A 72,089-nucleotide genomic window follows, 5' to 3' on the forward strand; every position below is an offset into this window, starting at 1 on the left:
TAAAATTTTGCAATTATTATTTGTTTTCTGATTAGCTCTAAACAAAGGTAATTTCCAATTGTGGAAAAATGCACTATATAAAAAAAATGTATACCCAATGTCTGTGTTTCCGTACCTTCGCACAAAAACGAACACGAATCAAACGCAGCCAAACAGTGACTGAGAATATTGACTCAGAGAGCGCTCAGATCTGTGTTAAACAAAATTAACAACGGCGTCGTCTAACACTGATAATTTAAGCGGCAGCTTTAGACCGTATTGATAACGGCGTTATAATTACATGATTTTTTAAAGTACAACAAATAAAACTTATTCATACATATATACACAAAACTATAGAAAGATTTTTAAATAATTTTAAAACACAAATTGAAATTATTTATTACAACTTATTATATTAACTTTACATGGTACATGGAATTTGCAGCATTAAAACAACGTTCTTTATAAAACTTTTAAAAACATAGTTTTTCATTCCAGAAAAAAGTGTGGAAAAAGATGTAGTATTTTCAACAGAACTAGTAACTTGAAGTGCTTAAAATTCGGGTGAAAACCCTATGAATTTTACCTTAGCGTGAGGAGGGATGTGGTTCATTTTTGGCAACTTAAAATCCGATATTTGGATGTCAAAAATAAAACACATTCTCTTAATGACACTCTTATAAAAATGTCACTGATTTTTCACTAAAACTTAATGTACTTCAAATATGTTGTTTGTAATGAATTTTCTTTATCTCCTTTCTTTCTTTTAATTGGATTTTCATTTGTAAGGAAATATTTGGTTTATAAACGTGAACAGTATGTACTTGCATTTTTAGATGTGATAAGGATGTAGTTTGTAAAGTATGACATCAATTATTTTTTGCTGGGAAAATATTTTGATTAAAAAAATATTACTAAATTTAGAAATTTGTTCAATTCAAAAAATTTTTATTTCCAAAAGTATTCGATTTATTTTTGATACAGGCATAAAATGTAAAAAAACAATAACAACGGAATTTGATTAAAAAATCTCAAATATTATTATTATTTTCTTAATTTGAAATTTGTGGTTCAAATTAATTCTGTATTTTATATTACAATTTTTTTCTAAATACTTTCATTCAAAATCCCCCATATTTATCAGTCATGTCCCGTTTTTTATTAAAATAATGTTGAAAACTTAACAGGCATAAAAAACGTCTTTAAGCCGTCGTCGTGTAAGACGACGTACACCTTAATGTTTGTCGGCGCAGATATCTAATCACAATTTAGTAAACAACAATAAATTTTAAGAAAAATTACAATTAAAATATAAAATACGCTAAATTTTTTAACTAAAATGGCAGCAAATCCTGATGAACCATTTGAAAATCCCGATGTAAGTAGTTATTATCCGTTCCGCTAAGAAAATGTCCAACAATTTATTTCCCGTATTAACAGTTTGACGAAGAAGAGGGAGAGGAACAGTTTGTGCCCACAAATGCTGGTCGTAAACGTTTGTTCAGCAAGGAATTGCGTTGCATGATGTATGGTTTTGGTGATGATAAGAATCCTTATACCGAAAGTGTTGATTTATTAGAAGATTTGGTGATTGAATTTATTACCGAAATGACACACAAAGCCATGGAAATTGGCCGTACCGGCAGAGTACAGGTTGAGGATATTATTTTCTTGGTTCGCAAAGATCCTCGAAAATATGCTCGTGTCAAAGATTTATTGACCATGAATGAAGAGTTGAAGAAGGCGCGCAAAGCTTTTGATGAAATCAAATATGTTGGTAAGTTAAAAAAGAAATTTTTACACTGGGATGGTATTTTCTAACACAAGTCGTCAGCGATATCTTCAAAACTTACACCTAATAATAAAATTATTTGGTGTTCTTTTTGTTCTTATGAGTGGGAGCCTAATTTTAAATAATTACCATTATTCTTTTCATTTTACAGGCAGTGAGGCCAAAATTAAATGACAAAAATCTAAATAGCCCACGGTCAACAATGTTTCTAGTAAATAAACCAATTTTTCTTTTTATAATTTAATTGTATTTCTTTAATAGTAACGAAAAATATATATACAGCAGTTTTATTATTTAAAATTTAATCAAAATAATCTTCAATGTCAATGTCGGGATTAAGGATATCATCTCCAAATGGTGTTAAATCAATGCCATTGAGTATAAGGTTTTCGCAAGTTTCCGCTAACTCCGTGTTACCAATTAAAATAGCTCCTCTAAGTTTTCCATTTTGTAAAACAAATTTAATATACTCATGACCAGGTGTGCTGCGAATTAATAGCTCATAGTTGGTACCCAATCCTTGGCCATTGTAACGGCCGAGTAGCACGACAGGCAAACCAAATAATTGCGTAACATGACCGAAAAGTTCGAAACAAAAATCTTGATAGACAGTTTCCTTATTAAAAGCAGCAGCCATACTTCTACCAGCCATGCAGCCCATTTGACGAGCTTGTGTCCACAAACGCATTTGGAACCAATGCTCAGTTTTTGGCCAGGCAGCAGTGCACACATCACCGGCTGCATATATGAACTCGTTTGAGGTTTGCATCATTTCATTAACTTGTATGCCACAGTCTTCCTCAGATAGTTTTAATTCTGGCTTACAAATATAGTCCTGTCTTGGTACTACTCCTGTAGCTGATACTATGAAATCACAATTTATTTCTTCACCAGTAGTTAGATGAATATTTAAAGAGTTTTTATTGGTATCTGTTGTTACTCTCTCCATTTTGTCGATTAATGCTTTAAAGTGGATAATTGGTTTAGTTTTGCTGCCTTGTGTACCTCTTAAATCAAAGTGTTGATGCCAATCCGGTCCTAAAGCTGCACCTTTTTTATAACCAGCATCTTCTGTGGGTGCTATTTCATCATAACGTAAACGTTTAACAATTCCTTTAGCAGGACTATCGTTCACCTTGTTTTGCAGTTGTTGATCAATTCTCTGTTGGAAAAAATATGCAGCACCGGGATCTATAAATGTGGATGCAATATGATTATCTTTGACTACCCAATGTACTTCAACACCTTCCAATTCGTGGGCCAGTTCACTAGCAATGCCACCATTTCCTACTAAAACAATTTTCTTAGCACTCCTTAATCTTTTTTGTAATTCCAAAACAGAATCTGTATCTCGTATACCCAAAATCAAAGAATTGTTATCTTCGATAAGACGTGGTGTACCACCAGTGCACAAACACAAGTATTTATAGTGGATTTTTTTGTTTTCTTTAGTTAAAATGAATTTTGATTCCGCTTCAATTGCTTTTAATTGGTCTACAACAGTTACAATTGCTGGTGCTAGGAATTTATTGCCTCCTCCTAAAGATGTCGAGGCTAATGTCCTTTCCTGAACATCAAATTTATGCAGATAGCGAGCTACTGGTTCCAAATTGGCAACAGTTTTAATAACTGTAGATTCTGTCATTAGTAAAATCGATTCTTCAGGACAACAAATGGCTATAGTTTCTGCACATGTTACACCAGCAATTCCTCCTCCCACAATGACAAAAGTAAATTCAGATTCTTCTTGAATTTGGTCCATTTTTAAACTTTCTGTATATATAAATTTTAATTGCGTTAAATTTAATTACTTTTATCTTTTTACTCGAAACAACTTATAAAACTAGAAAACAATTGATTTTTAAATTTTTCTAATTTTTAGCTTCAACCTTATCGTAGAATTCGCTATAATCGAAATTGCGATAGGGCACGTCAAAGGTTAACAAACCGTAGTCCTTTGCTCTCTCAACGGCCACCAACAATTGTAAGTGTTTCTTTTGACACAAGCCGGTTTTGGTGTAGCTTAGTACTTCCCCGGAATGTGGTGAAATAAACTGTTTCAACAATTCAATGTTACGATGATCCAACACCAAATATTCGTCCCTGCAAATGGGGCAAGGGTTGCCGGTAGTTATGGTGTCTTTGCGTATGCAAGTTTTGCGAGTTTTACGTGGTGGAAACAAACCCTTGTGATTGCGTCGATATTGTTCCCACACTAACTGTGTACCGTACGTTTGTTGATATGCGTCACTTTTCAAGTAACGAATCGATGTTTCTACGGGTATTTTGCGTGAGCGATCTTTTCGTAATAATTTTAGTTCTTGTTCGGTTAATTCGCGTTTCTCTTGTAGCTCTGGTGCGCCTTCATCAGCTGCTAATGTACTGTCAGTTGGTTCTTCTTGTTGTTGCTGTTTAATTTCACAATCTAATGTACATGTGGTTTGCAGTGTTCTCGCTAAATGTACACTTGTACCGGTGTTACTGAAGGCAATACGCGTTAGTATATTTCCTAATCCACGGGAAAATGAAATCATATTGTATGAATAATAACTTTTTCTCACAAGAAATCTATTAAAATCGGTAACCTGCTGTAGGTTTTTTCTCTTCGTCTTATGTGATAGACGTACAGAGCTCTGCGTCGGCAAATACTAACGGCGGTGGCAACTGGCACTAAAAATGTAGGCTGCGGCTTAAAATTAACTGTAAGGCGGCTATTTAGTGTTGGTAAATTCACCACCTTCGTAAGCATTCCGTTATTTTAAAATTATCAACGATTTTATATAAAAACGGAATTAGAAATTGAATGCAAATATTTAAAAAATCGGTATATTCTACCAGAATAGGAAATTTTTTGTTTCTCTTGCTATAAAAATCATTTTCACGAGATTTATTTATAAACTTACGAGAACTATTTTAAATTCCACTTTTCTAAACTTTTCAACTAATAAGTAGATTCGTTTTAGGTTTTTAATCTTTGTTTTCCCTTTTCAGGGTATATATCCATACAAATTGAGAATTTTTACCGAAAAAGATCAGAATGAAAAAAGCTAGAGGGCCCCACAAATAGGTGTAGGTTTCCTGGTATTGAAAATGGACAGTATTAGGAAAAATATTTTAATTATCATTACTAATACAGTCATAGTAATGAAATGAAAAATATGTTAAACATCGGCACATAATGGACCCTACCTTTTTTATAATGTCATTATCAGAAAATTACTTTAATGAAACTACAAGATTACAAAATGCCACCAAATTTATAAGACTCTAAACTAAAGTTTAAGTTTTGGTGTGGACTTCGGTACTTTATTTCTTATTTATACAATCGGGTCATTCTAATGTATAACAGTCGGTTCTTCTTGAATGTGTTTTATGGGAAATTTTGAAGTCTAAAATCAAAGATATTCTAAATTATGTTTTGGATACCCTCCAACTATCACCTAAAAAGTAATTTACATTTTTTTATTAATGAGTATAGTATCTAGTACTTCCTCCCCTCAAAACAGTTGTAATAATGAAATTAAGTATTGATTGGCACTTTTCATTGTGAAAAGAATGCCTCCCTATGGCATCACTGCGCAAAAATTATGTTTCTAGAAGTCCTCATGTTGACAACTCAATTCGGCTGATGGAGCTGTCTTCTTCTGTGTCATGTAGCTTGAGGCAATAATAAAGGCAATGTTCTGGGTAAATTGACCTTTGCATCTGTTTTGTCCTCTGGTTTAAGCTTAGTATGTACAAAGAAAATTTTCAATCATTTCTGGTAAGACACTTTAACCTTGTCAGCCACACTGCTTTATTTTGGCGTCTTTTTATCTCTACAACACTTTACACACTCAATATACTTTTCTGATTTAGATTAGACTTTTGTTATCATTGCAGATATCATAATGGGACCAATAGGATCCAAGTGTGCGTTTTTTGCAGCAAGGATACCGAAGAACCTTGATTACTTTTTATTTTTTATTTAATTACACCCTATTCTGTTATACTTTATAACTCTGCTGCTTTTGTTAAAGGATCTTATACATATGTATGTGGTGGTGATTGCTGGAAGTCCGGGTTGTGTTTGCAACTTTTCTCGTTTTTTGTTTCTGTCAGAAAACGCTTTCGTTCGGACCTTTGTTAGTCTTGTGCTAATGCCTAAGTCGTGCCGGGTAAAGTTTCCAAAACTTTTAGTATTAATCTACCAAATTGTTTTACCATTTCCAGAAATCTTAGCAATTTTAAATCCTTTGTATTTGCTATTTCCTCAATTGATCACCTTTGTATGATTGTGTTAGTCGTTGCCAGACTAGAGTTTTTTTTTGGGTTTTTGCATTTTTGCTTTAATATTTTGGTCCTACGAAATCGCATTTATGGTATAGATCCATGCAGATGACATACATGATATTAACAACTAATTAACAATTTAAGTACGAGAAATAATCTAAGAAAAAATAGGAAAGTTTATGGAATATAATTAGGAAGAGAAGTTATTAGTTTACCACTAGTTAGCCATTTAAGTTCTTGGAAAGGCTCATCCTTACAAGTGTATTGCAAGAGGAAATTAAACTTATTAAATTAGGAATAGGAATGGGTAGGAAGAGGATAACCTTTGTCCATAAAGAAATAACAACTGGTATATGTTCTCTATGTATATGTTAAACAATGTAAATTTACATCTGCATTCAAATATATGTAAATACACCCTCTATCACCGTTGTTAATGGTGTAGGGTATAGAAAACCGTTATCGAGACAATATATTTTTAAACGTAGTTCGGGTATTTACAAAAGTATTCAACTTATTTAAATTTATCTATAATTAATATTAATTATGTATAGTAAATAAAACTCATTTAAGTTATTTATTAATCGTAAAGTTATAAATGTTTAATATTTGGTTTATTAAACAGTTTTTCATAAAAAAATTCCTGCTATAATTCATCAATAACTTTAGCAAACATTTATCTATATGCAGGCTAGGAAATGTTGCATCTCAGTTTTGTTGCGATTAATCACTAGAAGAAAATCTTTTTATAGAGATCAATAAAAAAGGATCGTCCAATCATACATTATTCAGAAATTCAGTTTTTGGAATGATGTTTGTTCACAATATCCAATCAGTGTTCATGAGGGACCCAATATTTAACATCGTTCTCAAAATTTGGGATCGAATTTCGACAAAAGCATTTTACTATATGATCATCATGCTCTACATATTTACCATTCAGAGAAGGCTTTTTGCTCTTATCTCATTTGGCTGTAGAATTTTAGTGGACCTACCCGAAATTATGCTATTATTCCAAGTGATTGAATGTTTTTAAATCAGCATTTAACGGGTTTCAACACTCGTCAAGTTAACAACATCAAACTGTCTTTCCAATATACCAACTACATTATACATATCACGTACGATGTACACCTAGTAGCTTGGTACCTAATAATTCCCTTAAAACATTTAAATTAACGGAAAATAACTTTAAATTGGAAGAAAAATAGAAGAAACTAAAGCTAACAAAAAAACTTCAATAGTTTTTCAAAAGAAAGCTTATTGCGTGTCATACAAAAACAAAAATAACAAATTTTTCTGCCACTATTAAAGAAACAACAATAACAATACCAAAATCTCCAATTGAACTGTTATTGTAATCGTGGTCGTTGTCGTCGGTAGTTGAGTGGTTGCTTAAACAAATACAACTTATAGTATCGGGCAGTAGTAGTATTTATGGAGCCGCAGCGAAAGGACACAAATTTAACGAATTTCAATTTTTAGATCACGTGCCTTATAAACTTAATACTATATATGTAGTGTGTATGTATGTATATATAAATATATATATGCATATATGTATATAAATGTATATAGTGTTATAGTTACATTTAAATTTAAGTGAATTATTATTAGAGTGTATGTGTGCATGTGTGTGTGTGTCGTGCCAGTATTAGCCTGTAGCCTTCTAACAAGACGGGCTGACTGGGGCACACAAAACAAAGTTATTAAAAGTTCAAAAAAATAAATGAAACTTAACTGAAATAATAAGAAAATGAAATTTTGTTTTAAGTTACATTTAATACATGTATTAATCAATATTTAAAGAATAACTGAAATTCATTATTTTATTTCAATTAATACCTTTTATAAATTGAAATGAATTGATAACCCCGTACCTATAATATACATACATATATATATAAACAAACCTACATACTTATGAACACACTCGTCAGCATTCGAAATTGATATTGAAACGAGGTTGTTGATTGTATATAGTAAGTAGTTGGATTAGAATAGTGCTTTTTGAAACGTTTAAAGGAGCTTATAGAAACTACTTATAATAAACTAAAAATATACAAAATAATAAAAAAACGGGGCTATAAACAATTGACGCCAGTGTAACGTGTTTGAGGTGAGTGAGTCAATTTAGTTTTTTTTTTCATTTATTACTACCAAGCTATTAACAAACTAATTTTTACTAAAATCATTGAATTTGTTAAGAAATATTTCGTAGGAAATGCTACAAAAACATCATTATCATTAATCCAAATAAAATCCATTAATTTCCCTAAATATTAACTGTTCATTAGTTAAATAAAGAAAAAAACCAAGAATACATAACAACAAATTTAATAAATAATTATTCATCATTCAATAGAAAAGCATAAAATTATTGTTAAATATCTTCATTTAGTATTAGTTTCAACGTAAATAACAAAGAAACGGAAGTGGAAATAAGTCAAAAATAGAATTAAAATAAAAAAAAAAAATAAATAACTTACATTCACCATACCATCAAAACTAACACACACACACTCATACACAAATACTTGGGAAATCATCCTTAAACACTATGACACACAAACCCATAGACGAAATAATCCTCGTGCACCCATCAAACAAATCAAAGCTTATTCAAATGTCGACACCATATAACCCATTGTACACTTCACCATTTATAAATACTTACATATTTTTACCCTAATGATGACGAAAATATTTTTGGCGAAAAAAAGTCACATTTTTCTTTTCTTCGGTTTTCCATAAAGCTCAGGAAATTGTGACTACAAACAAAATTTTTGCTTAACAAACGAAAGTCATGAATGGTAAGAGGAGACATTTGATTTTTAACTTATAACTGTTAGAGTGGCCATTTGCAAAGAAATAACAGTTTGCTTTAGAATCACTATATGAGCCTGAAGTACATTTGTATATGTATTTATAACTAAAAGATTAGTTTATTGAATAGTCAATAACCTAGTTCATTAACTAATCAATCTTTAAAATTCGATGCGAAACCAAAAAAAGCAATGGTTTTTGATTTTTCGTATACATGAGGTATTCTACTTTTTAGTTTCTCTTGATCTACATTATTTGGTTCCCTAAGTTCCAAATTCAAGTTTCAATTTCTAATCGTTTAGATATTATAGATTTATTTCCACTTATTTTTGACACTCCCCGCATTATGCTTTGCATTTAGATCTACAGCAAAATGCTATTTTATTGTCCTTCGGGTGTTATTGCAATTTCGGGGAAAAAGGTGCTACCAGTACCTCTAGTTAGTCGGGATAATAAACTGGTAATAATTAAATGTATCCTCGGCCTTTCTCGGAATGATTTGTCATGAAGTCGAACTAAAGTATCACATAATCTGGTAACACGGGAACCGGTAGCCTGCATGGCATTGTTTCGGAATTTGTCTATTAGGTATTGGCTGTAGTTCAAACCAAACCCTTTGGGAAGATAATGTCGGTTAAAAGTCTGATACACGGTAAAGTCTACGATTCGGGATAAGTTCGGTAAAGTTGACGATGTCAACAGATACCCTACAGGGAAATGTGAGTTGATGTCTAGTGCATTATACCTGTACCTGTAGTGAGTGTGTCGAATGTTATTCTCTTTGAATGTGGATGATGAATAGGAAGTGTGCTGTATTGAATGGCGTAAGGTATCTTATAAAAGTGATACCATTGAATTGTCCCTCTTGTCAAGTTCAGGGTTTATTATGATCATAACAGATATACAACAGTGGGTTATTTGTGAGCTACATAGAACAAGTCCTCGGATTATTTTATGGGTTTGTGTTTAGGTCTTTCGAACACCTCTCTAGTAGCCGACTCCCATCTGAGTGGTTGTAAACGGAAGTGATGTTTTGGCATCTCCGAAGTTATGCAATGGGGCAGAGATGGTTCGATTAACACTTATTTGCTTCTGACAAATTCCTTGACAGAATTATAATGACATTAATGATGGTTCCTAATGTAATAGGTAACCTTTAGGTTATCTTCTCACTCATTTCAGTAATAATGTTGGGTAATGATGCAATGCAGTACTACAAATGACAATGTTCAGAGTTTTAGTTTGACCTTTAGAAGTCGTCAGAAATATTCTTATGATTGCATGCATCTCCGCTAGCGGTCTACTATGGCACATATTAGAAGGACTAGGTACTGGATCTTTGTGCTTGATCCGGCATAGTTATTTACAAAAATTCTATACCAAGGTGCGGTTGAAAAGTTCTACTGTATGGTAAAGTCAGGAAGAGTTTATCAAAGACTGTGACTAGACATCACTTTTAAGAATGTCTGGCGCCCATGCCACATTTTTGATGTAATATAAACACCTTTTAATATAGAAATAGAAACAGCTTGATGTCTCTATTTCTCTATATAGAAATAGAAACAGCTTGATGTCTCTATTTCTATCAATTTTGTTCTTCAAATTTTCCAATGTTTTTATGAGTATTTTTTCTTAAAACTTTTATCTTAGACTGTCAGAATACATTTGATCCTTATAATGATTCTTCTTAATTAGGTCGATATTCCTAAGTATTTAACATATTTTTGAGACAATTGTTCAATTCACAATCAAGTTGTATATTGTATCTACTAAAGTGTAGTAACAGCGTTTGTGAACAGATTTTTCTATCAAGTCATAAGTTTATGTTCACAATAAAAAAACAATCAAAACAAACAATGTCAAAAGTAAAAAACCAAATAATATTAAACTAATTAAACGAGCAAAATAAACCAAATTAATTTCTTTTTATTTAAAATTCTATTATTTTCGTTATTTCACATTTTAAACTAATGAATAAACAGTTTTTAATGAAATTTTTGTTTTGATTTGGTAAACAGCTGTTTGTTTGTAATTTCTGTGTTACCATTTTATCGTTTTTTATGCCAAAATCGATTGAATTTTTTATTTATTTGCTGAAATAAACAATTGACAACACTGAATTTTCTTACGACATTCCAAAAACATATGAAAAATTGTCGTAAGAGTTGTATAGAACTTTTGCATAGAAAATACCAACAACATTGTTATGACTATTGAAGCAGCTGCTGACATACAACGCATACAACGCTACAACATCTATTGTGAATTGAACAAATGTTTATAAGCTCATCATCTCAGGTCAATATTAAGGCAATTCTGAATGTATCTGACGTAGTAGTGCTTCATTCATAAGAAAAGGTATCCCCTTGACATTAGAAAGAAGAAAAACTGATAATGATCTTTGTAGCATCTTTGGTAATATGCCATACTTGCTTACAATGAAAGTTTAATGAAAAAGTATTGAAAAAAAGATAATAAATGTCGTATGATTTATATTTTTTGTGTTTACACTTGGAATAAAATGATAACAAAGTAAGATGAAGACAGCTGTTTTCTATCTGTTTCTGTTATTCTATTCGTATTCTTCTACACAGATCATATTACTTGTGTGCTCGTGATAAGCCGGCTTAAGTTATCTTTTTGGTGAATAACTACTTAAATAAATTCTATATATATATATATATATATCTATTTTGATGAAATTTCAGGAAGGACTTATTTAACTTCCGGGAGACTAATATACTTTTTTAGTTCGGGGATGTTCTCGGTCCTATTTCAATTTCAGCAGGATACATGATGCGACATTATACGTTCTACTACTACTGGTTGAGGTATGTCAATATTCCTGTCGGTGCAATAATTGGCTTCATTTGAGTTTGAAAACTCCTATATATTTGTCATACCATCTAGTTATGAAGAGAATTCCTTGGTTTAGTGGTGTACTTAGTGCAATCAAATATGTCACGGTGGATCAGGATGTAGTCATCAAAATCTCTCCGAAGTTTAATGCATGTCCGTATTATTCAAAAGTTTTATACATTATTTGCTTAGCCAGAATTTCTTTAGCGTCTGATAGAGAAAGCTTACTAGTCTATAAATTGTGAGGATGACGCGGATTCAATGAAACTTTTGTTCTTCGGAAAAACTTTAATGATCAAGTAAGGGCTTGATCATGAGTCATTAATTTAACACGGTGATTACATTAGAGCAAGTACTTACCGCGCTCTCTTACATATAGGGAGGTTAAGATGTACTACTTAGTAAGTAGCGTCTACTACTAGTCTTCACACAAAAATACAATTCTTTCTGTTTGTAAAAATATAAAATTTTAAAACAAAATATCAAGTCTAAAAAGTAAATACTTGGATCCATACGTTTGTAAGTCATTACTAGACACCTTATTTGCTATTCATACGGTAGTTGATGTTGGGTATGTACAAGCAATTATCATATTTTGCGGGGAATATACTATGTGATGTATAGAAATACTTACATATGTTATTCTCTTTTCAGTTATACAGGGCGTATAATTAATTTTAATTCATATAACTAAAAAATGTTACGTATTCGTATAATATCTGTTGCCGTTTAAAAAAAGAAACATTTAAGGTAATGATTTAAAATTTTGTTATTTTAACAATATGTTAAAATAAAAGTATATATTTTATACGTTTTACCAAATAAATTTTATTTCCTTCTATATTATTCATGAATTTATCTCAAACATAATAATTTCAACAACTAATAAATAAATATACAAAAAATTAAATCAATTTTGTTCAATCAAAACAAACCGAAAAAATAAATGGATAACAGCAACAACAAACTAAAGCACTGACTTTAACTAACAAATGGTCAGTCTAGTCTAGACTACTGGTGTAAAATACTAGCAAATATAAACAACAATACAACAACATTATAAATAAATATATATTTATATATATCCTTGTTGCAGGTATGAGTGTCATGAATGGCTGTCTGTCTTTTTGACAGTCTTTAAGTCGTTTAGTTGGTTATTCATTTATTTATTATTCTTTTACAAACAGGCGTTAGTGCTCCAACACCCCTTGTATTTCAACTGTTTTGTTTACCTAATTTTTAGCCGTTAAAGCAAATAAATACACAATTTGAAGGAAATTTGCAAAAAGTTCGTTGTCGTAGTCGTGGTCGCATTGTCAAAACTAAAACACACCCATTGAGGGCATAATAATATAATATTTTAATGTACTCTACTACTTGTATGTGTGTGTGTAATATTCAGTTTACTATTTTAGGAATAGATTTGATAGCTGTTGGTTGGTAAATAGTACGAATTGTTAGTACTTTTTTTGTTAAGAATTGGAATATTATGTTTTTATTTAGGTTTTTGGTATAAATACATATTGTTACTTCCAAAGAAGCGAAAAAGAAGTAGAATTTACTCCATGGAAGTACTGAAAAAGACCTGAAGAAGTAATGATTTTAACACAGACTTATCATAGGAGCGATGTCCTTTATATTTGACTCCAAATTCATTACATCTGAAGTCATTCTCAGGCAGTCATTTTTATGTTTTTTTTTTTTAATGTTATTAGGAAGTAAAATTGTAGTATTATAGAATACAACTAATTTGATACAAATATTAACATAAATAAAAAATACACGCATTAATTAATTAAAAAAATCAAGTAAAAAAATACTTAGTTCTACTTTTGAAGTAGTGATGAATGTTATTCTTTTGGAAGTACTTCGTTTTATTTTTGCTGGGTTAGGGAACCATTGAACCACACAATTTTGTACTGCAGTTGCCCGTATTACTTGTAATAGCTGGTCATGCTTGAGGTTGATTTTGGTTCAATGCAGTAGTTATTTTTTAAAACCAAAATCGCATAGAGAAAATGATAGAAGTTGCAAATTTTGCAGTTGGGAAATTGTCAGAAAGACACTTGGATGTTTTCCGTCATTAATGATTTGATAATGCAACTGATCTACATGAATTGATGAAATTTTGGGAAAGACTTATTTACCTTCCGGGAGACAAATACTAATTGAGTATACTTTTTTAGTTTGGGGAAGTTCTCGGTCCTAAAACAATTTCAACAGGATACATGATGCGACATTATACGTGCTACTATTACTGGTTGAGGTATGTCAATATTCCTGTCGGTGCAATAATTGGCTTCGGTTGACTTTGAAAACTCCTATATATTTGTAATACCATCGAGTTGTGAAGAGGATTCCTTGGTTTAGTGGTGCATTTCGTGCAATCAAATATGTCTCTAAGTATGGCTGTCGAATCAACAGAGCCTTATGATGTGATTGAGTGGGCTTTTAATAGTTGAGGAATGTGCTTGGGTGGATCAGGATGTGTGAGCATTTCTTATGAAAGCGGAGTTTCTTATTTTTGTGGTTCATATCGGATGTAATGTGTGAGGTTAGTGATATAGAAGGTTTAATCCCATACTCTTTCTTTCTAAGAGTTTTTCTTTAAATGGCCTAAGGGAATAGTGGCAGACCGTGTTTTGTCCATCCAGTGAATAAAAAAGAGGTGATTAAGTACATTGAAATTCTTGTCTGCTTGTGAATTCAAATTTACGAATATGTAAAAAGTACTATATTGATAAAAAAAAAAGTACCCAATATTGTATCAACTCTTAATTGTAAATTTACTTACTCACTTACGGTTTAGTAAAAATAACTACAATATGTAAAAATCTAAATAACATACATTGACAAGCAAATATTGTGTACATACATACACATTGGTAGCATTAGGGTGGATCGGAAAAAGGCCTCTAATTAAGCCAATAAAGAAGAAAGGAAAAATGTAAAATTTTTCTTAGAATTATATTATGCAATTCTAGTAAAATAAATAGTTTCGTAATTGTATTAACTTTAAAAGAAATGTTACTTAGATGCTTATTAATACTTTAGACTCGAAAGAGTTTCAGAGTTTCACTGCCCTCTTTACATGTTCTACATTCTTCCATTTTTCCTTAGTATCCAGTACCATCATGCTATACTCGGACTTACTCGGACTATGTAGACTTCTTCTTTTAATTTTATTTAAGTCATTGGAGTCGTATCCAATGTTCCATTATTTCTATTCCCATATGTGAAATAGTTGCATTGTAATGTAGTTTATTTTTCCAGCTGAGGTATGACTCAGCCTGTCTAGGTTCAGTTCAAAGGTCTGCTTCCTTTGAATGAAAATACAAATATTTAAAATGTGATGTGTAATTTGGAACAAAGCTTTATTATTGAAACCTTAAACTACTTATGATCTACTTAAGTGTACGATGGCTATTCGGGAGATGAACGTTGAACGATAGTTATTTGGAGGATATTTGGGATGCGGTTATTTGGAAGGCGTTTGTTGAATGATGCTTATTCGGGAAGTGATCGTTGAACGATGATTATTCGGGAAGTGATCGCTGAACGATGGTTATTCGGCGGTGTTGACGGCGTTAGCTAGACAAGTGGGAGGGAAAGAAATTGTATCGCCGTATTCTGACGAGGTTTCTGTTAATTTCAGGGTATATTCGTTTTACGATTAGTTGTTTAATCTGCGCAGCTAAAGATAGTAACTACACGCAGTCAAGAAGAATTCGGAGGTTCTTGATTTCGACTAAAAATATAATCACAAATACTACACGAAGTCAAGAAGAATTCGTAGGTTCTTGATTTCGACTAAAAATACGATCACAAATACTACACGAAGTCAGGAAGAATTCGAAGGTTCTTGAATTCGACTAAGAATATAATCGCAAATACTACACGAAGTTAAGAAATATTCGGATGTTCTTGATTTCGACTAAGAATACGATTGCAAATTCGGAGGTTCTTGATTTAGACTATGAATATAATCGCAAATACTACACGAAGTTGAGAAGAATTCGGAGGTTCTTGATTTCGACAAAGAATATAATCGCAAATACTGCACGAAGTCGAGAAGAATTCGGAGGTTCTTGATTTCGACTAGGAATATAATCGCAAATACTACACGAAGTCAAGAAGTGTTCGGAGGTTCTTGATTTCGACTAAAAATACAATCGTAAATACTACACGAAGTCAAGAAATATTCGGAGGTTCTTGAGTTCGACTAGGAATACAATCGTAAATACTACACGAGTTAGTTACGAATGTAAGAAGAAATCGGGGGTTCTTACAATCGGCAATTCTACAAACTCACACTATTAGAGCAGGTAATGTGTTAGGTTCGGGCGGTAATTCGGTATCATACATTAGTGCAGCACGACGGCAATATCAGCTATCCCTCTAGTCACAAAACTCTGACCAATTATACATATTTCAACATAAACAAGTTAGGAATTATAAACTACTTACTTGTTTTATGGATGGTTTAATGTGTAATGTTTTGTATAATGTACTTGTTGCATGGAATGTTTAATGTAATATGATTTATATGTTGTTTTTAGATAACGTGTGAGTAGTTTGAGTCAAAATTTTACTTGTATTTTGTTTTTGTTACAATAACAAAATACAAGTAAAATTTGTGCTCAAACTACTCGCTCGGTATCTAGAAACAGCACATTAATCATACAATTTAAATATAATATGTATAGGTTTTTGTAACTGCCACGTTACAGCATAATTTCACAGTCTTTTTTACATGATCTACATTCTTCTAGTGATACTGAATATCCAGTCAGAATAATACCGACGGATTCACTCAGAGTAGTCTTCATCCATCGTTTCATTATTTCTAGTGACCATATGGAATTCTTTCACGATAAAATATGTTTTTATTAATCATGTTAAGTTTACTTTCCTCTTTTGTTAGCAATCATTCCGAATGGAATAATAATCTCGTGAAGCAGAGCTTACAACTGGAAGGGCAGTGAAAATCTGTAACAGTTTAATATAATGTTGGACTGATTATTGGAAATTAGTTAGGCCAGTAATAGCATAGAATTCAGCCTGGAACTTAGTGCTATTATCAATGTCATTAGCTTGACCCATGTTATCATACAGAGAAATCGTTTCAAATTTCTCACAATTACTATATCTAGCCCAATATGTCTAACATCATACACTGACAACGTACTCATAATCGTATAAGATGAAGTCAACTGTCATATCTCATTTCTGATAAATGTTTTGCTCTAATTATTGAATAAAAAGTTGTATCTTTTTATTCGAATAATTATAATTGGTTAAACTTATAACGTTTTTATAAAGTCTGTGGGACTAAAAATACATTTGGGTCTCCTACATATTGTCCTTGTGCATCCTATGTTATCTGTGTTGTGTCTATATTTAAACAACCGATCAAAAATTAATACCCTGTCTGTCAATAAGATATATCTGGTCAAAAAACATGGTCCACAGAATTGAAAACAATTGTAAAATTTGTAATTTGTTTTAAATAATAATAATAACGATATAAAAAATGAATTACCCTAACGCTTGTACTATATACACAAAATCTATAGAAACTCGTTTAAATGTAAATGAATGAATGAACACATGCATGTTGTGTTTGATTTTACATGCATAACACTATACGTAAGTAGTTTGAAAAGTACTTGCGAACTAATAAACATATTTTAAACTAAACATGTAAAAGTGTCGAATCGTATATAACTTTGTCATATATTGATATTATTAAATATAAGCATCAAAGATTTTTGGAATTAGGCCACTATTTTAAAATGAAAAAAAGCAGATCTACTGCGACTTATTTCTTTATTTAATTATTTAAAAAATTAAGTGAGCCATACGACTGTCAAATTTTCCATCCGTATTTTCTCTCGGTGTGTGATGGTTTCATTACATATTGCGTTTAAACGATCTCATCCGTACTCTTCTCCACAAAATTTTGACATATTACTTGTGTGATCGTGTAAAGCAGGCTTTAGTAATAAATACCAGCATACACAAATTTTGACGTTTACGACTTTTCTTTCTTTTAGATTTAGAGTTGCCATGCCATTCATACTTCCTATAAACAAAAGTCATGTGTTTTTGTTATTGTCATGTGAAAGCTAAAGAGGAACAATGCGAAGCAAATAATAACAAAAGGTTACAAATCCATAGCTAAGTTGTTTTTCCTCTTGGAACCAGAAAACGGAACCACTTCCGCAGATTTGTGTTTATATTAAAAAAAATTGTTAAAATTATCAAAATCAGCTGACATGATCTAATTTAGATCATTACTTTAGACCTCGTTTAAGCATTTTATGCGTCAAGTCATATTAAGAATATTCTGTTGTGCAACAGTTTGACTCTATAATATATTACTTCTGTAACTTGATTCCTCTTGAATGTCTATAATATTTAAAAGACTTTTCGAATTACCTTTCAAGAATATATTAACATGTAGTAGTTAGTTAGTTTACACGAAAAACTGTGTACCAACACATATAAGAAAATAGGACGAAGTAAAATTTAAATATAATTATTATAAAAATACACAACAAGAAAAAGCGATTAAACATAGTGAAAATTGCCATGAATGAATGTGTTTCAATCATGACTGACATCTTACTGAGTCAGCGTGAAAAAGGATTCATTCACACAAAAAAAAAATACATGTTTCGTTTTCTCAAGGGAGGGGGGTAAAACACATACATATTTATAACTGCAACAATTTTTACGTGAAACACTATTTGACATTACGCCTGTATGTATATGTGTGTATTACGAACGAATCGATTTATAATATACCCTACACCACTTTAGTGGGGAGGGTAAATTGGGTTTGTGCTGATGTTTGTAACATACAAAAATATTCGTCCTATACCCACCTTAAAGTATATCAATCGTCTTAGAATAGTTTTTTGAGTCGATTAAGCTATGTTCGTCCGTCTGGCAGGCTGGTTTTGCGCAAGGTGCAGGTCACAATTTTCAAGATAATTTGATGAAATTTGGCACACACTCTTTTTTGGCCCAAGGACGAAGCATACTGAATATGGATAAAATCGGTTCATTATTTAGCCTAGCCCCCATACAACCGTACTATTTTAAATAGCGATCTTCTCGAAAGCATTTCTAACAGAATTAATAAAGTTTCCGATCTCGCCGATATCTGGGGTCCTCTAAAAACTGATTTCAACAGACAGACAGACGGACATGGCTTAATCGACTCCGCTATCTATAAGAATAAAAAAATATATATACTTTATAGGGTGGGAAAATTATATTATAGAAATTACAAACGGAATGAAAAACTTATGTATACCCTTATCACAAAGGTGAAGGGTATAAAAAGCAAATCAAATTTTAAATAATTCCCATTTGGTGTAGAGTATCATATGGTCGGCTAAGCCCGACTATACATTCATACTTGTTTATTAATTAATTTTGTAGTTGAAAATTAGATCCCTCTTTTCGCCACTTACCTAATAAAAGTATGCGTGTAAAATTATAAATAAATAAACAATTACAAAATTTAATTAATAGTTTATTGATTTTTAAGAAAGAAATTTATTTAAAAATTTACCAGCTTTTCCAGACGTTTATTTTTATATTTGTATATGTTGACAGTTTATTTAAGATTCTAGAAAATATTCCTCAAAAAAAAAAAAAATAAAAATAAAACAAATGCTGCTGGTAAAGTGGCATCCAGTAAATTAAATTCACGACAACACTTTTAAGTGTTGGTGTCATTAAAACGCAATTAGAAAAAACGTATCAGGACACCCTACAACATTAGCATTATTTTCTATATGTAGTTTTCTTTAAAGTTTATCATGATAGTAGGTATATTCTTAATAATAAACTGCCCCAAAATAAGTAAGGTGTGTCTGTACATTAGAAGTTGACAAACAAATTAGGCAAAACTTTTAAGGATTATAGTTTAATGAGATTAATGTATTATGACGACATTTATTAAATGTTGTTTCTACTTAAAGTTTTTAATTTGAATTGTAATTTTTAAAGAAAGAAACGAGTTGTAGAAATGTTTTTAATTAAAATAAGTAATAAATACATTTATATCACGAAGGAAAAAACAAAAAAATAAAAAACAAATCATTTATCTGTAGTGGAGATTTTAAGATAGGATAAACCTTTTTTTTAAGGTTCAGGTTTTTGGCTTACGATAACCTATGTAAGTAGATAGTTTGATCGTAAGCTTGTTGTTGAGTTTTTATATGAAAACCACGAATCAGCTGATACGTTACTTTACGCAACGTAGAAAATAACTGAGCCGTTTCCAGTAGCCCGCTTGGGCCGGATTCTTGCGTTTATTGTTGTATTTGCTACGTTAGCTTGCGAATAAGTCAATGCTGGTGCATCTGACTAACTAGAATTCATCATTTTTCTTTCTTAGACATCATGGGGTGGGTAGGAGTTTTTGCATTTTTCGCCTACTGCCAGGGCAATCAGCTGCCGTCTCACTGGTAGCAAACAGACATCTATCCGCCTAATAAAGAATAGACTCTTAATGAAGTTTGTACTTGCAGTGACCTCCGGTAGGTTAGTGGTTAGTGTTATAGTCTAGTAGACCGGAGGTGGTGGGTTCGATTCCTACCCGTGGCACTGGTTGAGGAGCGCACAACAGGCCCGATTGAGGCCTAAGTGTATTTCTTCGGATTTGATGTGTATACATTCTCCTTTCAAACTAACTAACTAACTTGTACTTGCACTTTTAGGTGCTGAAATCCTAAATGATTTAGACAAACTACTCTACTGATGGTTCTGTCTCAATGACGGCAGAAGCAATCATCAAAGTCCTACTGACGGATTGTCCATATGTAAAGATTGGTGGGTGGGAGTTAGTCTGTCAGATGTGGAGTATGATTATAAGTTGAGCGTGCAAACTTTTAGTTCTTTATATGTTTCTTCCATTTTTTATTTAGTTCATATGGAACCCCTGCAAAAGTTAAGACTACTCCGTACAAGCGTGTAAAGAATGTTTCCCAATAGACTAGAACTAGACTAAAACTACTCAAAATAAATATATGACGACTACATAATCTTTCCATGCTTTACATCAGACTAATTCCAAATTACAGGTGGTGCACAACATTTCCTTATGTAATGCAGGCTATGGACCATGTTCTTAAAAAATAAAAATTGTCCATACATATGAACTACTAAAGGGATCATGAAGTGTATAATGTTTTCAGACGAATAGATTTGCGAATACCTAAAAGACTCATGTACTCCAACATTTTTGCAGTCAAGTTCCTTATATATACGACTTAAAAAACTTATTTTGTATTTTGGCGTGGCACTTAGCCTATTTTACATTTCAATACACATAAATTTTGACATTGGGTCAAAAAAAAAAAACTGATACACATGCTCAATTTCACGTTTCTAGGTTAAATACTATACAAAAATCCAAAAAGTATCTTTTGAAGAACGAAAAGGTTTCAAAAAGTCCCCTTTTATATGTTCTCACTTAATCCATACTCTACATACTTAATTTCATGTTTCTAGGTTCAATATTATAAAAAATTCAAAAAGTACCTTTTGATGAACGAAAAGTCCTCTTTTATAGATTCTCATTTACTCCAGGCTCTACATGGTTTCTAGGTTAAATTTTATAGAAAACTCAAAAAGTACCTTTTGTAGAACGAAACAATACCAAAAAGTCTCCTTTTATAGATTCTCATTTACTCCGGGCTCTACATGCTTAATTTCATGTTTCTAGGTTCAATATTATACAAAAATCCAAAAAGTAACTTTTGAAGAACGAAAAAGTACCACAAAGTCCCCTTTTATAGGTTCTCACTTAATCCATCCTCTACATACTTAATTTCATGTTTCTAGGTTCAATATTATAGGAAATTAAAAAGTACCTTTTGAAGAACGAAAAAAGTACCAAAAAGTACCCTTTTATAGATTCTCATTTACTCCGTCCTCTACATACTTAATTTCATGTTTCTAGGTTCAATATTATAGGAAATTAAAAAAGTACCTTTTGAAGAACGAAAAAGTACCAAAAAGTACCCTTTTATAGATTCTCATTTACTCCGGGCTCTACATGCTTAATTTCATGTTTCTAGGTTAAAATTTTATAGAAAACTCAAAAAAGTACCTTTTGTAGAACGAAACAGTACCAAAAAGTCTCATTTTATAGATTCTCATTTACTACGGGCTCTACATGCTTAATTCATGTTTCTAGGTTCAATCTATATATATAAAATTCTAACGTTACTGACTGACTGACTGACTGATTGACTGATTCATCATCGCACAGCCTAAACGGTTAAAGCTAAAGAGGTCCCCTTTTATAGATTCTCATAAAAAGTACCTTTTGTAGAACGAAACAGTACCAAAAAGTCTCCTTTTATATATTCTCATTTACTACGGGCTCTACATGCTTAATTTCATATTTCTAGGTTCAATATTATACAAAAATCCAAAAAGTACCTTTTGAAGAACGAAAAAAGTACCAAAAGTCCCCTTTTATAGGTTCTCACTTAATCCATCCTCTACATACTTAATTTCATGTTTCTAGGTTCAATATTGTAGGAAATTCAAAAAGTACCTTTTGAAGAACGAAAAAGTACCAAAAAGTCCCCTTTATAGATTCTCATTTACTCCGGGGTCTACATGCTTAATTTCATTTTTCTAGGTTAAATTTTATAGAAAACTCAAAAAGTACCTTTTGTAGAACGAAAAAGTACCAAAAAGTCCGCTTTTACAGATTCTCATTTTCTACGTGCTCTACATGCTTAATTTCATGTTTCTAGGATCAATATTATAAAAAACACAAAATTTACCTTTTGAAGACCCGAAAAAATACAAAAAAGTGCCCTTTTATAGTTTCTCACTTAATCTAGGCTCTAAACGCTTAATTTCATGTTTCTAGGTTCAATATTATAGAAAATTCAAAATGTACCTTTTAAAGAATGGAAAAGTACCAAAAAGTCCCCTTTTATAGGTCCTCACTTAATCCGGGCTCTACATGCTTAATTTCACGTTTCTAGGTTCAATATTATACAAAAATCCAAAAAGTACCTTTTGAAGAAAGAAAAGGTTTCAAAAAGTCCCCTTTTATATGTTCGCACTTAATCCAGGCTCTACATACTTAATTTCATGTTTCTAGGTTCAATATTATAAAAAATTCAAAAAGTACCTTTTGATGAACGAAAAGTCCCCTTTTATAGATTCTCATTTACTCCGGGCTCTACATACTTAATTTCATGTTTCTAGGTTCAATATTATAGGAAATTCAAAAAGTACCTTTTGAAGAACGAAAAAGTACCAAAAAGTCCCCTTTTATAGATTCTCATTTACTCCGGGCTCTACATGCTTAATTTCATGTTTCTAGGTTCAATATTATACAAAAATCCAAAAAGTACCATTTGAAGAACGAAAAAGTACCAAAAGTCCCTTTTATAGGTTCTCACTTAATCCATCCTCTACATACTTAATTTCATGTTTCTAGGTTCAATATTATAGGAAATTCAAAAAGTACCTTTTGAAGAACGAAAAAGTACCAAAAAGTCCCCTTTTATAGATTCTCATTTACTCCGGGCTCTACATGCTTAATTTCATGTTTCTAGGTTCAATATTATACAAAAATCCAAAAAGTACCATTTGAAGAACGAAAAAGTACCAAAAGTCCCCTTTTATAGTTTCTCACTTAATCCATCCTCTACATACTTAATTTCATGTTTCTAGGTTCAATATTATAGGAAATTCAAAAAGTACCTTTTGAAGAACGAAAAAATACCAAAAAGTCCCCTTTTATAGATTCTCATAAAAAGTACCTTTTGTAGAACGAAACAGTACCAAAAATTCTTCTTTTATATATTCTCATTTACTCCGGGCTCTACATGCTTAATTTCATGTTTCTAGGTTCAATATTATACAAAAATCCAAAAAGTACCTTTTGAAGAACGAAAATGTACCAAAAAATCCCCTTTTATAGATTCTCATTTACTCCGGGCTCTACATGCTTAATTTCATTAACGAAATAAAAAATTCTATTCCAAAATGTTGCAACATCGTAGTGGGAGCCCGTTATTACGTATTTATATGTATAAGTTAATAAACCAAAATCAATGTTTTATGAAAAAAGTACCAAAAATAGGTACAATTTTCACCCCTTAAACATCCGAATAACCAAAAAGTACTAAATTTATATTTTTATTTTTTCGTCAAGTTATGAAGGAGTCAAAAATATTGTTTGAATGTTCACTGGTTTAAAAGATACATGGGGTGCAAAAAAAGTACCAAAATACAGTTTTTACCCGTTTATTCCCTAAAGGGGCCGAAATTGAAAAAAGTACCAGACACCTGTCCGCTTATTTTTTAAATGAACGACGATAAGCTTTAAACTATTTTTGTATCTTTTCTAGTTTAGGAGATATGAGGTTACCGATTTTACCCGTTTTTACCCTTTTTTACCCCCTAAACATTCGAATTTCCAAAAATCCCGTCTTAGTGGATCTATTTGGTGGGAGACCAACCCCCTGTCCAAATTTCAGCTCTTTAGCTTTAACCGTTTAGGCTGTGCGATGATGAATCAGTCAATCAGTCAGTCAGTCAGTCAGTCAGTCAGTAACGTTAGAATTTTATATATATAGATAACTCAAAGAAAAGAGAATATTTAACAGAGATTTTGCATTTATTATAATGTTGGCAGGTTAAACTTTTAATGTCATAATAGGTTTTTTAAAACAAGATATCTTCGAGCTAATATAACGTCCCAAATGTTACAAAAATCTTTATAATACAATATCTTTTATGTGATGAAGAAATTATGTTGGTAAATTTGGAATCAGCGTAGCTCAGTGTTATACTTGATCTCTTGATTAAACATTTGTGGGTCTGTTATATCAGCCTACAAAAAAAAAAAAAAAACACAACACTGAGTATGATAAATATTAATTAATTATAATTAAATATTACGTATACGTCAAACAAGATTTGTAATTTTAAACCAAAAACAATTACGAATAGTTGTCATAATAATCATTTAAAATTGTGGACATTTAAGTGAAATTTTGATGGGGACTTTTCATAGGGGCTAGGGTCATATGAGGACCTTTAATTATAGAATTCGTTAGGGTCATCAAGTCTAGCATAGAACTTAATGTTGCAGCTTTTTGTCGAGATACGAGTATATTAGCGTTACAAACATCAGCACAAACCCAATATACCCATCCTATTAAAATGATGTAGGGTATTAAAATGCTTGATTTGAGCATAAGCTGTCATGTTCTTCAATATTAAAAGCTGTAGGATTCGAGAATTTGACTATAGGTATATTTTTAAATTTTAAATTGTACATGAAATAGCACACATGGTTCTATTTGTAATACATGAAATTACATGTAAAGAGAGAGAGAGAGAGCGCGGAAAATCACACTGTTAAACTTACGAACCAATCAAAGATACTATTCTTCAGGTATTACTATAAGATAGGATGGGGACATTATTTACTTGTGTGAAATCTCCAGCTGGAAATAAAAATTACTTGTTCCATGTGCACAAATACAAGTTTTATAATAAATTCTTTAAAACTATGTACATGAAGTTCATAATTATGTGAAACACCTACAATTACTTGTACCACCTCAGATTAAATTTGTACAATTTACTTCCGTTAACTTTATGAATACTATAAAAAAGGCAACTAAAATATTACTGCAGTTTACTCTACAATACTGTAAATATTTCATTATCGAAAAACTTACCCGGAAGTGTCTTCCACCCGATAAGGCGAGAGCATTTAAACGCCAAAGTATTATTACCCTGATCTGTAAGTTCAACTGTTCCCTGATGTAAGAGTCTGCCAAGATGCATGTGGTATTGACTTCTACAAGACACCCCGAATTTAGTTTTAAAAGTGTTTAAGAGAATCTGTTTTCTGTATATTTTGATTTTGTAATATATGAAGTATCTTCCAACTATCATCTACTTATAATACAGAAGTGAGTAAGAAGTATAAATTTAAATGACTAAAGTTCTTATTATTGTAAAATGTCTACATACTATCTTCTGACTAACATTTAGAAGTGTGTAACAGTTTTTAGGCTTTCAAATGTGACAATGGCACTGAAGTATGATTGTATAAGGTCGTTTGACTTCAACACATACATATATATGTATATATATTTGCACATGTTGGTTTCCTTCAACAATAAGTTCATAATTTAAACACCTCTAACTGCTGGGTTTGCATTTTTAATGATCAAGGAGTTATAATGTATTTATAACAGACAGTTATTTTTATTTGAAATTTAAAAGAAAGTGATTCATTACGAAATGTCGCCCCCATTTCTCACATTTTAATTGTGAAAATTGGTTGTAATGTTGATGTTTAATAAAATCGAAATGGTCACGTATAAGCCTACAGAATTTGGTCAAATTAAAGAGATTTTTACTATTGATATCCATTATATAGAAGAATTTCTTACAATGTACTAATTAATTTAAAAAGTTTGGAATTCTGGAACTATGGCAAATGTAGGTCAAAATAAGGGCACATTTTCTGTATTTTTTAATATATTAAAACGTGATGTTTATAACTACTTGCATACAAAACAATAAATAAATTTAATTTTATTTCTAAACAATTTAAATTCGACAATTATTCTTGGCCATCCCTATTCAGTAAGCACATACTGTAAATATTTCGTAAATATACATACAAATACACTCGCATGCGTATGTTTTTATGTATGTACATACATATATGTTCATATATGTATTTATACAAACATTTTCCTAAAGGGTTGTCGTTCGCTGTCGTGCCTACGTGTAAATGTTCAGACAAATAAATTTACCTTCAACACGTGTCCGATTCTCACTTAGGCCAACAACAGGTGTAATCTCAGCCAAAAATTCTCATGCCAACAATTTAACAAGCAGTTTTTCTTTGTCTTAACTGAAAAAAAGGAAAAATAATTTTAAAACACATAAAATAAAAAGATAAAAACTAAAACTAATATTGCGCAGTTGAATTTTTCGATATTAAAATTTCAACAATTATTTGTTTTTACTTCTTTTCATTTTCGATAATCAAACATAAAAGATGTCCTTAAAAAGTGATCAGGAGATATTGGAAAATTCAATGCACGAAGATGATCCAAATGGCAATTCCGCACTGGAGCAGACATTTACAGAGAAAGCTTCACCGCGATGGGGTCCTCAGCATAAGGGAGCTCAAGAGTTGGCAAAATTATATAGTCCAGGTATTTAATTAATATTATTTTTTAAAACTGGACTTTAGTCTCTACCATAGACTGGTATTGGACTATTGTCTCGACTTTACATAGACTAGACTATAGTCTCGACTACTGAATAGACTATAGCTATGACTATAGACTGGACTATAGTCATGACTAAAGACTTGACTATATACTAGAATACACCCACGACTATTGAATAGACTATAGCCACGACTATATACTGAAATAAAGTCTTTAATTTATAAAATGGACTATAGTCATGACTATAGACATGACTATAGTCTTGACTATAGACTGTTCTATAGTCTTGACTATAGACTGTTCTATAGTCTTGACTATAGAATGTTCTATAGTCTTGACTATAGACTGTTCTATAGTCTTGACTATAGACTGTTCTATAGTCTTGACTATAGACTGTTCTATAGTCTTGACTATAGACTGTTCTATAGTCTTGACTATAGACTGTTCTGTAGTCTTGACTATAGACTGTTCTATAGTCTTGACTATAGACTGTTCTATAGTCTTGACTATAGACTGTTCTATAGTCTTGACTATAGACTGTTCTATAGTCTTGACTATAGACTGTTCTATAGTCTTGACTATAGACTGTTCTATAGTCTTGACTATAGACTGTTCTATAGTCTTGACTATAGACTGTTCTTTAGTCTTGACTATAGACTGTTCTATAGTCTTGACTATAGACTGGACTATAGTCTTGAGTAAAGACTGGACTATAGACTGGACTATAGTCTTGACTATAGACTGGACTATAGTCTTGACTATAGACTGGACTATAGTCTTGACTATAGACTGGACTATAGTCTTGACTATAGACTGGACTATAGTCATGACTATAGACTGGACTATAGTCATGACTATAGACTGGACTATAGTCATGACTATAGACTGGACAATAGTCATGACTATAGACTAGACTATAGTCTTGACTATAGACTGGACTATAGTCATGACTATAGACTGGACTATAGTCATGACTATAGACTGGACTATAGTCATGACTATAGACTGGACTATAGTCATGACTACAGACTGGACTATAGTCATAACTATAGACTGGACTATAGTCATGACTATAGACTGGACTATAGTCATGACTATAGACTTGACTATAGTCATGACTATAGACTGGACTATAGTCATGACTATAGACTGGACTATAGTCATGACTATAGACTGGACTATAGTCATGACTATAGACTGGACTATAGTCATGACTATAGATTGGACTATAGTCATGACTGTAGACTGGACTATAGTCATAACTATAGACTGGACTATAGTCATGACTATAGACTGGACTACAGTCATGCCTATAGACTGGACTATAGCCATTACTATAGACTGGGCTATAGCCATTACTATAGACTGGGCTATAGTCTTGACAATAGACTGGACTATAGTCATGACTGGACTATGAGTCTTGACTATAGACTAGACTAGATTATAGTCTTGACTATAGACTAGACTATAGTCTTGACTATAGACTGAACTATAGTTTTGACTATAGACTGGACTATATTTTTGACTATAGTCTTGATTACAGACTGAACTAAACTACTGACTAGAATATAGTCTACAGTATGGACTAAACTATAGTCTACACAAAAGGCTAGACTATAGTGGAGACTATTGACTGGGTTAGAGTCTCGACTTTAGACTCTCTAGTCAATAAACTAGACGATAGTCTAGACTGAAAACTGTCTATAGTCCATTCTATAGAGTGCTTACAGTCAAGTCTTGAATATAGACTTATCATTTTTTACTTTTCAGGAAAACGTGCTCAGGAATTTCTTTGTGTTTATACATGTATTGCTCTAATGATAATTGATTTCATCTTAATATTAAAACACTTTCATTTCGATCGAATAATTGTCACCTGCATATCAGCTATATGTGGTATAATTACAGCCGATTTTGGTTCCGGTTTAGTGCATTGGGCAGCCGATACATGGGGTTCAGTCGAACTACCCATCATTGGGAAGGTATGCATATTAAATACATAAAAAATAATCATACAATTTAATTAACTTACTTCATTGTAGAATTTTCTACGACCATTTCGAGAGCATCACTTAGATCCTACGTCTATAACTCGTCATGATTTTATCGAAACAAACGGTGATAATTTTATGGTCAGCATTCCGATATTGGGATTTTTGGCCTATAGTTTTAATACAAAATCGCACAATGACATACAGCAAGATTTTGGTTGGATTTCGTATTTATTTTTATGTTCGATTTTTGTTGCCATGACCAATCAGGTTAGTTGCAGTTTTATCTGAGAGGGGAATGTGAAGTAATAAACTTTCTGTTTTTAATTATAGATTCATAAATGGTCTCACACCTATTGGGGTCTACCAAAATGGGTACTATTTTTGCAAAATTATCATATAGTATTGCCACGCAAACATCATCGCATCCATCATGTTGCACCGCATGAAACTTATTTTTGCATAACAACCGGTTGGTTAAATTGGCCATTGGAGAAGTTAAGGTAACTTTAATTCTATTTGGATTTTTCTATATCAATAATAAGTAAGGTTAAATAGTAGGTACATTTAAGAGTAGTAGAAAACTAAATAGTAATTAACTTTCTTTAGGGTCATTCAATATGATCGTTTTTTTATTCCAATTTACCAATTGACTTTTTTAATCCATATTTCGATTCCTATAAAAACTAGTTATGAAGGTAATAAAAGGTTGGGTTACGTGGGTTTCTCCTTAGTTAGCAAATTAACTTGGAGCCCTTGTGGTCCATTGTGATACCCTTAGAATTATCAGTTGTTTATGTTAAGATTTTTCACATAAAAAAGAATGATATCCTCCCTACTTCACAAAAAAATCCGATCATATTTGCTATTGCTGCAACTCTAAGACAGATCCAGATCATAGAAAAGGGCTCAGAAGGTAGACCATATGTTCCGACATAGATCCAATCATATAGTGACCAATAAGAGTTATGTCTGGGAACGACCCTTTTGGAAAGATAATAAAAGTTCTCTACTAAATTATTAGTAGTTGTTTTAGGAAACCTTGTTGGCTACCTATAAAACAATTGGCCGGTCAGTGGTCAATTATGCTGCTTCAGTGTGGCCCCCATTGCTGAGTGATACCCAGTGGGGAAATATTCAAAGCTGCCAAAATGCTGCCCTACGGACTGTAACGGGCTGCATGCATATAACCTCAGAACACCATCTACATGAGGAAACAAAGGTCCTCCCAGTCAAGGAACATAATGTCATGCTGACTAAACAGTTCCTCAGTCATCCCTACTTTAACATCACACAGTTGGATGTGATGTCAGGAAGGACCTTCGTGTATACGAAGAGAGCATACGAAGTTATGTTCAGGATCCCTTAGATCGGACTTCGTATACAGCAGCTTTGAATGATATTCATAGAGACGCCATCAATACCGCGGTTTCAGGTTACCGCATGAGTGTCGTTCTTGGAGGTCACCCACCGCCAATAGCAGAAATAGAGGAGAACATACCGCGGAAAACAAGAGTTGCTCTGGCACAATTGAGATCGGGATGGAGCAACAGACTCAACGCCTACTAGTCCCGCATAGACCGTGCCGTCCCCAATATATGCCCAGCTTGAGGACAGGGTACCCATGATACCCACCACATATTTAACTTTCCAGCCCACCTTACTTCACTTAGCCCAATGGATTTATGGACTAATCCTATTGAAGTAGCCCAATTTCTTGGCATGGACCTAAATACAGAACCCCCGGATTAAAAATTTTATATTTTAACTGTTACAACAACAACAACTAAATTTTTTGAGGATCTATAATTGACTATGTCCAATTCAGAAATTACTTGGATCTGGAAGCCGTTTTATGCCCAATTTAGTGTCATTCGTGTTATAATGGATTCTTACGAGTTTTTTTCTAATGTTTCGTTTGACCATGACATTCTATCTGGTATTAGTGTTATAAAGTTCCCCACATATTCTGATAAAACTTTCACCTTTAGTTTTTTATTAAGAAACATAATAATAACTTACACCACTATCACCACCTTAAACTCAGAATCACTTTCTTAGTCGATTACGACATGTCCGTCCGTCTGACTGGCTAGCTGGCTGTCCATGTAAACCTTGTGCGCAAGGTACAGGCCTCAATTTTCAAGATATGTTGATGAAATTTGGATAAAACGTGTTTTTTTCTGCATAACTAATTCGTATATTAAAATATATCATTTTCCCCAATTTAATTAGGATCGACCCATGTTTTACCTATAAATCCTAATTTAGAAAATTAGTTTTTCACCTATAAATTGCTTAAAAACTTTGGAATTAAGATAAAATTCAACATAAACATTTCTTTAGGAATAATATATAATTTTTAAAATATACTACTGGTGTAGGGTACGATATGGTTAGCCATGCCCGCCTATATTTTCCTACTTATTTTGAATTAGATTTTGGACCACTTCCTGTAGCTGGGTGAGATTCTACAAACACGAAAAAGTATTACATTTTTTTATGAATTCAAAAAACTTAAAAATTACTGCAATAATTTTGATATTACGAAGTTGAAATTTAAAATTTTATTTTATATATCAAATTTAACTTAAATTGGTTAATAATATATTAAAACTTTATTCAATACACTTTCAGATTTTGGTCACTGCTAGAGAGTCTCATCGAACATTTCACTGGACTTAAGCCACGCGATGATGACTTAAAGTGGGCTAAAAAAGTTACATAGCTATTTATAGATTACAAAAAATGGACCAATAAAATTTAATTTACGAAAACTACATACTACGACATCTAATACTATTTATTAAAAAAAAAAGCAACACAAAACAATTAAATGAAAGAATTCAACTATTTATCTTGCTGAATGTACAAAACCCCAAAAAAAGAAAGTTTAAAGAAAACAATACGGACAAAATTTTACAATTTTTGCTACATATAAAGAAAAAATTACAATAAAAAACATAATGTTTTAAATAGAAAATCACAGTTTAGGTAATTAAATGATTATTTTGTTAAAATCAAAATCCTCTTAAAGATAGGCTATACAAACTACTTAAAAAGTAACACCTAAAAGTAGGCCTTTATTTACTATTAAACCTTCTTGCAATGTATGAATATTTTACTATTATAAACTGTGATTCTCTTTTTATATTAAACGCATAATTTATTTTTACAACTTTTTATATTGTTTAAATAAGATTTAAAAAGGGAACGATTTTTTTTATTGCACAACTATTATTAAATTGTAATTTTTTCATAAAAATTTTTTAAAAAAGAAAACAAATTCATCACAATAACAATGTTTTTTTAGTATTAAGATTAACAACAACAAAAATGAACTCAAGTCAAGTTTTATTTAGTATTTTGGTTTTTTGATATTAAAAAACAAATAATTTAAGCAATATAAAAATAGAAATCAAAAATAATTAAAAAATTATATTAATATGGATTAAGATGAAATATGAAAAAAGGTACATTTTAGACCTTTTTTTTTCAAAACTATAATTTAAGTTTAATTAGTTTTAATAGTATGTTACAAAGAAAAAAAAGAAGAAAAATTGTTCATTAAATACAACTGAAAAACTCCACCACCATTGCTAAACGGGAAAAATAGGAAATTGTTTAAATGAAATCAATCAATCATTTATAAACAATTAGTAATATAATTTGTTTGTTATTATTGATATTTTTTTATAAAATTTTAGCTGTGCATGTGTTTGTACTTATAAATACGCTTGTTAAGTGTTATTTACCCATAAATATGCAATAGAAATTTATCATGTCATTCTTACTAAATACAGATTGTTATTTTCACACCCATTTGAAATAATAGGAAACAATTTAATGTTTCTCTGTGATATTGAATTCATTTTTATAATGTTGTATTTAATGATGAATAATTACGAAAAGTTATGAATTTTCCTTTATAGCTCAAAAATGTAATTTCTTTATTATACAGAAATAAGGTTAGGTTGAATGGAGGATGTGCAATAAAGTTTAGACAATTTTCTAACAAAGCCATTCGACGCAATAAAAGCTGAATTATGAAAATATGGATGAAAGAATCCCATAAAGCCTCTTGGAATAATGAAACGGTGGATAGAATCACAAAGATCCTATTGGGGGACCCTGATGAGAGCAAGAAGAGAAATCTTCTCAAAATTAGCAAGTTTTAAGTTAGTATGATGGTACGTTTGGACGTGCTGATTCAGACGAATGTAGAGCATGTGAAAGAGACAGTAAAATTCTGGAGCACTTTTTTTGCCACTGTCAGGCATTCATCGAAGTTAGATCCAAGAATCTTGGAAATAATGTTATTCCTGACTAAAACTGATTGGAAGATTCTTAGGAATTACGTCCAGGAAACTGAGTTTCTAAACATTGAAAAAAATACCCTCAGTCAAAATTTTTTCATGAAAAGGAGAGCACAACAGGCCCGATAGAGGAATAGGAGTATTTCTTCAGATTTGATTTTGTATACATCTTCCTATCAACCTAACCTAATGTTTTAATACAGGTCTGGCGTTATCGCTACTAATGTTTTTGAATACACATTTAAACTCCGCTGTATTGCCATACAAACAAAACCCTAAGAGCCAATCTTTGGGTAAAGGATTAGGGATTAAATAAAATTTTATCTTCGAAAGTTGTTAGGTAAAGGATTAGGGATTAAATTAAAATTAAGCCGCCAAAGTTGTTTTTGAGTATACAATTATTCAGCTGATCCAAAAAAATAATACAATTTTTACTAAAATGATTGATTTGTCGATTAGTATAAATTATGGGGATTTCCCAATATATATATTTTTTAAATTTAATTGTTTATTCATTTTAATATTACATTTACAATTGTCTTCTCCTTTTTTATAAAACATGCATCGTTTTGATAAAAAACAGTGATGTTTTCTGTTGTTTTCTAAGACAACACTGCAAATTTTAATCTTGTACTCAAAAACATCAAAAGGAATAAACATCAGATTACATTCATTTTTAGCTTATCTAATCTGATTATTAATTGGCATTTGATTGCCAACATAAAAACCCGCTCTAAAAGTGGAGTTTTCTGATAAAGATAATCTATATTCTCTGTTTAAACCAATGTTTTGTGTTTTTCAATAATCAGTAACATTACTTAGGGCTGGTTTTTCAGATAAAGATAATCTACATTCTTTGTTTAAACCTAGTTTAATATATATTTTGTGTTTTTCAGTAAACAGTAACGTTACATATTATCTTAGTTTAAACACAAAACACAATTAACAAAAATAATAAAACAATGATTTCGGAAGAACAAAAACTTAATATTTTAAAAAAATTGCAATTTTCTGATTTGTTTTATTTATAATTGTTTTAAATGTTTATTCAACATTTTTCCAAAATTTTTCAATTTACAAAAGTATTATTTGCAAAAAACAGCTGTTCATTGTTTATGTTTTTGAGTGAAAAGTTAGCAATACTAACAAAGTTAACTGAACTTAAATCCATGACTGAAAAACACAATCGTCTGTTAAAGTCCGCCTAAATTTGATTCGAGTTTAATTTAACAGCAAGTTAAGCCTAGTTTAACTGAGTAGTAAGAAACCCGCCCTAAATCTTCTTATATCGAAAGTGTCAGGGAATACCTCTGCAGGAAGTTTATTCCACATACGAACAGTGCGGCTGAAGAATGAATTGCCCCTGTTATGTGTTGTACGGTTAACTGGCCAATCTACCGCAAATGGGTGTGTTCTTGAAGAGAGACGTGTGTTACACAAGAATATACGGGTATCGAGAACAAGTTCCCTAATTTCAAAGGAACACATTGCATTGTAGTATCGATAGAACAGTGAAATACACTCCACATTGCGACGGTGCTCCAGTGAACCAATAGAGTTGGATACCCTACTGTCACCGATAAGTACCTTCGACCTCTCCTGTGCGCGGTCGAGTAGCTCCAAAATAGACTTCGAAGCTCCGGCCCATACATGAGAGTTGTATTCCATTTTCGGTCGGATATAAGTGGTGTAAACAGTTAGAAGATCAGATGAAGCGAATACTTGAAAAATGTGTTTAGTGCAGCGGACATCGCACTGAATTTTCATGCCCAGAACATCAAGAGTTTTATATTCCTTAATATTTACACCACCCATATATAGATGAAACTACAATATCTGCCAAGCGTTTATGTGTTATAAAAACAACATTGAGTATTATGGGCGTTAAAATCGACTCTGTTAACACGACCCACTTCAGAGATTTTTATGAAGTCGTGATTAAGGGCTTGGCCTATGATTGAATGAATAAGAATGACTGCTGTCATCCGCAAAAGAGTAAATAGAGTTGGAAGTTATGTGTTAATTCTGTATAACATGCGAGTACTTTGAGTAAAAATGTTACAACAGTAATATTTGCAAAAAAAACAGCTGTTCATTGCTTTTGTTTTTGACTGAAAAGTTGGCAATACTAACAAAGTTAACTGATATTAAATCTATAACTGAAAAACTCAAATTTCGGATAAAGTTCTCCTTAATTTGTTTTAAGTTTAATAAAACAGCAAGTTTAGCCAAATTTAATTGAGTAGAAAGAAATGAAACTAACATCTAAATTTTGAATTTTATAAAGACAATTTCAGATAATTTCAGCGATTGATATTGACAATCGTGAATTATTTATTGCAGCAATAACCTGATTATCCAAATACATATTTAAGATATTTTTGTTAACTTATTACAACACATCATCGCTAAAATGTTTTTTTTAAATAAAATAAATAATTTTGATATCTGTAAATTGTATTTAAGTAATGGTTGTGGAAATTCAAATGCTTTAACAATAAATGCCTTAATATATTTACACATTAACAAATAAGCGATACGAATATTTTTTTTATTATAAATTATTATTTTTATAAATTAGCAACACGTCATAAAAATAAATTAGCTTTATACTTTTTAAAGATAAATACACGAGATTGTTAAGATAAAAAATACCATGAAATTTAAATAAATTTTGTTGTTTTATTTCAAAGAGTTTTATAAATTATAAACTATTCGAGGGATACAATTCTTCAACATTTTTAACAGTTTTCTAGTCAATAAATAATATTTCATGTAATAATGTGGATTTATTTTCCCCATATTTTTTATAAACCCTCTATTAAGCAGCGTTAAACTTACACTTTTTAAGGTTTTTCTTTATTTTGTAATAAAAACAAATTAAATATTTATTTTAAGTAATTTTTTTTATTATTTATTTTCAATTAATTTTAGCTTAAATTATAATTTAGGCACATGTTTTATTTATTTATATTTATATTTTTTCCTAATTTAATTTAAAAAATACAAAGTAAACAATTTGTACAATATTTATCATTCTTTGAAAACGAAAATTTTTTAAGAGTAATTTTTTTTCTTAATAAAAACAAATAATTGAAAAAAAAAACTTCAAAATAGAAATAATAAAAACATATTTTTTAAGACCTTGCCTGAAAATACACACCCGAGTCGTAGCGTTAGAAAAAGACAAAACAAAATTTGCCAAAAGTATTAATTGAGCAGTTATTTTTTAAATAAACTAAATTTTGAGCAGATTAACAGTTAATTTAAAGTTATAGTTTAATGCCTTTAAGTGCAGACAAATTGTTTGGTAATAAGTGGTTTCAGGTAAGGTCTTTTATCACTTTGTTAAACCTACATAAAAAAAATTAACTAAAGAAAACTAAAAATATTAAAAAATTATCTCTTAATTTTTGATAGTTATGTTCCATGTAAATTCGGATGTTGACCAATTGTATTGTTGACCGCTTTGGCGATTTCCTCTTGTAACGTTGAGGGTGGATCAGATAAAATATCAGTTTTCATTGAGAGATATTTTAGTTTATTTGAAACGGCTGTAAATGGAAAGATTTAATAAAATTGAAATTTTCAACTTTAGGCAAGGTGTTTTAAGAATAGTATTTTACCTGGCCTTAAGTCAATTAAAGAACAATGTTGATCCACCCATAAAAAGGCTGTGCGTCTTAATTCATCTAAACTAGCACTAGACACTGTGGAGGTATATGATGTTAATAACGGCTCTAGTATAAGGCCCAGCTGTAAAAGTTTAAAGAAAATGATTAAAGGTTAAAGAAATTTATTATAAAATAACAAAATAAAATACAAAATAGAACTGAACTGGAACTTAGCTAGAATTGAACAAGAACTGAACTAGAACTGAACTAGAACTGAACTAGAACTGAACTAGAACTGAACTAGAACTGAACTAGAACTGAACTAGAACTGAACTAGAACTGAACTAGAACTGAACTAGAACTGAACTAGAACTAGAACTGAACTAGTACTGAACTAGTACTGAACTAGAACTGAACAAGAACTGAACAAGAACTGAACTAGAACTGAACTTGAATTGAACTAGAACTGAACTAAAACAGCTCTAGAACTGAATCACAAATGAACTAAAACTAAATGAACTTGAACTGAACCAGAAATAATCTATTTATAATTACACAAAATAACTTACTATCCAAAATTTCCAATTATCCTGGGTCCGACAACGTACATATTGTTCATAGAGTTGTCTAACATGCTCCGTGCCCTGACGTGTTACTGGCGCTCCATTGGCTGGTAAAATTGAATGAAGATGTCTACAAAAAATTAAAAAAAATATTATTAAAATCTTCATTAAACAAATCTATTTATAAAACCTTACGTTAATGAATTATTTAAGGCATCACGTTCCATACGTAAGGCATCCATACGTTCTTTCAATACATTGCGTTCATTGCGTAAATGTTTGATATGTTCAGCACCTTTTTGAAGCATTGCAGCTTTACTCAACTGAAATCATTTAAGGAAACATTTACAAACAATAAATGAAACAATAAATTGTTAACCCACCTTGGCATTATTTTGCTGCAGTTGTGGTATTAAATCGTGCAACTGATCAAAACCGTTCTTAATGTTGTAACGTCTCTTTTGTTCGGCATGTATATGACCAGCACGACGTTGACTATCGCGTGGATACTTTAAACTTTGTGTGGGTGAAAGCGGTGAATCTTGGTCATGAAATGATTCTGGTGATAAGCTGAGATGTGTTGAACAACCTGTTTGAGAACTTGCAGTTAAGGGATAACTTAACATCTGACAAAATAGAAGAAGAATAATTAAAACAGGAGATCTAAAGAAAAGTTACGAAATAATAAACTTACTTTACTTGCTGGTGGACTGCTTAGCATGGAAGGTGCTACCGGTGTTGGCAAGGAGGTTGATTTCTTTGGTGATTTATGAGGCTGCTGCTGAAGATGAAGATGTTGTGTGTGTTTTTGTTGTTGTTGCTGCTGCTGCTGCTGTTGACTTTGATTAAGTTGTTTTTGCTGATGCTGTTGTTGTTGTTGCATACTAACTGCCGATGTTGTATTAATTAAGGTAGGTGATGAAGGTGAAGACAATGATTGATGTTGGTGTTGCTGCTGCTGATGATATTGTGGTTGCTGTTGTTGCTGATGCTGCGCAGATGTTGTGTACATGCTACTAGTTGGTCCTGTTATAGTTGACACTTTATTTTGCACATTCATTTGCGTTGTTTGCATTTGTAGTCCTGTCATTGTAGACATTGCCACATTTGGAGTGGTTGCAATATTACTTGTAGATACACTTTGTTGCTTACCTAATGTCGATGACATACGGGAATCTAAAGGGCAAGTATTATTTACATATATTATTATGGAACTGTTTGAAAAGTTATGTTATTTAAGTTTTGTGATTTAGAGTTTTGTATGGTCAAATGAAAATCTAATATAACAAATATATATAACGTGAATATTTCAGTTAAAAACTTTATGCAAATAGGTTATTAGGTCTTACGTTTAACGGAATTTTCTTGGAAAAAATACTAGATCTGAATTAGATCTGAACTAGAACTGAATTTGAAGTAGAACTGATCTAGATTTATACTAGAACTGAACTAAAACTGAACTAGATAGGTCTTATGTTGAACCGAATTTTCTCGGAACAAAAACATGGGAAAGTTGAACTAGATATGAAGTAGAATTAAACCAGAATTTAATAAGGATAGAACTAGAACATAACTAGGACAAAGCTAGAACAGAACTAGATCAGAGCTCGAAAAGAACTAGAACCAGAACAGAACTAGAACATAACTAGAACATAACTAGAACATAACTAGAACATAACTAGAACAGAACTAGAACAGAACTAGAACAGAACTAGAACAGAACTAGAACAGAACTAGAACAGAACTAGAACAGAAATAGAACAGAACTAGAACAGAACTAGAACAGAACTAGAACAGAACTAGAACAGAACTAGAACAGAACTAGAACAGAACTAGAACAGAACTAGAACAGAACTAGAACAGAACTAGAACAGAACTAGAACAGAACTAGAACAGAACTAGAACAGAACTAGAACAGAACTAGAACTGAATTTGAACTTGAACTTTAACTAGAACTAATATAGATTTGAACTAGAACTGGACAAGAATTAAACTAATATCCATAAAACTGCCATTAAAGACATAAACACAACACAAACTTACTTGTTGTTAAAAGTTGAGCTAATGTACTATTGAGCATTGGGTCACTGGTAGCCGACTGTAACTGGTGATTCAGATTCAGAGTGTTGGTACCACCGACGCCGCCGCCGCCAACACCACCACCACCAGTGCCACTGTTAACAAGCATTGCATTTGCCGATGATGCTGATGATGAGGAGGACGATGAAGACGATGCCGATGAGTGTATCATGTGCTGATGTATTGAATTACTACGAGAACGTGTCTTACTACTTTTACCCACATGATATTTTGTTGGCACCGCAAAATTATTATCGTTTTGTGTTAAACGTGTATCGAGCTTTTGCAGTGATACATTCAAGGGTAAACTATTCGAACGAAAAATTTCTTTTGGCACCAATGAATTGGTGGAAATTGTTGGTTGCGAAATTTGATGTTGTGGCTGTGGATGGTGTTGTTGTTGATGTTGTGAATTTAAAAGGTTCTGTAAATGTTGTGCCTGATTAGACGACTGTTGCTGATGATGATGTTGTTGTTGCTGTTGTTGTGGGTTTTGTTGTTGCGTGGATTGTGGAGGTAAATTAAGTTGTTGCGTTATGATACGCTGCTGACTAGTTTGTTGCATATTTGGTGGTGATAACTGGGCGGGTCGTGTTTGTAAAGCATTTGCTAAACCAGGCAAATGAATGCCCAGTGTAAGAGGTAGTGATTGTGTATGCATGGTACCACCTCCGGTAGAGGATGTTTGATCGTGTTGTGTTTGTTGCATGTACATTTGATTGTTAGTTGTATTGCCTCTCATATTTATATACGTACCAGTGGAGGCTGATTTTTTAAAATTACCTGTATGATTGTATGGTTTGTAGGGGGCATAACCCTCTGATGAGCCCTGCGACAAATTAAACATTGTTAGAACATCCGTCGAGGGAACCTCAATTTTAATATTTTGTAAAGTGTTATTGTTTGATTGATTGCCGGAGTTCATTTGATTTGGGGCCTGTGGAGGTGTCATAAGACCAAAACCTTCTGCAGCATTGCTGCTGTTGATATTTTGTCCCGTTAACTGTTGAGCACTCACCATGTTTGCAAGATTTTCCGTTGAACTACCATAGGTGCCCGGATTATTTAACAAATTCGTATTATACTGTTGAGGTGATTGTGTGTATGTGTTGTTGAGAGTTTGTTGCTGCTGCACCTGCTGCTGCTGTTGTTGTTGCTGCTGCGCTGCCTGATAAACAGTGGCGTGGTGATGCAGTGTATTGCTCGCTAGTGTAGGCTGCTGCAAATGTTGAGAATGCTGTTGCATTTGCTGATTCTTTTGTTGTTCCGCCAACATCTGCTGATAGATAGTGGTCTGATGCAGAGTCGGCTGGGCCTTGTCGTAATTGTGCGGCTCCCGCCTAAACAATAAAGTAATTTTGTTTTTGGTTTGCCCAAGAATTCTAAGCATGTTAACAATAAAAACCCTATAAATTACCTAAAAGGTCTCTGAGAACTCTTTGAAATACGTCCTTTCTTCACGGGGAAGTCATTGTTATTCTGACGCCCCATACTGCTGTTGCTGCCCGCTGAGCTAATAATATTACTGTCTCCTCCTCCACCACTTAGGGAGCTAGCGCCACCACCGCTAACAGAGTTACTGAAATGTTTCATCTGCTGTCGATTAACCTGTTGCATTAGTATGCTGTTCGAGGTACTTTGGGCATCACTCATAATGGCATCATCATTTGTAAGAGACTGCATTTGATTGGCGGTTTCATTTGTGCGATTGACGGGAGGAAGCATTTGTACACTATTGTTAGCGCCACCTCGTGCAGCAAATTGCTGTTCAATATCAGAAAACTGTAGAGTATTAAGAGGTGTATTAAGTTCCAACATATTTGTATCATCATTGTTATTTGGCATTGACGGAACTACATTGGAGGAGGAGACATCCATCATATTACTAGAATCTATTTGTTCGGCTCCTAGTAGTAGTAGTAAACGAAAATAAATATTATATGATATAATTGTTAAAGATTTTGCCACAACTTACCCATTATGGAAGAAAATCCATAATCTACATTTTTAATCATTTCATCTGAACCTTCTTCCGGTACTGGTGGTAAGCGGGAATTTTGTAATAGTTCTAAAAAAATGAAATTTTTCTTAATTTTTAAAGAATTCTTTTTAAAGGATATTGATACTAAATGTTAATACAAAGATATAATTTGATATGTTTGCCAAAACTTTTTTTTCGTTTTTTCGCAATAAAGTTGTTCGTTCCCTTTTTACTACGTACCAACAAATGTTAAATCAATATCATCTAAATTCGGTTGTAATGGACCCAAACTGGGTTGTATAAAATCTGCAATACCAGCGCCACGTGCTAGAGATTATAAGATTACAGATTAAACTTGTGAATTGTTTGTTATTTTTATAGGAAATTTTTAAAAATTACCAATTTCTCTTGAGTCTGGAAATGGGAAAGGACCATTTATCGCAGAAAACAACGTATCACTAGTCCAATCGTCCGATAACATCAAGCATCTGTCATTCAATGGTGACCATTCTAAAAAGTCAAATTCACTTTTCTAGAAAAGAATAAAAATAAAAAAAGAATTATAAGAAAATTGTATTCTTCTTTAATAAAATAACTAATTAAAAATATTTAAATAATTTCGAGTTTTTTGTAATAGAGCAATAAAACTAACCTCACTTTTGCATTCGAGTTAACCTAACTTTTACTTATAACATTTCTATTTATAACCTTATTCATAATCAAACAATTTTTAGTAATTTGCAATAATATGTAATTGTTTTTGTAATAAAATAAATGAAATAAGAACAATTTAATTTGCTCACCTTTAAATCGATGACAATTTTTTATAATTAAAAATCATTTTAAATTGTTTATATTTAATTTATGAAAGAAGAATTAAGGATTGCACTAGAAAAGAAAGCATTTGCTTTGAATAAGACTAATTTGTTTAAAACCTTTGAACGGTAAAGTAATACGTTAAATTAAAAATGTTGCACGAAATAGAACTCTACTATAATATACTTAAAACGTTTGGCCTATTGGCCATTTATTACGATAAAAATAGAAAATGTTATAAAATTAAAAATAATCCAATGTTATATATCCGTTGCATATTCATACAACTAATATGGTTGCTATCGATTTCAATATTCATATTTTATCCAGAAGGTTTAATATTCAATGAATACAATAAAACTGGAAATTATTTCAATCAATTCTCGGCAAATATATCATCTGGTGTATGTTTTCTATTAAGCTTTTGGTGGATTTTAAGACAACAACGACATTATCTTCTTCTGAAAAAGACACGTCAATGGAATTGCATTTATTTAAACAATCATAGACATAGATTGAATTCCAAAATCCGTTTGATAATTCTTGTATTGGTGCTTATAATCTATGCTTTAAATATTATACGTTCGTGTTTATTAATTCCTCATGTTGATTGGAGTTATTTACCCTGGTTCGCCTATTTTACACGAACTCTGCTATTGATCATTGTTTCATCAATTTATTTTTATATTATACTTACATTATGTAATAGCATGTCATATGTTTATGCATCTATGAAAAATCTAATGTTGAAATTAAATAATATGGATATGAAGAAATTTCATGATTTGTTGTTGCTCTACTATGAAATAATATATCTGGCGAGATAGGAGGTAAGCAGTACGTATGGCATTGGTGTTATGGTGTGTACAATTGCTATAACTATGGAATCTATTTCGAATGTCTATATATTTGGTATAACGGAAGTGGGTTCAAAAAACTTATTTAGAGCTATTGAATCCGTTTCATATATGTTGCCAATTTTAATATATTTTATCCTGGGATTTGCTTGTAATAATTTGGAAGAAACTGTAAGTTTACAAACTAAAGTTTTAATATTAGTTTTAGCACAAAATTTGAATATGTTGACTGCTTTAGAAATATGATCTTAATGTTAAAGAAATTGTTGGATCCATCACAAGTTTAAAGGACACAAATGTCGAGTGCTTTACGTAAACACCTGTTACGACCTTATTTCACGGCAGTATTTTTGACGCGCCCCTTAATTCTTCTATGAAGAACTCAGGTGACAATTTTTGTACATGGCTTTGCCGGTCCATGTACAAACACTTTGCTAAAGAACTCGAACTATCTAATCTCTTGTCATAGAAGGCCCGTTACGAAATGACAGGCAGCATGGGCTTAAACCCAATGCACACACCGACAAGGAAAAAGCAATCTCTAGTCTAAAGCCAATAGAAAGGGCATAATGCCAACATCAGGCGAAATCAATCTTCCGAATTCACCGGAAAGTGACCACCCTTATGATTCTATGAAAGTTTGCATTATTTAAAATGTAAACCCCATTATCTAATGACCTATTCCAGTGCATTCCTTAACCTCTTAAAGCCCGCGCAACGACACTACTAAGATGGCCCTGTTGTTTCGGCAACAGCACCTAAAGACGTATTTGGTAGTCCGAAATACTCAGCCTATAAATCAGGATCCCTTTTTATGTCGAGATAATGTGACAATGGATGTGGGACTTTCCAAAGCCAATTCAAAACCAATAATTGCGGCCTCAACCATAAGTCGCGTAGCATGAAACAATGTGAATGCCTTTGAGAAGGAAACAGCACAAGCAGAATATCCCTGAAGTAAGAGGTATACTGAATCAGTACTAGTCTCCTGTAGAGCAGGAGAGACTTTCCCAATCATTCACCAACTCACATCATTTCCATCCTCAGACCATAAGGAACGATCTACGGGATAACAAGCAACTACCAAGTGTTAAACTGAAAATTCTCCAACCTAAACTGGCGCCCTACTACGCGAAGAGTAAGATAAACGTGTTCAGACTAGTTTATTTTGAGAAGATTTCTCGATTTGTTCTCGTCGCGGTCATTCCATAGGATCTTTGTGGTTCTACTCACCGTTACTTCCTAGAAACCTTATGGGAGTCTCTCACCCATATTTTTAACTCATTCGCCTTTTCGATGCCGACTACTACCGAGTGACCTGTTACCTATAAGATGTAAACTGTACCACTGGGAGAGTATTCAGTTAAAGAAATCCGGTCTTAGATTAACCTATATCATCTGATATCGCCCTATTTGACCTTCTGACTGTCGGTAAATATATAAGGCCCTGCCTAGAATCTTGTGTTATGATTAGTTAAACTATAGTATATTTCTGTTTCTGGATCTTCAATATAGCACCCACTTAGTTTCCAATATTATAGCCATCCCTGACTTAAAAAAAAAATTACAAGTAAAATTTTAACTCAAACTACTCGCTCGGTATCTAGAAACGCTCTTAGTCCTTTGGACATTTTTTTTAAATTATTAATAACAAATTTATCTAATAATTAAATCTATAATTACACTTTAGCTATGTGAGTCAATACAGTATTAAAACACAAATTTATATTCAGTAAAAGTGTGGAACCATAATCAAAAACATTACATTTGTAAAATGTTAGATGAATTTCATTTATATTTTAATTGTCTCAAAATAATTGGTTTAATGAACGTTTATTACAATAAACATGAAAAATGTTATAAAATTTCAAATAATAAAACATATTATATTTATTACATATGCTTACAAATTCTGCATATATGCTCAATTGCATTATTTCTGTTAAATTCAGAAATTTTCATGTTTGATGAATATTATAAAACAGGAAATTATTTTAATCATATCGCTACCAATATCTCTTCGAGTTTATGTGTATTGTTAAATTTATGGTGGATTTTGAGACAACGCCAACACTACAATATTTTATTAACCATACGGAACTGGAGGCATGAATATTTAAATTCACGAAAATATCTACATTATACAAAAATTCGCATGGGATATTTTCTATTGGTTTTTGTATTTTACTTTTTTAAAACAATACATATGGTATTTACAATGATTGAAATAAATGATAATTATTTTTATTTACCCTCGATTGCCTATTACTTGCGTACATTGCTATTGCTTATAATCTCCTCAATTTATGTTTGTATTGTCATGTCTATAACTGAATTTATGGAATATGTGTCGAATTCTATGTTGCATCAAACTTTGGACTTAAATAGTATAGATTTGAAGAATGTCCAACTACTGCTTATGTTTTATTATAAAATAATGCATATGGCAAAAGTCGACGTTAGTTGTTCGTATGGTATTGCCATAGCGGTCTGTACAATTGTTGTAATTATGGAATCAATATCGAGTGTTTATTTATTGGCCATATCTGAAATGGGTTCTAATAGCACAAAAATCATTATAGAAGCCTTATCATGGATGATGCCATTATTAATGTGTTTGATTGTAGGTCTCATGTGCAATAAAATAGGAATGGAGGTAAGTTTTCTAATGGATTTATTTTTAGATATTTTTGGTAAATCCTGGGGTATTTCTGTCATTTTACACTCGAATAAATAACCTTTTGAAAGAATTATTCTAATTTATTATGATCTCGAGTGTTAAATATTGAAAAAAACAGAACTTGCTATAATCTCTGTAAAATGTTAGATTCATTAATTCTCTGCACCAATTTCAAATGATATCGGACAGCCGCTATAAGTTGAAGTGCTTAACATGAACATGTGCTATGACGACCTTATTTCATGGTGATACTTTCACAACGACTCACCTCCGCACCTTTGTGTCGTGAAAAGAACACACTGGTGGCCATTTTCGCACATGGTTCTGCATGTCCATGTACAAAAACTTTGCTTAAGTACTCTTGCTATCCAATCTCTGACAATTGCTGCCCCTTTTCGTAAATTCCGAAATACAACAAGCCGAAATACAAATCCTTAAGATCTTACAGTCCCTTAAGATCTTAAGATCTTACTTACAGTCCCTTTTAGTAACTTTAGAAATACAACAAGCCGAAATACGAATCCATGAAGTAAGATCTTACTCACAGAGAATATACTGTGTTAATTCGACTATGAAGAGAGCTCATCCTCTCTCTAACAAGAAAGAAAAATTCATTTATATCACCTGTTTTTGTTAAGATATCTCTCGTTCGTCACCATTTAAGACAGCACACTTCTCATTTATCATTTAGAAAAACATCCAACACACTTATTCTAGCTATAAAGGTGGACTTAGTCGTGTATACGGACTGCACCGATTCCGTATCATATACATTTGAAACCAAGTAATTTAAACCACAGACACCTCTTGCAGTGCAAATAGACCTCTCCAATAACCCAGACAAAGACCGAAATTCTGTCCCGAAATGTTGCCCCTGAGACCAAAGTATACTTTTCTAAAGGACTGAGTAACGCTGAATCCAAATCAGGCCTTCATCACTTCTGAAATTTGATATATCATGTTCCGATGTTTTAAAAAATCAATTTTTGAACATTTTTGAGCCATTTATAACTGCTCGAAGACAACTTTAATTATAAAATGTTGTGTGTCATCTGAAAGTCCTTTCTGTCAGCTTTAAAGGCTTAACATCCGACATATGTTTTATTAAGGTATTTATACCCTACACCACTTTAGTGGGGAGGGTATATTGGGTTTGTGCTGATGTTTGTAAAGCACAATAATATTGATCCTATACCCAGCTTAAAGTATACCAATCGGCTCAGAATCATTTTCTGAGTCAATTTAGTCCCAAGGACGAAGTCTATTGAAAATGGTTAAGATCGGTCCATTATTGCACCTAGCCCCCATACAACTGAAACCCCGAATAGGGCTTATAAACATTGTAATCAAACAACAGGTCGCAATTTGACACATGATCTTCTATGGTACCGAAGACGAATCCTATTGAAAATGGTTAACATCGGTCCATTATTTCACCTAGCCCCCATACAACTGAACCGCCGAATAGGGCTTTTTAAGTTTATAATTATGTTTAATATACTCATATCTCGGCAAAAAGCTGCAAAACCAAGATCTATACCACTTATAACGGCTCTCTGTGAATTAACATGTTTTTATGGGAGATTTTAAAACAAGATAAAGGTAACGCGTAGTTTATCATCTATGTTCTTCTCCTGCTTTCCAGAACAAATATAGTCAAACATACGTGCGAATTCCTCTATTCTTGCTGATCTGAGTGAAATTCTTGAAGAGGTGCTATGTATTACAAAAGGTATAACATGTATTAAAATTTACTTGTTAAACTGTAAAGTCATAATCTATTAAGATTCCTTGTGATGATTAATGCGTCTATTGATTATTCATACATTAATTCCTTAAATTACTACAAACTTTACTCGCTATATGGCAACCACTAATAACACTAATTAGTAGACATCGAATAATTTCTCAATAAAACCAATATGAAACATTTTACGGTTATTTATAAACTTTTAAAATTTGCGGGTTTCATGTCCGTTTCTTACGATACTAATGAAAATTGTTTTAAAATTAAAAATACATTATTTTATTATATATATTTTGCTAGTATACAAATCGCTCTTACAATATCGATAACTTTATTTTTGTTCAATAAAGAAAAATATTTTTTTAGTGAATTTAATAAAACGGGAAACTATTACATTTACATCGTTATGCAAATTTCTCATGCAGCTCATATACTACTCAATATATGGTGGTTAGCGCAGCAACACAGACATCTGAAACTTTTAGAAACAATACGAAAATGGAACGATATATATTCAAATAAGTTAACAGTTGAAAATTTGCAAAAATTAAAATTATATCAAAAAACATGTGTGCTAATGTTAATTGTGATTCCTCTTATTTACTTGCAAAACGCTGTTCGATTCTATCACATACAAACTGATAGAATTCCAAATTTTCTATATTTTCCCTGGGTAACATACATTATTTGGTGTGTTATAACGATTTTGGTGACAGCAATATATATTTATATAGTTTTAATTGTAATAAATAGTTTCAAATATGTTTCAATTTCTGTAACAGAATTTGTGTTACAACCAAACGTTTCTACTAGGGAATGTGATTTAAAAAAAATGCAAAAATTATTAAACATTCACAATAACATTCTAGTCGTTTCAAGAGCGAAAATTAGCAATATTTATGGTTTTGCTCTATTAATTTGTACAATAGCTGTAACTACCGAAACAGTGGGAGATATTTATATAATGTCGTTATCGGGAGTAGATTCACACGTACTCGGATTTGAAGGACATTTATCATCACTGTATTCATTAACGTGGTTAATGCCAATGCTAATATTTCTAATTATTGGATATTTAGTTAATAACACAAGTGAAGAGGTAATTATTTGTATTTTTTAAAAACAATATTATAGCTTATTTTATTTTAATATGTATGAGTTGATACAAGTTGATGCAAGAAGATCGACGGAGGTGGCGGCGCAATCGATTTATTATAGAAAATATCGGCTAAAACTTTTTATTTAAGAAATTTAACAAATAATGGATTGTTATTTGTATAAAAATATCATCTATGATGTTTTGCACTCATATGGAGTACACTAAATGTCAATTAAATGAAAATATTATCAGGACATTGAGGGAAATCGGAAATAACATAGTAGCGGACACTACATTTATTTAAGGAGTTTGTGTCGATGATTAAACTCTTTTATGATTAAACTCATTTATGTTTAACATCATAGATTTCTCTGCGTGTATCTCAATCAAAATTAAGAGAATTACGTACGTACGTGTGAATGAAGAAAAATCAGAGAGCTCCTAAGGTGGCTCTTCGCGTATATCTGGTTTAATTGGTTTAAATTGGTTAAATTATTTTCTGAAAGAAGTCGGCTGTGACGTGGCTTCCAAAGTGTTACCGACGGCCAATCGCCGCCGGTTTGTGGCGTTTGGCTTGTATCTCTGGTTGTATGTCATAAAAAATTACGACATGCAAAGATACAACGCCACGACCTCCATTGTGATTAGTTTTATTTTTTTAGTTCCTAATTTAAGATACCTAAACTAAATGAAAAATCACATAATAAATTTAACTTGTTCTTTTTCTACTTTAGTGTTCTAAAAAAGAAATAACGCAAAGGCATTGATTAAACAAATCGATAGCAAAGATCTATTTTGAAGCAAGTTATATCTGAATTTTTTTGTTATATTCATCCAATAGAAGTAAAGTAAAATATTTGATCATTTCCTTAGAAATGAAAATTACCTATGGGAAACTAGCCATGAACAATTTATTTGAAACAGCTGGTCATTGTTTACAAAATTCTATATTTCAAACAAGGGAATTTTTTTTTTCGAAAAAAAATAATATTGAACAAAAAAATGAAAAGGCAACACATTTCACATGAAGTATTGAATGGAGATAGGACTAGTTACTTCCTTCTTAATTCAATCTCCAAGCATAAAATTCTCATTTAGACTATAATCTTTTTGCAATGAGTATTTGAGTTTTAGACTACTGATAACACGATATGAATTTAATGCCAAAAAACTCGGCCCGCGCCCCTATTAATTTCGTAATTAATGTAAATTAAAACTCCGGACAAAGTTTAACTATATTTTTTTGCAAAGAACTATTTGCTAAAATTTCCTGATTTCTAAAATCATGCACAAATCGAGCTTAAATCAAAAACATTGGCCCTGAAAATCCCTAAATTTAGGATTGTGATGCTTAATGTATTCGTAATATTTAAGTAAAACTGAACTTATAGTACTATTGACACTATTTATAAACTATTGATTCTCTTTTTATACCCTTCACCTTCATGAGAAAGGTATATATGTTTGTCATTCCGTTTGTAATTGCCACAATATAATTTTCCGACCCTTTAAAGTATATATGTATATATTCAGGATCTTTATAGTTAGCGGAGTCGATTAAGCCATGTCCGTCTGTATGTCTGTCCGTCTGTCTGTCTGTTGCAATCGATTTTCTGAAGACTCCAGATATCTTCCGGATCCAAATCTTCAATAATTCTGCAAAATCAGCAAAATCGCTCCATAAATAACTGAGATATGTGCAAAAATCTGAGACTACCTCTGAAAATTTCCTCAACAAATTATCAATAAAAGTATAAAAACAACAAGGAGATAAAGCAGTAAGATGTTGGTAATACAGCTTATATTTTTTATGGTGGTAATACAGTTTGACGGTGATAGTACAGTACTACGGCTAATACAGTTTACAGTTTATTTGTTTGTGTGTATGTTATGTGTGACATGTGTGCAGAGATATAAGTAGATTCAAAACGCGGCTTGTACTACAAATTATAATAAAATTATAAAAATTATACAAAAATTAATTGAAATTTTATAAAATTAAATTAAATTCTAAAAATAAATAAAAACTGATTTTTAAAACATACTTGGTAAAGGGTATATAAGATTCGGCCGAATATAGAACTCTTACTTGTTTACTATCGATTTATATTTACTATCGATTATATATAGATATCTCAAAACCCTGATGTAATAACGAAATTAAATTCAGCGTCGTTCAATTTGTTTTTTTGGGCTAAAAATTTGTTGACCTGTTTAATTTAACATGTAGACTAGACACAATCTGCTGTTTACTTTGTCTATTGTCTGTTACACGTTTAAGTAATCAACAAAAACATTTTTACAAATGACCTTAAACCCTTTATTGAAAGAATATTTTGCTAATTTCAATTAACGACTGTTTAGTAAAGACAATCGTTTAGACAAAAGAACATGGAAAAGTTTTAGGAAATAAATAAAATATCGAAAAAACATGAATAACGAATTTGAATTTAAAATTTATTACAAATTTCTTAAAATTGCCGGTTTATTAAACGTTCGTTACGAAGTGATTAACGATAGCTATATAATTCAAAATAATTATATATTCCATATTTATCATATGATCATACAGTTATTATTGATCATATGCATTTTATTTAATTGGATTTTTAAAAGGAAATATTTCTATCCAAATTTCAACGAAACTGGCAACTATTATATACACCTTTCCATGCAATTTACCAGTGAAATACATATTATTTTAAATATATGGTGGATTTTAAAACAACATAAACATTTGGAAATTTTGGAAACAGTGCGTAAATTGAGTTCTAAATATTTAAGCATGGATACTAAAACATTTCCCTTAAACCCTAAGAAACGTGTGGGAATACTTTTAATTATTTGTTTAATTTATTTTCTAAATCTATTACAACTCATGAGGACAGCGACAACTGAAGTTAAGGGTTTCTTACATTTACCCTTTATAATGTATGCTTTTCGTTGTATTCTTACATCGGTAATTTCATCCATTTACATACGAATTGTTAGATCATTATCGTATTGCTTCCAATATGTATCCCAATCAATGGAAAAGCTTAATTTAAAAGTTTACTTTAGTTCTGTAAATGAACTTGATTTTCAGAAATGCCGTGATTTGCTACTATTCTATAGGGAAATTATGTTTTTATCTTCAGTGGAAATGAGCAGTATTTATGGAATTTCCATGTTGATTTGTACGATATTCGAATTTTTTCATAATGGCTATATTAGAGTTTGACAATAAAGAATTTACTTTTTGGCAATCATTTAAAATGTTGTTACAAACAATTTCCTGGTTGCTGCCCATGTTGTCTATTTATGTGGCGGGATTTTTATATAATAATCTGGCAAATGAGGTAAGACTTTGTGTTATTTAGTATTAGTTATGAAATTAATTAAATATTTCCATTAAAATATGCCCAATTCTTTTCTAAATGGGTCTCCAATCATTTTGATAAAGTACTTTCTTAAGTGATTTTCAGATATCTAAGAATCTCCACTAAAGAGCATTTTTATATCGAATCAATCACCCCTATCGCCAATCATCATTTCACGTGAAAAATGTTCTCTTTTCACTTTTTTCGTTCACTAACTTGTTTGTCGTGAATTCTCATGTTGTGAAATTTGTTTATGGAATTTTGTAAACATTGAACAGCTGTTCCATACAAAATCAACTATTGTGAATGAATTGTTCACAACATGTTCACGATAGCAATTTTCCCTTCGATGGAAATGAAAATTTCAAGGGAACAAAATGTTCACTTCTATTGGCGATATTTTTGAATATTTTACGTGAAATATGTTTCCTTTTCACTTTTTTCATTCATTAAAATTTTTGACGTGAAAAAATTCTCTTGTTTTAAAATTTTTGATGATAAACAATGAACAGCTGTTACATACAAAATCCAATATTGTGAATGCAACTATTGTGCAATAACAAATGAAAATTTTAAAGGAACAAAAACTTCAGTTCTATTGGCGATAGGGGTGAATATTGTTGCATTTGGATAAAGTAATACTATATGGAGTTTCGATGCACATTCAGATTACATACTTAAACGTCTAGAGCGCTTTTCTTATATTACATCCTGGTAAATTTAGAGATTGGATTGATATAAACTAGCCGCCCACAAGGTTTAACATATTCACCGACATCCAGAAGGCAATTAGGGCGATATCAGGCTAGTGAGGTTTACATCATATGGGTAACAGTCCACTTTAAAGGGAGTAGAGCTCGAGATAGTTAACCAAACGAACGCAAAACTTTTTGACAAAACGAGGGCAGATTTAAAAACATATCCAAGAGAAACCCGATGGACAGATCCACAAAGAAACTATGTGGCAACACTAATGAGAGCAGCACGAGAAGCCTCCTCAAAATGAGTGGACACACAAGATCACGGGCATGTAAATTCTGAAGCAGTTTCTCTGCCATTGGGTTTCGCCGAAATTAGAACCAAATAACTTGGAATATTACAATCCTCTGAACACTGAATGGAATATTCTTGGCAATAACGTCTACAAAATTGAGTTTTAGAACATCGGGTGTTAACATATTCAGTGAATACAATACTATATAATTGTTTGGCTTATACCAAGAAACAGTTTCCATATAAATTACTGCTGAACAGGTCCTGTAGTGGCCTAGATGTATGAACTAAACATCGTATGAACTAAAACATCAACAATTAGTTGTATATAGCATGTCCTCCGATTGGGACTTAAAACCATTTCTATGGACACTTAAACTATTGGGTCTTTTTAATTTTCAATATGCAAACGGTGAACGTGTTAAAAGTATTTATATCAGACGACAAGACAAAATTCGTTCCATGGTGACATTGTGTATATCGCAAATTGTATGCTATTCAATATTTTTATTTTGGCTTCTACATACAGAAGATTTCAATTTAAGAGTCCACAATAAAACAGGCAATACTTATTTGAATGTACATTTTCTATTTTGCTGTCTTCTGTTGTCTGTGCTTTATGTGTACTTCTATGTCAGTCAAGAATGTTGTATGGAAATTATGAAAGTGGTACAACAATGTCAAGACATTTATTTGCATCAATGTTGTCATGGCATAACTTTACGTCAATTGTATTATATTTATCTACTTCTGACTCTAATCAGTTTTATAATTTATTATGCAGCATTTAAAAAATCTCAGTTAAATACTGGTGTCTTAATTTCCTATTTAATAATGTTACCCATGAGTTTTGCTATTTGTAGCATTATTGTTATGTTGCATATTTGTGTTACAAAAATTTTAAGGTCTTGCTTGGAATTTTAAAATAATGAAGTGTGTGTAATAATGCAGACAAATCTAACACCCGGTCAAAACTTAAAACTTTTACGCATTTTATTGACGAAACGTAAAACAATATTAAATATTTGTGAATATCAATTGAATTATAGATTTGGTGCCATATTATTACCTATAGTGGGCTATGCCATGCTTTATCTACCATCCGGACCATTCTTTTTAATATCGGTAATTTTTGAAGTGAAGTTTGTAAATGTTTCAGACATTATTTTTCCCTATGCGCTAGCTATATGTTGGGATGTACCCATATTAGTTACATTTATTATGATGACGGCATCGAATAATATACAAAATGAGGTAATTTTATAAAAATTCATTTAAAGTTTTAAATTTTTCATCGACGAGATGACTATAGACAAGACTATAGACAATAGTCTGGACTATAGACTAGACTATAAACTAGAATATAGACTATACTATAGTCTATACTATAGACTAGACTACAGACTAGACTATAGACAAGACTATAGACTAGACTATAGACTAGACTATAGACTATACTATAGACTAGACTATAGACTAGACTATAGACTAGACTATAGACTAGACTATAGACTAGACTATAGACTAGACTATAGACTAGACTATAGACTAGACTATAGACTAGACTATAGACTAGACTATAGACTAGACTATAGACTAGACTATAGACTAAACTAGACTATAGACTAGACTATAGACTAGACTATAGATTAGACTAGACTATAGACTAGACTAGACTATAGAATATATATAGTCTTGTCTATAGACTATATACTAGATAAAAGTATTTTTCCAAGAATATATAATTATTTCAAAACTTTTAAATTAAATTAATATTTATTAACACATTCACACAATAAAAAACCTATTTACAAATAAATTAATTTAATTGAATAATAAATTGAAATTATTGCACATAATATTCACATCCATAACAAATTAAACAAACTCAAGTAAGCATTCATTGCCAATAATATGTAAAAAAAAATTAACAATAATAAAATGTTTATATTTAACAAATTAATCCCTATCGATGACATGATCTTAATGAATGAAAGCTTTTTTTATTTACAAAATTATAATACATGTCCGTCACCCACATTTGAATTTCTAAATATAAACGAATTAGTTTTTATAATGTCGTTAAAGAATGTTATTAAACGTCTTTTTAAGCTGCTACATTTGTTGGGAATTTCTCCAGCCATATTTTGTGAAAGGCAACAGAAATTGGTGGTTAACGGGAAAAGTGAAAAATACATGTTACGCATAACCGTATTTGTACTGGTGATTATGGAAATATTCTTTATACTACTGTGTATCTTATCATTTTCGGATGTTTTAAATGTCTTTGATTCCAGCAATACTGGCAATATATTAATTTTAATACAACTTCTAGAAAGTGCTGGCATCCAGCTGGTATTGAGTACCGTGTTCTATGTATTTCGCTTTAGAAATATGAACATTTTCAAGCAGATTTTTGAATTTGCCGAGCGCATCAATAATGAGGAGGTTAATAAACGTATTATTAGACGATTTTATATACAATATCAATTGAATATAATATTAATTATTTTGTTTATTGGAAATATGATAATGGTGGGTAGGACCAGCAATTATAAACCGATCATGTACATTTGTAGTGTGGTAGTTCTAGGTATATATTTTACCTATAGCAGCATTTATTTAACGTGTTTTAGTTGCCTAATTTTTGTAGCAGTTGAATCCTTGATCTTTTTAAATAACTCCATACAAATGGCCAAGACTACACAGGAACTAATGAAATGGTTAACCCTACGTAATCAGCTGTTGGCCATGTGTAGGCAAGACTTGCAATTGGTTTATAGTTTTGTATTTGTTTTGCAATCAGCTTTTACATTAACCAGTATATCGGCTTTATTTTTCATAACAACTGTGGAATTCGAATGGTTGCATCAAACATTTTTCACATCTTTACAAGTTCTCACTCAAGTATTTCTGTATTCCCTGCCACCTTTAATAATTTTTGTTAAAGCTATATGTGCAAATGATATTGATAAGGAGGTATATTTCATGTTACACTTGCCCAAAGTAATTGTACAATTTAAATTTGTTTCTTTAAGGCCCAGAAGACAGCACAAATCTTGGCTCGAATTCCTCGCACTAAAACGAGTTTGGATCAAATGGTAAATCTTCAAAAATATGTTTAATTAGTTGAATAAAGAGCCACTATATTAAAATTTCTGTTTTACAGATTGATAAATTTCTTTGGAAAAATCTTCGTCCCAAACCGATATTAACCGCCTATGGTTTCTTTTCGTTGGATCGAAGCACCTTATTTAAGGTAAGTTGAAAGTACAGCCCAGAGTATAAAGATTCAAATTAACTTAATCATAAAATTGTATTATTTTTCTTAGCTTTTTACAGCCGTTTTCACCTATATGGTCATTCTGGTGCAATTTAAAGATATGGAAAATTCTACCAAAATACTTAAAAAACAAACGTAATTCATTTTGATTTATAATTTTTTAACAACTTTCATTTATACACAAATCGTAGTTAAATTAATAATAATATAAAAGTATAAACTTACCGTGTCATAAATTAAACATCCTGTGACTTTTGATTTATAATTTCTTCTCCATTTTCTATACTCGGCTTTTATTACGGCCAATTGTCGTTTCCAATATTTTCCTTCGAGTACAACACTCTGAAAATTTCAATATAAAAAAAAATAAATTAATTTATTTGCATTAAAAATAGTTTAGCATTTTAGTAATTTAGTTTAAGTTTTTAAACTGGGTGAAGATCTTTCTCGATGTTATCAACAACACCATCACCGTCTATGGCGAAACAGGTGAGCGACAGTACAGCGAAGATATCTACCTTCAACGTAGATATGCGTAGATGACGTTCCCACGACAATTGGATCTTTGCTCCGGAACGATCCGAGTCATACTTGGCCAAAGATTGTCAACCTAGCGACAGCTGTATCAACCGAAAATGTTTTCCCCAGAAAGAACTATCGGCCACAATCAAGCTGTTACAACAACAACCTTCAACTGGGGCACAGAGCAGGAAGGGAAAATGCTCTAGAAAATGATCTTATAGCGAAGATTTCACCAATTATTTTGGTTATACTACCACCACCAAACCGATTCCCTAGTAACTCTGCCGATCAACACTCATCGATCAACTTTCAACTCCTGACTACCATCGTTCAATAAAATTAAACCACCAACAATTTAAGACGTGAGTACATATCGGAGTTTGCCGATCTAAGTTCTATTGAAGCTACAATAATCGCAACTAATAAATGAAGAAAAAGTGAAAAATACGAATTTGTCCAGGGTGATAAAATATCAAATATCCATATTTGGGGTATGATCCTCAACTCAGTTTCCAGGGTCACTAGACTGATTGGACAAGAAAACTTAATTCAAACGATAACTCATACTACCTCTACGGAATTCAAGGATTAGACCTTTACGAATGATCTCTAAAGGCAGATGAATATGGAACATCCCAATCAGTCCTAAAAGGCCTATGAAGGAATACAAAGGTCAGGCGTTTGAACTAGTTATTAAGAAATTGAAAATATCTTTTGCAGTTAGTTAGGCATCAACCAAGATCTTAGCTTTTCTGGACTCTAGTAATGGACCGTTACAAAGAATCAGGCATGGGGGTAATGTTTACACAAATTAATTCTTTATATAGTCAACTATAATTACTTGTTATGAGTAATTTAGCATTAAAAATTGCAATTACTTGTAACTGAAGATTTCCTAATTACAACTACCTGTAATGTGTAATTGATCAATAACCAATTACTATTTATTGTTATTGGCCAAATTTCAATTACAAATACAAATGATTAACATAACTTGAATTACAATTAAAAGTAATTGTAATTACTTTAAAGGTAATTTTAATTGAAAATGTAATCATTACCTCCCTCAAGCCTGTATAGAAATAGAAATAATTGCAATTGACAAAACTTGTAACGGTAATTACTTTAAAGGTAATTTAATTTGAAAATGTAATCATTACCTTCCAAGCTTGCCTCTTGTATTACATCTTGTAGACCACAGAATTTGCAAAGCTTTTTGATCGCAGTTATTAAGCACTAATAGCTTTTGAAATTTTCCCTTTGAAAGCGTTATAAAACACTTTATTTATCTGAGCCCTAGTATTGTTTTCGATCGGCGAACAAATTCAGATTTCAAATTCAGAGTCATACTTATAAAGTCTTGCCATATCATCGGGGAGATCTTAAGATGTATAATCCTAGAGATCAGACGTCCTTAAATGCCAAAAATATGTTTTAAGCAAAATACAAAAAATACAGTCATAGGCCGTAGCTCTTAAAGATCATTCAACCTGACGACACACAACAAGTAAGACATAAGTCAAATGACAATCCTACAAAAAAGGATAATTACTGATGGCTGTTTTTGAAGTAGAAGATCCTGAGGGCGCAAATTGATGAGTAAGAATAATAGCGTTTCCGCTTTCGTTAGCATCGGTTGCTTACAGGGTATCCGAATCATTGAAAGTGTACACATTAAGCACTAGCCTTTCATAAAAACAGCATTCAAGGATACAAATTGCCTCATGACTTTTGAATCTTTAAAATATTTTATTTTAAATTTAAATAGCGAGCTTTTTTTATTTAAAATTAAATCTGAACATCTGTTATAAAGAGCTTATTATTTTTATTAACCTTAACTGATAAGATCTCAACTATGAGAGATTATAATTGTTAAAAACTAATGATGAATGTCCTCTCTATTTAAAGAAATATTATCTCAATTTATAAACATTCATTCGCCTGATTTTCTAAATAAATTATTTGTCATTTCTAATAATTTCGTCAATTAATGGGGTATTTTTTTGAAACTCTTATCGCTTGTGATTTGTTTTCAATTAGAACTAAATGAAATATGGTGTTCATGCAAAATAAATATTTCTTTTCAATTGACAACTAATTTACACCAAAAAAAAATAGTAAATAAAATCTATAATTTTCATGACAGTAGCATTTTTCAATAATAAATTTCCAAAATATATGTATGTGCGCATGTGTGTATAAATTTGTATGTAGATATATTAAGAATAATTTTTAATCTAAATACTGCATTGTTATTATTATTGTTTGCGCCTAAATTTAGCAAAAATAAATCAAAACAGCGAACAAGCAAAAAAAAGTAATAATAAATGCTTTGTCACATCACGTGCAACAAAAACAAAACACATGAATCAAACAAAAATACACTAGGCAACATTTATTTCAATGATTTATAAGGTACTAGAATGATTGTTTTAAAAATTTTCTATAAAAATCATTGATAAACAAATTGAAACGTTCTTTAATTAGTATTAATCACTCTATAACGTTTCCGCAGATGTAGTTTCGAAAAAAATTGATCTTAAAGTCAAACTAGAACTCAGCATAAAGGCGTTGATAGTTGCCTTTATGCTGAGTTCTTAAACTTATTGTTTAACTAATGGTATTTGTTTTGTATCTAAAACGACACGAAATAAAACTTTGTAGCCCAGTGTATTTACTGAGACAACCTACCGACTGTGCTTATCAGTAGGCCAAACATTAAATTCCCAAAAGCAAAACAAGAATTTGACAAAAATATACTGCATAATATTCGCTATAATTTAAAGGTAAAATTTAGGCAAAACAAAATCTATGCGAATAATCTATGTATGTGTATGTATGAGGCCACACTTACGCAAAACACGTGCTAATCACGCATAATATGAGTGTCCATTATAAAGGGGTTTGTTGACGATAAGATGCCGTGTAAGGTGACGTCTTTTTATTTGGTGACGATTGAGATTGTTACGATTATAGGATCGAAATATTATTATAAATGACAACGAACAAAAAAAAACTAACAACACTTTAGTCCATGAAATTATAAGATAGATCTAGAAAAAAATAGTGTGAAAATTGTATATACTTACTTGTGGATTGCTATGAATATCAACGTCCAATGGTGAAGCGAATTGGCACACCGGTGTCCTACGTTTGAGTATAACTGAAAAAAAGAGAAAAGATTGTTAATTAAAGGATAAATACTAGTTAAGCTCTATATAAAAAAGTAAAATTATTTTATTTTTAAAAACTCAGAATCTAAATGAATTAAGTAAGAAGATCCTCGGAGTTTTGCTTGTCGATGTCATAAGAGAAGCTAGCAGCAGAATTTTCAGATATTCGCAGATATTAAGAACCTTATTAACGAGAAAACTGAAATGATCACTCCATAGCTTTGAACCTACATTTGTTCTGTCTTCATGGTGATCTGTCTTCAATAGAAAAAATTGAATCCAGATTCTAATGTACAATGGTCTTCATTGTCAAAGGATGGAAAGCATCTGACGTTCTACTGAAGTGTTTCGGAGCCCTCAGACTGTCATATATTCAATTGAAACGGATTATTGATCAACATCTACATAAGATCAACGATATATTCTTATAATGCGAAATGGCAAAGATAACTAACGATACACTATAAACATTAAAACACAATTAAATCTCCATATCATGTGTAGACAGCATTCAGATTTGTTCATGAATGTGAATAGACTTGCAGTCAGTATTCGGTTATTCAAATGTACATGAGCATAGCATAACGGACAAGCTGGCAACAATTTTCTTTCGCCTTCACTAAGGGGTATATAGCGAAAGGCCAGTTGCCTGCATGACTATGTCCTGACTGGTCAGTTGGTTGAGATTCCTTCGATATTCTAGGTAAAGGTAAACCTATATCTAGAATATGGGTGTCGGATGTTGTGCTGGGTTCAAAGATGACGAATGAAAAGTATCATAAGACCAGCGATACTATTGAATTTTTCTTCTTTGTACCAGTATATTCAGAAAAAAACTCTGTTCATACCAGATTTACCACAGTGTATTCTCTATGAGTAAGAACAAAGTCTTCGGCTTTTCAAAAGATTCGTATTTTGGTCTATCAGTTACAACCTCTAGGTGGTGTTGCCGACTAAACAAAGGTCATCTGCGTGGTTGTAAAAGGAAGTAATGTTCTTTTCATTTCGGAAACTAAGCAACGGTGCAGTAATGGTCAGAGATTTGATAGCTCAAATACTTGAGCCGAAAATTTTTTATACGTAAATAGCCACCGTCGTGTTAGAAGTACAATGGGGCGGTGATTACACGAAGTGGTTGAAAATGAAATAACATTGTCCAATTGTACAACTATATATATAACATCAAGTTGTATATTGTATCTACTAAAGTGTAGTAACAGTGATTGTGAATAGATTTTTGTAGCAAGTCAAAAGTTTATGTTTGCAATAAAAAAACAAACAATGTCAAAAGTAAAAAAAAAACAAATAATATTAAACTAATTAAACAAACAAAATAATCCAAATTAATTTATTTTTATTTAAAATTCTATTATTTTCATTATTCCACATTTTAAACTAATAAATAAACAGTTTTTAATAAAATTTTATTTTTGTTTTGGTAAACAGCTATTTGTTTGTAATTTCTGTGTTACCACTTTATCGTTTTTTTTGCCATAATCGATTGAATTTTGTATTTATAATCTGAAATAAAAAATTGACAACACTTAATTTTCTTACGACATTCGAAAAACATATGAAAAATTGTCGTAAGAGTTGTATAGAACTTTTGCATAGAAAATACCACAACATTGTTATGACTATTGTAGCAGCTGCTGACATACAACGCTACAACATCGATTGTCAATTGAACAATTATAAAACTCTATAATTAGTTGCTATGGGAATTTTGTTATTAAACAAATTTTTATTTGAAAAAACATACGATTCAAATCTCAAAAAATATTATTAACGATAATAGTTTTAAAATTTTGTTTTGGAAATATTCCACAATTCATAATATATTCTCGACATCTGTTATATGGGTGTCAATCAATAATAAACTAATTGTTTACAAGTAATATGTATGTACAAAAAAAATGTCACGTATATTGATTATTAAGAACAAAGTATAATGTTAATTAAGTATAAAGACCAGTCATGAAGTCTGGTAGTTTCAAAACATTTTGATTGGAACAAAAGGAAGACATGTTTTTCTTTTTTAGAAGGGATATTTATCAAAGATAAACTTTAATCTTTTATTATTTTATTTTGTATTTAGTGGGAACGAACATTTTTATGAAATAAATATATTTTTAGATTTACTATTGTTTGTTGAGCAAATTTTTTGCGTAAAATAAATTTGAAGATTATGAACAGAATTATATATTAAAGATTAGAGCACGTGAAATTAAAGTTGGGGTTTAAAGTCCTCTTTTTTTCTTAAACATAAACATAATTAGATTTTATAAAAGATATAAAAAATAGTTGTTTCACAAATTAAAACGTTTGAAAACTTAAATTTAAAATTTTGAGGAAAATTTTGTGTAATATTTTATTTTAAATTTAGCAGCTTACTTTGAGGGTTTTAAAAACGTGAAATTGATCTACGGTTGTTAACTTTGCGGATTCTATTATATAAAAAATATTATAAACAAATAATAGTAATAAATAACACTAATAAACAAAGCACGTGATACAAGATTTTAAATTGTGATTGTAATTATTATTATATATTATATTTATAAATATATTCTATTTAATTATTTATATTTTTTAATTAAATATTTGTTTTTCGTTATTCAACCGTTATACCTCGAGTAAGACTAGTCGATGGCTCTTTAAAAATAATTTAAAGCTCCAAAAAGTAACAATGGAAAATTCTTCAAAAAAATTTCTAAACATTTCATAAGATTTTGTTATTATTTCTTTTAACTTGTCGTGCATAATCATATCTATTGTGAGTTTTTATATATATTTTTTTTAATTCTATAATTGTAAATTAAATTTTATCATGTGTGAGAGAATTATAAAATGGGATTTAGTGCTTCTGCTACTGCCTTATGCAATTCACTGTAAGTTTAAATATTTCTTTATTTTTTACAATATCTTATAAATTAATTTATGTGCAAAATCATAATTTTTAATGTATCTTGTCAAGAAGTTTATTTAAAAGTTAAAAGTAAACAACCCTAAAGTAAATTAGCAAAATATTAAAAGACAAATATTAAAGAATTTAAAACAACATATAAAAGTGTATATTTTTCTTAAGTTTTCTAAACAAAAGTAAAAATTTAAAATTTCTTTTAATAGAGTGAAACAGTATAGTGCAAAACATGTACAACAATGTAATAGCAAACCAAAAATATGACACCAATTTTGGAAATTTTATTAAACAAGACCTAGCTGTTACCAAATAAATCAACTATTGTGAATGAATACATCGCGAAATATTCATAAGAACAAATTTTTGTTTTGGGGAAACAATACACCATAGGATTATTTAATTGTAGGTTTGTGGAATAACGTTTACTCAATGTGATTCATTACACGATCAATTACAATTACTTCTAATATGTAATTGAGCAATTGTAATTAAATTTATCCAATTACTCGTAATGTGTAATTGAGTAATAACAGTAATAAAGGCAATGCATAGTTATTTGATAACTTCAATCACAGTATGATGAAATAGTGTGTAACTATTTATGTAAAATACGTATGATGATCGGATAAAAGTTCTAAACGAAATGTTAAATATAATTTCTACAGTGGGAGATTATTTAATGTACAGTTGATTGATTCTGATATAACTGTAGTCAGAAATAGTAATAATACTGTCCAGAGCCAACTCCTGGAATACGATTGCCTAGTCATTTAGTTTGCGCTTTGTAGCTACATGTGTTAAAAAGAGTCTAATGATATTTAGCAGCTACATCTAATCCTTGGTTGGAGGAAACAATGCTTAGTATTTAACTTAAGGAACACTTGAATTTGAGTTCGTTATTGACACAATGCAATGGTTTTAGTAGTGTTGGCTTCTGATGCTTCTCTATAAAATCTGAAAGTCAAGTCCGCTAATTCTCCTGAGTTCATGCTATGACAGGTTGCAGAACCTTTAGCTCAGGTGGAAACTTAGTTTTTAACTTAATGAACTTGAATTATTGTTCGTGATGGACCTAATGCAAAGGGTTTAACAGTGCTGATTTCTGATCATTCTCCGCACAAATAAACATTACCTCCACAACAGCGACATTCTATCTGTACTTCAAGAACTCTGAAAGTCAAGTCCGCTAAATCTCTGAGTTCAATCTAATCTAATAAACCTCCAAAATCTACATGTCATTTTTCTCATTTAGCATCTTAGTGGTTTATTCGTCGGTCTTACACATATTGGAGTCATCGTTTAGTATTGCAAAATATCTAGCCTGTTTGCGACCCCCTTAGCATTATCAACTACCAAACTCGAAGGGCTCATTTGGATAATCTTATTCATAAATGCCCTAGATCAAGGCTTCAGCCTTGATACTTTTAGAATAAATGTCGGAGTGTTTTACGTGAATCTGCAATGTTGGTCTTATTTCAAGTTGGTCTTTTTCAACCACTGTTTAAACTTATGTATATGGAAATTTCCGGTCCAGTGTACGTGTACTTTGCTCAAGTACCTGAACTATTTAATCTCTGGCCAGTACTGTTTCGTTATTTAATTTCTAGATGCAAAACATCACTTCGGTTTATAGACATGCAGATATAATGGCCTATGTTTAGACGGCAATATCACCTAGAGACGTAATCAGTAGAGCGAAGTACGAATCCATAAAATAAGCAGAAGACTTTGTTCTTACTCACAGAGAACACACTGTGTTAAATTTGGTATGAACAGAGTTTTTCTGAACATACCTGGACAAGGTAGATAAATCCTAAGGATACCTTTTATCAATCACCATCCAACTCTGCACACCTCTAATTCTTTTGATACACTCATAAAAGAACAACGACAGAACCACCCTTGGTATACGGGCGGTTGAGATTCCACTACATTCATCCTGTAACACAAGCATTACCAACGCTTAGTCTCACAGTTACTCCTCTGTGAGCAATTTCTTGTCATTCGGCACCTCTTTTCTCCGAGATTGCAATCACATCAAGATAAGATCTCTCATCAATGTAACATGACCCCGGTGGAGGCATTTTTAGAATATATCCTTATTGTATTTACAAATATTGGAAAGAGACAAACTCTGCTTTAGGATAGAATAAATGTCAGGGAAGCTTCTCAATATGAGCCAACTCATCTGTTGTCAAAAATATGCACCAAATATGGTTCATATAGGTCCGGCGCGGATCCACGGGGGGATTAAAAAGTAAAATAAGTGAAAAAAATAAAAGTCCCTCCCAAACACTCGAACTGGATCCGCGGCTTATATATATGTACTCAGTAGTAGCCCTTGATAAATGGGACAGACGCTACTTAGACAAGGTCGTAATAGAGTAATCGAAGGAGGAAACAGACTCCCCGGGAGTTTATTGTTCAGAGCAAGACTGAATACTAATAATAAAATTGTGCGACCGAATAAAATACTTATTAATTGATGTCAAATTTTAATTTTATTGTGAACAATTTTTACGAAAATATATCTCATTTGAAAGGTGTTCGCAAAAACTTTTATTTGATATATGTATAAACATAGACTTACAGATCCAAGTCAGACCCAAAAAAGTGTAATGATTATTTTCCCAAATGACCGGTAAAAACTAGAAAAATTCCCATTAACATCATTTGTGGAAATTAATATAAGATTAATAATGTTAATAAAATATAAATACAACTAAAGCTTAAACATATTAATAATAAATAAAAAAATAATTAACCTTTTTAAACTGTTGTTATGTTTTGTCAATTATTTAACAAACATTTGTAACGACTCCGGCGCAAAATACAGAATATGATGCGACTGCGACAATAAATATTTAACATTTTCACTTTAACAATTATTTTACAAGAGATAAATTTACGATAAAACAACCACAAACGCGTACAAAAATTTTTTATAATAAAAATATTAAATAAAAAAATTTTGAGGTTTATAAAGATAAACAAAAGAAAATAATAAATTTTTGAAATCACAAAAAACAAACTAGACACTTCAATTGTTTACACTTTTTGTTTAGTATTATAAAATAAAAACAAAAATAAATAATATTAATAATAATAACTACAAAAACACAAAGGTAAATAACAAAAACAATAAGAGGAAAATAACCACTCAGGGCAGATGCAGTTGAAAGTATTTTTGTTGTGTTGCTGTTGTCAGTGACGCTGCAGCCGCAGATGTGTTTAGGGCATATGTTGACCTGAGTTTTCTTTTGTTTGAATTTTAAATATTTTCATATTGATTATTATTATTTTTGCATGTTTTTTTAGTATTTAAACTTTTATTTTTGTTTTATTCCATTATTTATTTTGTTACACTTAAAAATGTTTTTTTTAGTATTTAAACTTTTATTTTTGTTTTATTCCATTATTTATTTTGTTACACTTAAAAATAATTTATTTTTAGTTTTTAATAAAAACTAGTTTCCAATAAACGATCGTTTAACAGACCGACCGACTGACTGACCGAACAGCACGACTTACTGACCGATTGGCGCTTAAAAACTCTCACTCTATCACTATCGACAAATATTGAAAATTCCGCGTATTATATGTGTTTGTAGTTTCATGTAAATACGTACGATAGTTCGACCAACAAACACTTGAAATGATCACTCTGACGTATGAGTGTTGTATGAATCGAGTATACGCCTCAAGTGTGTTGTTAACAGACTTATGAAGATAACTTGACTGTTTTATTTTACGTTTATTCTTCTTGGTTTTAATAACTAAATAAATAAATAAATACTCTCTCTTTCTCTCCTCTGCTCTGCATTACTCTATAACGCTCTCTCTCTCTCCCCTTATGGTATGTATATAAGAAAGGGTTTTATACACTTATACACTCACTCACAAAACCATACATACACTTAATATTTATTTTACGGCCTATTGACGTGTGTTAACAGATAAGCTTAAGGAATGCTAACAGTGCTGAGGGGGTAAAAATCGTGATTAATATTTTAGTAGGGAAAATAAATCACTTTTAAACGTGATTTATTTTATGAGTAAAATAGTTTGAAAACTGTAAAATATGAAAAGTACATTGGGAATTTTTGAATTCATGATCGACTACTGTAGTTTACATGATACAACTTGATACAACGTGTTACAACTAGATCACCCTGCTTGTCTTTATCAGTCATAAAATATCATTCGTTTAATAATGTGCCCGAGATAGTGACAAACGAATTGAGTTTTAATCTTAAGCATGATGTCTCTTGAAGTTGCATGTATATTAAGTTTTTATCGACGTGATATTATAGATATACATAGATGTGATCTTGAACTATAATTGTTTGGCAATTTCTTTTAATTTATTACGTTTTTCTATACGTCATTTGTAGTGTTTCCGCCAAAAAATTAGCACTTAAGATAATGTACTATATGAAGCAATAGGCTAAAAGTTTTATTGCAATTTAAGAATTTCATCTATTCTCTATTGTATTCAATCAATGGCACAACTGGCACAATATCACGCTGAGTAAATATGTGATCCAGGAAATGAGAACATCCGGGAAAATGAAATGACTAATGGATACGCAGCTAAATGGTCGTCCCTAGTCTAAACTCTTGAGCAAAGTAATATTCAAAGTCACCTGGTGACCATATCAAAATTAAGAAATCACTGGGCTTTGAATAAGACGGAACTCAGTTGGTCAAAAATCACCACTTTAAGAATATCGAGACTGTCTCTGACCCACTCTAACGAAGGACTATTACTTTCTTGTCTTGTTGGTTAAAGTGGTAGCTCACTACGCTCGAACAGTCAAGAAGAGTCCAAGAGACTCTGTTTTGACTGGACCACTCAACTTGTCAGATATAGTATTGTATAGTATTAGATCCAGCCTGTAGCCGTGAGTAATCTATGAATGTCATGAAGCTGAGACCAAGATTAGATATGAAGTAAATGCCAAGAAAACGATTCCTCTTAACGGAAAAAGCAGGGCATTCGTTCTACCAGGTCAGATGAAAAACCGTTTCCTTTTCCCAGTTTTTGCAACTGCGACAGTGTTCATTGAAGAGAAGCTCAAGCCCATTTACACCCAGTATTCTGTTTTCAATCTCGATATATCCCGTCTGTCTGGTGTAATAAGGAGTCCTGTGCTTCTCATGGATATAATTACTGGGTACTGTATGAATGAACATATGTCGGAACCAACCAGACACCCATGTTAAAGCTACTTTAGAAGTTGTGTGGATGAGGAAGAAGAGAAGTCGGTACAGCAACTTCTATGTGACAGCCCTTACAAAAGCACATCTCTGTAGAGCTCTTCGTGGTATGCACTGTCTCAAAGATGAGTCACTAGTAAATACCAGTTGACTCCCACGCGAAACTATTAACCTTTTATGAACAAACTCTTAATATAAGAGAATGGTAATTCTAAAGGTATCACAATGGGCTACAAGGCTTCGAAGAGAACTAGCTAACTAACGAGTAAAGAGTAACCTAACCAAACCTAACTTAGAAAGGGTTCCTAAAACTGGGTAAAACGGGTCAATTCGGTAACCTCATATTTAAAAAACTGAAGATATCACTTATGGTTGTTAATTTAAACATTAAACGGCCATAGGTGTCTGGTACTTTTTCGAGAAAATGGCTATTTAGGCTAGGAACGGATAAAATTGCAATTTTGGTACTTTTCAAACCTCATAATCTTAAATTAATTTTAGATCTACTCGGATCCATCTTTAAGGAAAAGAGACTTGTCGAGAGACCTGTTATCAGTAGGATGTATAGCAAAACTTTGCAGCTGATATTTCTCTTTTCTATTTTCTTCCAGCTTTCGAAAAATGTTTTAACCTCGTACAGGGTAATTTCAATTCAATTCCATGATAGCACGGACCTCTGCTTGTAAACGTTAATAAACCTTGGTTTACGTGTTTTCAATGAAGAACTCTGTTATGTTCTTAAGTTTAGATCTGTCCGTATAACAGATTCCCATTGAAGTTTGTTCTAATGTTCCATTTGACCACAGTTATATAGTTAGACGTGTTACCAATGTAAAACCACGTTTTGTCTCTCAATTTAGAATCACCCGTATAACATCAGATTTCCAAAGGGGTGTGCTCTAACTTTTCATTTAACCACAATCTATTATTTCAGATTAGTGTTTCACAGATCAGCATTAATGATGTGTCATGTAACCGATATTGGTTTGGTAATCTTTGGTCGAATATGAATCGTATCATTCCGGAGTGAAGATCCAATTCTAGTGTATTAAGTTTAGTTTCTTTAAAAATACTAAATCGAAGTAGAATCTAATGCTATTTTCTGTGTTAACAATTTATTTTTTATATCACATTTTATAGTTTTCAACGACCTTGATGTTTTAAAAATTTAAACTATTAGGATCTTATTAATAAACTTTTATCATTTTTTATAACATTTATCAAAAGTTTATAAATCAAATTTACGTACAAAATTTGTTCTATAAACCTTTGATAAATATTTATGAATAAGACAGTTAAACAATATGGGTTATAATAAAATAAATTCTTAAATTAAAATTATCTAAAACATTTAACATTTTTATACGCCTTCTCTCTGAATTCTAACATTAATGGGTATTAAAAACGTTAGTTCACTTGAAATAGGGTGTTTATACAAATTTAAACAAAAAAGATAAGTTTATAAAAACTGATAAGAAATAACAAAAAAAAGGCCTCTAAAATAATAAAATAAACCTGCTATTTTGCAAAATGAAAAGGGGAAAAAATTAACAAAATAAACTAAAATAATTATAAATTACAACAATAAAGTTATAAATAAAAAAAACCATAATTTTAACAAAAGAAAAACAACAACAAATATTGTAATAATAATAACTTGTACTGTATATAAAATAATAACAAAAGTAAATATTAGAAAAAATTAAGATTTTTTGCACACGCTACATTAAGAGAAGTTAGTATGTTAATGTAGTTAAAAGATTTGCAACTTAATGAAATTCATACTTATATAAAAAATTTGAGCAATTTCCTTTACAAGATCCATAAAGGGGTAATGGATCATTTATAGATCGAGCTCAAATTAAAAGCTTTCATTTCCCCATAGGGAACGTTCTGTATTGATCGAAACAAATATTAGTCGCACGGTGAAAGGTCTGGGCTTCTTTCCAATGTGGCCGACCATTGCATATTCAGGAAATTTTCCGGCTCGCTACAAACAAATCGTTTGCAATAGGTTCAAGTTCTCTGGGGTGATCTGCCAGATTTCGACAGTATGTAATAGTTAAGACTCTTTTGGCCCCACCGAATACAGAACATTACGTTAGAGCCATGAACATTTGTCTTTGATGTCAATTCGGTCCCGCTTAACATGTGATCACTTAAGCGTTGGGTAATGGATATTTTAAAGTTTGGCAATAATCTCCATGAAGCAATTTATCGGAAGTAAAATGCTGACACCTCATTAGCCCCTTTATGTAGTGCATTTCGGCCATGGAAAATACACTTTGTTTTGGACGAATCCTAATGCTTGAAAACGCTTTATAGTTATGTAGCTTTTGAGGTAGCCTCCGGTAGGTTAGTGTTGGTGGGTTCGATTCCCACCCGTGGCACTGGTTAAGAAGCGCACAACAGGACCGATAGAGGCCTAGGTGCATTTCTTTGGATTTGATGTGTATACATCCTCCTATCAAACTAACTATGTACCTTTTAATTGTTCTGCAACTCTTTTTGAGTTTGACAAGAATCTTCATAATGCTATCTCTCTTATTCTTGTTCTTTTTTAACGAATTTCAACACCTCATTAATCCCTACATTTTCAACTTCAAAAAATCTAGGCCTAATCTTTATTATAGATCATAACACTGATTGACGTTTTTTAATAAACAAATAAAAATAAAACACTATGATAAAAATAAAAAAAAAATCGCAATTGTATTAAAGTTTTCCAAATGATATGTAAACAAAACTATCGCATCTTCAACAAAGGGGAGCAATTGATACAAAAACAAAAAGTTAAATTTATTAAATAAATACTAAAACTATGCACACACGCCATTCCTAGAGATTAGAAATTAAATTCAGTAATACACTTGTCAAAACTTGTTGTCAATAAACAATAAATTGAGTATATTTTCAACTAAAAATTAACTTAAACAAAGCAGTAAAACTTAAATAAATGCAATTAAAAATAACTAACTAAATAAATTACATTTACAAGTTGTTTATATTAATTTTATAATTAAAACTTAAGTACTTGATAATAAAAAAAAAACTTACATTGCATATGCCAACATCTCCAGATGACATTATTTAAACGTATTTTATCCTTCCAGCGCAGACGAACACCCTTGAAATGATTCCATTTGGGTGAAGTTAATTTTTGACTGAAAATAATTTAAATTAAATAGTTTATTATTAATTGGAAATAAGTTAGAATTAGAGATAACAAAAGTTTGAATAATGGTAGGTTTTAATACAAAGTTTTATTTTTTTAATCTTCATAAACTTGTCGCTTTTTTCGACTATTATCCTTGTTCCTAACATGCGATTTTTCTTTAATTCTAGACTTCGAATTTAAGAACATTCGCGCTCATAATATCTTGATATCATATCTAAAATCAAGAGCTTTTTAATTCTGTTTGGATTCGTTGTAGTACATCTCTACCGAAATCGGCAGACCCCTACCTACTTGTATTACTTGAAGTTAAACTAATTGAATGCTTCTCGCTTTAAACCAGACGTAGCCGATCGGAGAAGATTACTAATCACCGGAGTTATCGGCAGGGAACAAGTTCTAATGAAACTTCATGACAAAAAGTGTGGAGTAAAACTTCAGAGCGGTTAGGAACGTAAAATCGATTAATAACATAATTCTCTTGTACTTAAATAAAACTCTGCAATATAGATAAATACGGAATGGCTTAACTTTATTTTATAATTTTATTTTGGTTTATATATTATATATTTTATTTTGGTAATATCTGAAATAAAATCACTTGCAGTATATTGGATTCTAAATTCAAAGAAATCCTAGAAACAATTGTCGGTTAAGTTTACAGGAGGGAATCATTTTTTTACTTTAACCTAAATCCCCTCTCA

The 72,089-nt window shown here is 31.3% G+C and overlaps 5 protein-coding genes across 6 annotated transcripts in view; 2 read left to right on the forward strand and 3 right to left on the reverse strand.

The window, feature by feature from the left end:
- Positions 1-1,166: 1,166 nt before the first annotated feature.
- Positions 1,167-2,079, forward strand: LOC111684327 (transcription initiation factor TFIID subunit 13). Its single transcript, XM_023446471.2, has 3 exons — positions 1,167-1,360; positions 1,423-1,759; positions 1,926-2,079. Exons 1-3 carry the CDS (start codon positions 1,322-1,324, stop codon positions 1,946-1,948), a joined length of 399 nt encoding a protein of 132 aa, XP_023302239.1. The 5' UTR covers positions 1,167-1,321; the 3' UTR covers positions 1,949-2,079.
- Positions 1,999-3,536, reverse strand: LOC111684325 (pyridine nucleotide-disulfide oxidoreductase domain-containing protein 1). Its single transcript, XM_023446468.2, has one exon. It carries the CDS (start codon positions 3,534-3,536, stop codon positions 2,076-2,078), a length of 1,461 nt encoding a protein of 486 aa, XP_023302236.2. The 3' UTR covers positions 1,999-2,075.
- Positions 3,537-3,590: 54 nt separating this feature from the next.
- Positions 3,591-4,404, reverse strand: LOC111684326 (28S ribosomal protein S18b, mitochondrial). Its single transcript, XM_023446469.2, has one exon. The coding sequence runs from the start codon at positions 4,306-4,308 to the stop codon at positions 3,646-3,648; it is 663 nt and encodes a 220-aa protein (XP_023302237.2). The 5' UTR covers positions 4,309-4,404; the 3' UTR covers positions 3,591-3,645.
- A 3,477-nt stretch (positions 4,405-7,881) lies between these two features.
- Positions 7,882-32,211, forward strand: LOC111684330 (plasmanylethanolamine desaturase). The gene is made up of 6 exons (XM_023446478.2): positions 7,882-8,165; positions 26,817-26,976; positions 28,765-28,976; positions 29,037-29,255; positions 29,319-29,488; positions 31,623-32,211. The coding sequence occupies exons 2-6, from the start codon at positions 26,817-26,819 to the stop codon at positions 31,711-31,713; spliced, it is 852 nt and encodes a 283-aa protein (XP_023302246.1). The 5' UTR covers positions 7,882-8,165; the 3' UTR covers positions 31,714-32,211.
- A 3,975-nt stretch (positions 32,212-36,186) lies between these two features.
- The window catches only part of LOC111680760 (protein WBSCR14 homolog), a 48,110-nt gene continuing 12,207 nt past the window's right edge, over positions 36,187-72,089 (reverse strand). For both annotated transcript variants that reach the window (XM_023442461.2, XM_023442462.2), the window contains exons 3-16: positions 71,268-71,374; positions 59,984-60,057; positions 56,598-56,714; positions 41,938-42,070; positions 41,779-41,865; positions 41,533-41,625; positions 40,975-41,464; positions 39,522-40,897; positions 38,173-38,654; positions 37,862-38,104; positions 37,674-37,801; positions 37,485-37,608; positions 36,928-37,057; positions 36,187-36,855 (exon numbers count right to left, since the gene is read on the reverse strand). In XM_023442461.2, coding sequence (XP_023298229.2) covers positions 36,722-36,855; positions 36,928-37,057; positions 37,485-37,608; positions 37,674-37,801; positions 37,862-38,104; positions 38,173-38,654; positions 39,522-40,897; positions 40,975-41,464; positions 41,533-41,625; positions 41,779-41,865; positions 41,938-42,070; positions 56,598-56,714; positions 59,984-60,057; positions 71,268-71,374 — 3,718 coding nt within the window. In that variant the 3' untranslated portion in view covers positions 36,187-36,721. The remainder of the gene's footprint in view (positions 36,856-36,927; positions 37,058-37,484; positions 37,609-37,673; positions 37,802-37,861; positions 38,105-38,172; positions 38,655-39,521; positions 40,898-40,974; positions 41,465-41,532; positions 41,626-41,778; positions 41,866-41,937; positions 42,071-56,597; positions 56,715-59,983; positions 60,058-71,267; positions 71,375-72,089) is intronic.

Source organism: Lucilia cuprina, chromosome 2 (genome assembly GCF_022045245.1).
Source record: "Lucilia cuprina isolate Lc7/37 chromosome 2, ASM2204524v1, whole genome shotgun sequence".
In the NCBI taxonomy this organism is placed as follows: domain Eukaryota; kingdom Metazoa; phylum Arthropoda; class Insecta; order Diptera; family Calliphoridae; genus Lucilia; species Lucilia cuprina.

Coding starts and splice junctions, on each gene's coding strand:
- LOC111684327 (XM_023446471.2), top strand. CDS start 1,322: ATGGCAGCAAATCCTGATGAACCATTTGAAAATCCCGAT. Junction 1,361..1,422: donor AACCATTTGAAAATCCCGAT/GTAAGTAGTTAT, acceptor CCGTATTAACAG/TTTGACGAAGAAGAGGGAGA. Junction 1,760..1,925: donor TGATGAAATCAAATATGTTG/GTAAGTTAAAAA, acceptor TTCATTTTACAG/GCAGTGAGGCCAAAATTAAA.
- LOC111684325 (XM_023446468.2), bottom strand. CDS start 3,536: ATGGACCAAATTCAAGAAGAATCTGAATTTACTTTTGTCATTGTGGGA.
- LOC111684326 (XM_023446469.2), bottom strand. CDS start 4,308: ATGATTTCATTTTCCCGTGGATTAGGAAATATACTAACGCGTATTGCC.
- LOC111684330 (XM_023446478.2), top strand. CDS start 26,817: ATGTCCTTAAAAAGTGATCAGGAGATATTGGAAAATTCAATGCACGAA. Junction 28,977..29,036: donor AACTACCCATCATTGGGAAG/GTATGCATATTA, acceptor ACTTCATTGTAG/AATTTTCTACGACCATTTCG. Junction 29,256..29,318: donor TTGTTGCCATGACCAATCAG/GTTAGTTGCAGT, acceptor TTTTAATTATAG/ATTCATAAATGGTCTCACAC.